Genomic DNA, 70,909 nt, shown 5'->3' with positions numbered 1-70,909 from the left:
CAATCAATCAGTCCTTTAAAGTAGTTATAGTAATGTTGTATGTAACAATTGTTTATTTGAGGATTTTCAGTCTGGATTTAGAGCATACCATAGCACAGACAGCACTGCTGAAAGTTACAAACAACCTCCTAATTGCATTGGTCAAAGGGACCAATGCAATCTGTACTTCTCTGTACTTGCCTTGTTAGATGTTTTTCCCACATTTGACACCATGGACCATCACATCCTATTACAGAGACTGGAACATTTAATTGGCTTTAAAGGAACTGCATTAAGCTGGTTTCAACTCCTATTTATCAGATTCGATTTCAGTTACATGTTAATGATGAATCCTCCATGCACGCAAAGGTTTGACATGGAGTCCCTCAAGGTTCAGTGCTTGGACCAATACTATTCACCTTATACATGCTTCCTGTAGTTAATATTATTTAGAAGGACTCCACAAAGTTTAATTGTTATGCGGATAATACCAAATTATATTCATAAATGAAGCCAGATAAAACAAATCAGTTAGCTAAGCTCCAAGCATGCCTTAAGGCCATACAGACCTGGATGACCATCAGGATATGTCCTGTAACTCCAACATAAAACAGATTTCAAGGAGTGCTTTTTTCACTTACATAACACTGCAGAATTCATTATTATCAGGCTTCCCTAACAAGTCTCCAAAGACTCTCTGGCTGATCCAGAATGCAGCTAAACATGTACTGACAAAAACTAGAAAAAGAGATCATATTTCTCCCATATGAGCTTCTCTGCACTAGCTCCCTGTAAAATCCAGGGTACAATTTGAAATCCTTCTCCACACCTATAAAGCCCTTAATGGTCAGGCACCATCATATCTTAAAGAGTTCAGAGTACCCTATTACCCCAAAAGAACACTGCACTCCCAGCATGCAGGCTTGCTTGTGGTTCCAAGGGTCTCCAAAAGTAGAATGGGAGACAGAGCTTTCAGTTAACAGGCTCCTCTCCTGTGGAACCATCTTCCACTTTGGGTCCGGGAGGTAGACACCCTCTCTACATTTAAGAGTAGGCTTAAACTTTCCTTTTTGATAAAGCTTATGGTTAGTGCTGGCCAGACTTGCCTTGGGCCAGCCTGTAGTTATGCTGCTATAGGCCTAGACTGCAGAGGAACTTAAGATGATGCAATGAGTTCCTCTATCCTCCTCACTCTCTCCATCTGTATGCATTCATGTTCCATTAATACATGTTACTAACTTGGCGTCTTCCTTGGAATGTTTGTATTTTCTTGTCTCACAGGTTCCTGTGGATCAGGGTCGTGGACAGCCTGGTTATGGTTTGTAAGCTTATTTGGATCATGGTTTTGGACCCCATGCTGGCATGGTCCTATTTGACCCCCATGCCTGCTATTATTATTAGTAGTAGTCATATGTCTACATTAATATCTCTCAACTCAACCAGTCAAGGAAGATGGCTGCCAACCTAGACCCTGGTTCTACTTAAAGTTTCTTTAAGCAGAACCAGAAAAAAGGGGGAAAAAAAGGGAAAGAAGCGGTAGCAGAAGCAGAAGTTTTGAGTTTGTGAAGGTTTTGGACTTTGAGCACCTCTGATGGTACGAACAATTATTCTGTTTGTGCATTTAGTAGTATTATCTGTTGTGACTGGGTGATCTAATAATGTAACATATACATATATATATAAATTGTGGATAAGTTTATTTGATAAGCTGTTTGTTTAACATGTTTTGCATCACTGTGGTGTGATGCTGCTATAGGCCTATCTGTGGGAGTTGATTTGTCATGTGCATTATATGTTGGCTTTTGCAGTGTGAAAAGTTGTGTCACTCAATTAATGACCCTTTTTTAAAAATCTGAAATCAGCTGTCCTGTGTGTGCCTCAGGATTGCCATGCACTGATTTGTGAGTGCAGCAGTAGCTACTTCAGCACTTGGTTTATTGAAGTGTATAGGCAAACCTATTTTGTGGTTTAAGGAATATCTGGTATAGTCACACCACCATTGCTACTATATTGTTTGTAGTATTTTCTTGCTGTTCTATAAAATGATCAAATCGATGGATGGACATAGAATAGATGGTCAAAACAGAATAATAAAAAAGGTATATGAACAACATACATCATGTAGCCTACAAGCTACACAGTCTTAACAATAAATGCATGTTGAAATGCATCCTAAATATCCCCTTTCTTATTTAAAAAAAAATCATAAATATTCACGTAAGATTATATTTCGCTGTCTCTTTTTGCAACGTGTTTTGAATTTTGACTAGCCTATATAGGCCTGATTTTTATTAATTCAAATATACATTTAATGTCAGAATATTTTGCAATTTATAGGTTTGCATGAGTAAGCATGGGTCCAAGGAAATCATGATGGAGACACGTCTGTGCCTTTTATACAGTCTATGGTCTGTGCCGGAAGATGATAAAGTTTTTCAAGTTTGGGACGTCGCATACAATACCCAGAATTCCCCGCTAGTCCACAGAAAGCACGTTTAACGTCGTGACGCAATGTCGTTTCAAAGGTTGTGTACAGTTGGCTTGACGTCTGAGGAACATGATGTGACTAAATGTAGACTTGTTTACCTGTTTTACAAGCTTGAGCCAGAGAGAAGAAAATAAAAAGGTAAGGTTAACGTCAGCTCTTAATGTTGTAATTATAGGTTTAGTTTTGTTGTTGCTGTTTTTAAAGAAGATCAGGGCTAGCGGATATCAACAATCTGGGAGCACGTATTGTCCGATACAACGTAAACACCGACTATTATGGTAGTATCCAGTACACTGTGGTAAGCAGCTATGTACTCTGCTATAATTCAGATGTCTTTTATTATACAGTTTTTTGTGTTTTTTTATATATTTTACAGTACCGCAGCTGATAATAATAACCTCTGTGTTTTCATAGAAATGAATAAAATGTGAATTAGTGGTGGTCACAAATAAATGAATGAGATAAGAATGATAGCAGTCTTCAGTTAAAAAGCTATTAGCATTTATACCTCCTGAAAAACTGAAAAGTATTGCTTTGATAATCTGACATGTAAAATTCAAGTTAACAAAGTACTATCATCTTAGTCCTCTGACTGTTTGTGGGAACCAATATTAAACAATGACCATTTTCAATGTGATCCAAGTATTATTCAGTTTTAGGTTTTTGGATATATCATTTTAGACAATCTTTGGTTTCCATCCATTGATTTACCTCATGAAATTCAATAATACTATTACTTGAAATTAGATTGGACTTTGAAATCCATCACAGTGAAAACAAATCTGCATTAAATGTTGGCAAAGTTATGTTGTGGTTCAGCAATTTAAAAGTAGTTAGATGTGGGTGGAAAAACACTGTATTATATTATAACTGATTACACAACTCATGCAAGTTTCACATCTAAAAATGTTGATGTTATAGAAAGAAACAGACAGTATGGTTTGTAGAATGATTAGCTGTAATTTACCCTCATTCATTTCTGTCTCTGCTGTTTTATCCCTGATTTGTCCATTCCACACCTTCTTCGTTGTATTATGTGTCTCACCAGTTCTCAGGTCATACTGTTATCCAGCAGATAAGAGCTGATATCCAATCAGTTCACCCAATGCGTTCCTCTCTGTTTATCTCTCTTTGTCTGTCTTTTGCCCCCCTCCAGTCTGTCACCATGAGTCCCTGACGTCTGCCTGTTCAGTCATCACTATGAGTGGTGCTGCGCTGGCTGTCGTGGTTGTAGTCGTCTTCCTTTTGGCCCTCTACCTCCTCCAGCGCTATGGAGATTTGCGGGGGCAGCAGCGGATGGTCCTCTTAGGGACGTTGCTGTCCTGGTATCTCTGCTTCCTCATTGTCTTCATCCTGCCACTCGATGTCAGCACGGTACGAAAGATTGTTTGATATGTAGAAGACAAGGTTTATTTTAGCCATGTTAACCAGTGTTGCTCATGTATTTTTACATTGAGCTGTGTGTGAGTGTGGTTGAGCTCTGTGTTTCTTTACATTGCTCTTAGCATCTCACCTGTACCATTGTAATGTGAGTGTTTTTGCCTGTGTAAACTTTTTCAGACTATCTACAAGCAATGTGTTCTTGACAATGAACACCACCCGACTTCTTTAACTCCAGCAAGACACACTAATAAGACAGGAGCCAGCTCATCTCTTTATCCAACTGTAAGGTAAATAAGGCTTTCATTTATTGGTACTGAAACCACTGTTTACTGGCTTCAAGATTCCTCGGCCAGCCAACATGAAATCAAGTACAAAAACAAACTTTTGTTTTGTTATGACGTTATGTTATGAACCTCTGAGCTGCTCAGAGCTGCTCAAGTTTGTTGTAGTTAAACTACGCAAGTTGATTAAATAATAAATGATACTAATCAAAAGATGTTCATTTGAATGAAGATGATGATGATGAAAGTGTTTCTTCACTGGCTTGGAAAACCTTTTTTAAGGCTTTAGACTTACAACATATAACTTAAAGGGCCAGTTTTCCCAAATTACTATTGTCCAAGTTTTGCCCCATTCTGATCCAAAAACCTGGTTGTGAACTGTTTTCATAGTAGTGAGATTTTTTTTTTTTTGTAATTTGAAGATCCTAAGTGTATTTCTGTCTTTGGTGACACCAAGTGGTAGTATCCAGTACACTGTGGTAAGCAGCTATGTACTCTGCTATAATTCAGATGTCTCTTATTACACACTTTTTTGTGTTTTTTATGTCTTTTACAGTACTGCAGCTGATAAATCCAACTGTATGGCAAACCTTCTGCTAACTTCTGTAACTCTGTGTTACAAAACTGCACACCTGTCACATGCACCATATGCTCACATTGTTTCTACTTGTGCATGTTTACGACAGTGTACCAAAGGTGTGTGAGGAGCCCTGGAGTTATATACCAGAAGGTGTCCTACCAGTGCTCTGGAGAGTTGTATATTGGACTTCTCAGTTTCTTACTTGGTGAGACACTGCTCATACTTACAATCACTTACTTACTTAAACCTTTACTATAACTGCTGTATGTTGTAAAATAAATTGTGTTTTTGTATATTTACTCTTCTTTATGTTTGTGCCTTACTGTTTTTCTGGGTAGGATGCTGTTGCCCTTCATGCAGTCTTATGCACGATCAGGAGCTTTCTCCAGAGTTGGGAAGATTAAAACAGCTCTCATTGAAAATGCAATCTACTATGGTACCTACCTCCTTATATTTATCTCTCTACTCATCTACGTGGCTGCTCACCCCAAATGGCAACTCACATGGTAAGTCAGTCAGAAAATAACATTTGTGGCTTATCTTGTACTGCGGTAGTGTTTCGATCCGATTACCTTTGTCTCAATTGATTTCCTATTCTGAAATGGAAATCTGAAAACAAAAAATGGGGCTTTTTAAATTATTAATATTTGTATCTTAAAAACAAAAATAAAACTTAATAAAACTTTTCCATTTAATTTTGTTCTGAAAATAGAATTTGGGTTGTTTCCTCATTACAGATTTTCATATATTGAGTCAAACATGAAAAATCCAGTTTCTGTTATTACAAAATGCAAATTTGGGGTGATACATTATTTTTGTTATCAAAAGGTGAACCTGAAGCATACATTGTCTATATTTTTAGCTATGATTTTTAGCCAGCATAGCAGCAAGTTGGGGCCAGAAAATCTGTATGGGCTTGCGCCCCCCACATTCACACACACATACAGTGGACCAGTATCAAGTTGCTTAATCAAGTGTGATTATTTTGTTTCTGTAAAATATCTTCTTTAAATCACTTAATACTACTCAAATATTAAGATCATAGTTAAGACGGGTTATGACTCTGATTGCATCCAATTAATTATAGGATATTTATCTAAATATGCAACATTAAATATGTATATCAGAAAATGGATCTGCTTTCCTCCAGTATTTAATTCAAGACAAGATGCAAGTTAGGAAGGAGATGATGCAGTGGCAGACATTGAGCTCGCACTGCGTTGCCTTTGTGTGGGCATTGTGACACAGAAATGGATGGCGAGGCTACGAAGCAAAAGCAGATGATCTTACAGCACATTGAAAGACACTGAAGGTTATGTCTAATATCTTCACAATGTATTTTGCCCTTCGATGCCTTCACTGTCATGTGTGAGCATTTATTTTTCACTGTCAAGATGATTACAGGCAACCGCAGACCACAGCAGAAACACCAGTTTCTTCTCTGCTATTCTTGCTATTGTATTGTCAACATGTCTGTAAATTGCCTAGCCATCCTCCGAGGTACCTGTAGGACTTTGATACTGGTACTATTACTTTGGTACTATTTTAGCTCAACAACGGTTGAGTCAAAATACTATTCAGCTGAATGGGAAAAATCTAAAGAAAGTATTTTTTTGTTGAAAATTACATATTGTTAGTTCAAGTTGAAACAAGATTATAGTACAAAGGACTACTATAAAAGACTGGCAATCTAACAAGAAGGAATGGGAAGAAAATATAAGAATGTTAAGTAAACCAAACATCTTCCTAAAGGCAATTATTTGACTGGGCAGTACAGTACAGCGCACAGAAAGGGGGATGTTGTATTGTCTGAGTTGTGGTACATCACTGCCACCTTGTGGACGGACAGAGACAGTAACCTGTAATATTTTTCTTTTAAATAAAGGTTGCTGACTGAAACTGATGAGTGAGACAACTTGTGTGGTCCACAGCTCTCACTTATCCACTCCCAGATTCTTGCTGTCCTAACATAACAGTGATGAAAAAAAGTCAAATTACAGCCGATTTACTTATTCTATAGTCAGGTGTCAACCTTTATAATATGTGGAGTCCTTGATATGTTGGCTGTTGTAAGTGCCATATAGCTTTGATTATTAATTTGGTCACAGGATGAGGCTACTTTTGACAGATTAGTGGATCATTTTGGAGCCAATTCATGTTGAAGTTGGAAATGTTTAGAGTTTGAGAACTTACAGGGACATAGTATAAAGTTTGAAAAATAATAACAGGAGCGTATTGTTCTCTGTAGACCAATCTGTGCTTATTTATAAACTGGACACAGCCTATGTTTTACTGAACTGTCAATGTTGTAACTGTTGTTAATAATGCTGAACAGTTGCATTTAATATGAACTGTGATGGGTAGCTTCTTATCAAGAAAAATTAATGTTGCGAATGAAAAATTAATTAATTTAAATTCTATTTCATTTGGGAAAATGTGACAAAACCATTTCCTTAAAAAAGCCATGTTCATTTTCCAATGTTTATTTCAGGATAGGAAATCGATTGTGACAAAGACACACAGGTTTGTTTCCTGGGCTGAAATTATGCTTGTGTATTGATTATCTCTCTTTGTAAAACTTGTTTAGGACAGAGCTCCAGACAATCGGCATTACAGCTGCCAACACCTGGGGCCTCTTCCTTCTAGTGCTGTTGCTAGGCTACGGCTTGGTGGAAATCCCACGTTCCTATTGGCTCTCATCTTGCCATGGTTACCTGCTGACCAAGACCTACTTCAAGGCAGCAAAAATGGCCACTGAGAAGGCAGAGGCTGAGGAGAACTTAGCAGATGTTATGGAGGTGAGAAGATGGAAAGATGTGTAGCTGTAGATACTCCGTCACCTTGCCTGGAAGTTTGTGCTGTAAAAGTGTTTTGAGTTTGATTCAACAGGTGCTGAATCAGAGAGGGTTTTATACAAAACAAAACAATTTTTTTGGCTTTTATTTCTACTATAATGATATTACAATATTTTTTATCATCAGGAAGTGGCAGCTGTCCATGCATCTGTCAGATACAACCACACACTCAGGAAATGTGTGGACACTATTTTGACAAAGGTAAGAAATGCAACAGGCCATTTGATCATTAGATGAAGTTAATAATGACAGATTTACAGAGTGACTTTGTGTGGGGCAGTTTTCATTCTAATGTCATCTTTCATTCCAGTGTCCCACTGAGTACCAAAATCAGATGGGGAGTGATGTGGAAAGCTCTTGCGGTGAACAGAATATCATTCTCACCAAAAGAAGTCTAGTTAACCTTCATAAAAAAGTAATCATTAATTTTAACATAACATTGTAATTTTAAAGGAAACGCTGCAAAAAATAAGGCAATTAATTGATATTTGAATTAATAATCATGTGCTACTTTTGCATGTGCTTTTCAGGTGATTTCTGCAGTGCAGAGGCATGGTCAGACCCAGGTTCAGTGGTGGATTTTATTAGACCAGGCTTTTCATCTTGAAGACGTAGCTAAGTGCCAGAGCAGCCCAACACGACACTTCATCCACAGCTCCTCTTCACAACACCATGGCTGGATCCATAGCTGCATCTACACTCCTACAGTAGGTGAGTTCAGTCAGTATCTCTTAAAATCACAGTAAGTATATTTACTAAAATTCTGTGCTCAAGTAAAAAGTTAAGGTACTTTTACAACCCTACATTACCACAGAACACTTTGTCCTCTCACCTCCTCTTGTTTTAATTGATGTGTGTCGTCCCCAGAATGGTACTGGGAGTGTATGTTCAGGCGGGGCTTCTACAAGCTGCTGGCAGTCCTCCTGGGTCTCCTCTCTGCAGTAGTGGTCTGGTCCGAGTGCACTTTCTTCAGCACGCACCCAGTCTTGTCCCTTTTTGCTGTCTTTATTCAGATGGCTGAAAAACAATACAACTACATTTGTATAGAGGTATGAGGCATGTATTTAGTGAGGCACACAGAAGTGCATGTACCCAAGAAGCCAAAGTTTGATTAAGCAAGAACTCATTAAAACATTCTATTTTTATTTATTTTATTTGCTGTGAAAATAGATATACACTCAACAATATTGAATCGATTCAAACACCTGTTGTTCTGTTTCTCTCCACCAGATGGCGTGCTTTGTCAGTATCCTCTTCCTATGTGTATGTGTCTACTCCACAGTGTTCAGGATACGAGTTTTCAACTACTACTACCTGGTGCCACATCACCAAACTGATGCTTACAGCCTGCAGTTCAGCGGCATGTATGTTCCTTATATACTCAGGAATATATTTGTTTCACATTATAGGTGTAAAAGGCACAGCATTCTGAAACACAGATATTGTAATAGAATAAATTAATTCCTCCTTCTCCATGATGAAAACTGTTTACACCAGGGGAAGCTTTTACAGTAAGCTGTTGTAACCAGTGAAAAAGGTTCAAAATATGAAACACAGTTAAGTCCACTGTATGATATGATATTGGTTTCCTTCTTGTTTGTTTTTTTCTGCTCAGGCTGTTTTGTCGTCTGACTCCTCCCCTGTGCCTTAACTTTCTGGGCCTGATTCACATGGACTCCGCCATTTCACACCAGGATAGAATACAGACATCCTACACATCTGTGGGTTACACACACACACACACACACACACACACACAAACGTTCACAAATGCACATATCAACATATACAGAGAAATGTAGAAATCCACACTCACATTGTACATACAAGCATTACACTCATAACAGATTAGAGCCTAGAGTACATTTTACAGTCTTTGATCACAAAAACATGATATGTTGATGTGTCATATCCTCTGTGCAGCAAAGTAATACAAAAATATTATTTGTCTGTTTTTCTTTGTCAGATCATGGGCTCTATGCATCTGCTGTCTTTTATATCTGATGGGTTCTACATTTATTATCCCATGCTAATATTGCTGCTCTGCTTTGCCACTTTTTACAAGTAAGATAAAGGGAACACATTGTTGATCAATTCATTTTCATTTTCATCTGTTTTTTACTAGCCAAGTATGCAAGCATGCAAAGAATGCATCATAATAGTTGTGAAATGGTATAAATGTGGACTGTGCTATGGATAAAGAAATTAAGTGTATGAAATGTATGAAAGTGACAAGTGCAAAAATTAAATGTGACATGCAGTAAATATTATTACTAGAATTTACTGTATTTTTTGCAATTTTGTGTGGCTTTGTAGTCTAGGCTCTCGCTGTTTGAACCTTGTGGGCTTCCATCAGTACATTACTGACGATGACTTGACATCTGACCTTGTGGATGAAGGAAAGGAACTCATTAGAAGAGGTAGTTTCATTTGCTCATTGAATCACTATTTCTAATGTTTGTGTTCAGAGGTGCAGTCTCTGTTTGTTTCTTTTACTTACTTTTCTAAAGAGGAAACAAATAATTGCAGACTTGTTGTGGTCACACACTTGTTGCTAAGTATTTCGTCACATCTATGGTGTTACTTTTTTGCCACATTAGTGAGACTTTTCTGAGCGTGCAGTGGGACTCTCACAAGCACATTTTATATTTTGAACAGAAAATATTAATCTGAACAAGCAAAATTTTCTCCTGCACGCTCGATCCGTCTCTGCTGTTTGACAGGCACCCATGCACTGACTATGTGCTCACTAATGTGGCACAAGAATTACGGCATATACATCTCAGTTTAAATTAAGCAGATGCACATTAGAAAGTAATTTATATGAAGTACATTGTTTTTTCACTATATTTGTGTGTGCACATGCTTTTCAACAATATGTATTACAATGTTGCTCTTTTTTTTTTTGTAGAAAGAAGGAAACGACAGAAAACTGAGGATGCAGCAACTCAAAGATGGGTTAGAAATTTGACTGTGACTATGACTCAGCCTCACTGTGCAGGATGATACACATGCAAAGTTTGACACTAAACGAGTGTTTGCACCTTATCTGCTGAAAGACAAAGTTTCATTGTGGTCAACTTAAATCCAAGTTTAACACGTGTCCATGATCTGTGACATCACACTGTAACTAGTTTGGAAGCAAACTGGGGTCTAGTATGAAACATACATAAATGCGATGAGGGAAATTGAAGACTTTAAAAACATTTGCACAATAGTAGATTCTGGATTTTTCAATGCGGGAGAAAGAGAAGATGCAATTTTTAGGGTTTTAAAATGGTAAGCTTTTTTTTTTGTGGAGAAAAAAAATATTTAGACACAAGTAACTATTCAAAGCAGATTTTTAAATGTATCTTAAAGCATAGTATTTTACAGTTTTACATTTTAAAAACCTCCTAAAATACCAAAAATGAATAAATAAAAAAAATCCAACCCCAAATCCATCCAACCTTTTGGCTCACTAGATCTTGGTATTTAATATGTGTATTTGGTTTTCTGTTTCAGGCTTGGAGGGAGAGATATGGAGCCCAGGGAACTGGTGGGCGGACCAGAGGCGGTTACACCGAGTTAAAGGGCAACCAGAACAGCCCTGTCACAGAGATCAGAAGAAATGGTAGGTATTAAACAAAACAATTATACGGAAAATATTTTCTTTGTTGCTTAATCTTGCTACTGAAATTAAAAGAATAAACCATTTCAAACAGGATTTTAATGGATGGCATGATTTTGTGTTTTATGCACAGGGCAGTTTTAAGAGTTTGTTTATAGATAGTTGACCACTATCCTATGCAGGAAACGTAACATCTGCTATCTTAGCCAGAGGGCACCCCAGTCATACACAGTAGATAGTCCATTGGGTTAACGAAGGATGAGCACCATCTACTGACTCTATGTCCCGTGCTTCCACACAGAAACTTGTTCTCAGCTTCCACCTTTGTAAAACACAAGTCAAAGCAAGTTATCCTACATGCATAATGAAGCATCTATCAGTCATAGAAAATCAAGCAAGGCCAATCTGTTGTTCTACACAGGTCAAACAAATAAGATAAATGGTGGTTTTCATGTATATTTCCAGATTCTGCAGACTTTAACCTTTTAACAAGGACACACATACCATTTCCTATAACGGTTGTGAATGATGGTCATTTATAACCATCACTCAACATATACTGAATGTCTATTTGCTTACAGTAAACTGTACATTGTTCTTTGTCTTTTCAGGTTTCACGGTCACTAGAAGAGATAGAGACACAGAGGATCAGCAGACAGCTTTACTGCAAGATGATTCCAGTGATGAAGGTTCACCAAATAAAAGGTACATTTATTTTTGCAAATTGAATTGAAGGTATTGTTCTATTGAAGTTTTAATAATGACATGGCCTACAGTGCTAGAGCTCACTATGTCAAACAGGTCACCTCAGTCTCTTACTGTCTCTCTGTGTCTGTAGATGCACAGGAGGACGTTACCTGTCTCTGTCACCCTCTCAAACTGGAATCTTTGATGATGTTTAACATACAGAAGAAGAGGACGCAAAGCAAGGACTATATCCTCTTGAGCAAAGTCTGAAAGAATCCCAAAAATATCTCAGGAAATAAAGAGGATGATGAGATATTTCAAACATGGACATATATCAGCGAATGGTTGAGAGTGAAAATGGTAACTCTTTATATCCCAGCTGATTTCTGTACGGGGTTTATATAGGGATCAGTAACTGTAAAGGGAGGTTTGTTGTCCAAAGCCTCGACCTATTTGTACACAGCCACCTCTTTTGAAATGTGTTATTATACTATTTTTTGAGCAGTTGTTTGGTTTATTAGCAACATATTTATGCGCCCACAGTAGCACACGTGACATATGTGAAATTCTGGTGTTCTCTTGTTGTCTGACATACATTTCATCTTTAAATTAAATAGATCACTGTGCCTGAAAGAAAAACAAAATTAAAACAGTTTATGTACTCAAAGGGAATATACATCAACAAGCTGTTGTCTGACTTGTTTCTTGTGGGACATTTTGTGTTTTGGACTTTGAATTATATTGACTCAACAATGTGATTTTCTTTTTTGTAATGTAGCTTATAGTACAGCAGATATTTTTTTCAAGAGTGTACAGTTGTGTGTCAACCATGATAATTCATTAAAATGTCATAATTTTACCCATTCAATTTATCTTCTGTTGGACTATAACTGACTTCAATGTAATGCACCAGTGCATATACATACTGTCTCATGAAGCTCGTCAACTGTTTAATGTTCCTCATCATAAAAGGTTACATATAATCTTGTTTAAGTAAGACTAAATGAAAAGTAAAAACTGCTGAGGTAGTTGCATCTTCGTACGCATAGTTATTGACAGCCAACACATCTCTAGACTAAAACCTCGATGACTAAAACATAGAAAGATAGCTAGATAAATATATATATTTTTGACAGATTATCCACTGTACACTGCACATCCAAATGAAATTTTTTGCAATGGCTCAGCAGAATATTAGAAATAATGCATTTTGCAAATTAATGCATATATTTTGATTAATTATTAAGGACAAATGATGGCTCAACAAATTTCCCAAGGAACAAATTATAACTTTGAAGTCAGACTAAAATTAATTTTAATTTATTTTTCAATTAATTTAAATTAAAAATATTTTAACCCTTTCATCCATGAATTATGATAACCTCAGTCAAGATTTTTTTCCCCTGAATGTTTTTATTTCTCTTTGGGCATGAAAAAACTATTTGAACTTTGTCTTCTTTTTTCTCCATCAAATTACATTATAATAACATAAATCAACTGATTACAATCAAAAAGGTTACTGCAGATGAAGTGGTGATATATGGAATGACACACTAGTGTCCGCTATGCCATCAAAATCCATGCATAAGAAAACAGCTTTTGAATAGCTGTCCACTGTAGTGACCTCCAGGGGCGATTCTAGGATCAGACCTTCCGGGGGGCCCAGCCCCTAAATGAGAATTTGACATACAATGCCCTGTAAGTGTTCAAACCCCCTGCTAAATTTCTCACTACCATGGATAACGTAAATTGCAACAATAAATATTAATACATAGTTGAGTGGTCTACTATAGTGTATAATAATAGTGGTTTAGAATAAAACAATCACAGATTTCTACAGAGGACCCTAAGATAGTTAATGAACCTTGAGGGAAAAACAATATTAATGACAGAACTCTCCAAAGTATAAGGGATACAATAATTATTTATTTTTAGGGGTGCTGAGATCAAACTTAGGGGTACTTGAGCTGCTCAAGTTGAGCACCCTTAAAAAGGGTCTAAAATCGCCACTGGTGACCACTATGCGTGGAAAGGGTTAAACACAACTTTTATATTTAATAAATTGTCATTTATTTGTATCATATATTTTTGTGTTTTTGGTCAAGTTTGATTCTGTCCGTGCTGCCTTCCTAACTCTTCGTAAACTATAAATTTGTAATCTGTAATACGTAGTTGACGAGTCGAACAATCAAATGTTTTTAGTTACACTTAATAGCATCAGCTCTGTAACACAAATAATTTATTATTTGCCTTTTAAATTGGGCTTTTAGATATATTTTGTACATCTAGAACAGTTATTTTACCAGTGACATGATGCACTCTAGTCCAAAGCGTGTTTTTCCCACAGCACCCAGAGGCATCACGTTGACTCGAAGCTAGACACAGACACAGAGGGGCTCGGCTGTTTGTATGGCGATAATGGATCACAGCTAGCTGACAAGCGGTAATGCGCTTTGCTTATTGCCGGAGAAACGCCGCCAGATTTTTAAATACCACCGGATAACATCGAATCAAAACACCGTGATATTTCGCTCCTCTTTTGTGTGAGTCTGGGGTCTATAAGGGGTAAGTGAAATTTATATGCGGTAAAAGGTTACAGGCTACGTAGCTAACGTTGGTGGTTAGCGTTAGCTTGCAAAGCAGAGAGGAAACGCTGGATGCTTGTAGCGACTCGCATATCAATTATTCAGTTTGCCACATTTACACATTTATTTGACGGCTCGTCAAATTATCAATAGATTACCCTGTCTATCTTCTAGCCATACAGACTTATTAAGTTTGTGTGATCACAGTTAACAGTAAATGTATTGTTGGCGGTGCAGCTGCTCCACTCGTCGCCAGAATAACTTGTCGTTTTGTGTGAGACCTTTTATTTTGACTAGCTATGTCATTTTAACAGGAAACGTTTCCGTCTGCAAAGATGCTTGACTGATTACTATTATTATGAGGCATAACGTTATTCCAGGCCTGGGCTGTGATTTGGTTAGTACTAGCAGACAATGAACAGACTATCAGCCTGACTCCCTCCGGCCAGCCTGTGTACCATAGACTGTATAACTCACTGTTGCTGTGTTACAGACTATTACAGCAGGCAGTAATGTTTTAATAATATTACTAAAGTATTATCAGTGTCATCAGGATAGTTCCAATAGTGGAAGAAGTAATCAGCATCAGCAGCAAATGTTAAATGTTAAAGCAGTGGCCCCTCTGACTGATAATTATTATATTTCATTATTAGATTACTGAAGCATCAGTGTGTCCGCAGCATGTTACTGTTGTAGCTGCTGGAGGTAGAGCTGGTCTGAATTACTTTATTTATATAACTAATGTCATGTAATTTAGTCCAGTGGTTACCAACCAAGGGCTAGGGCCCCTCCAAAGAGTCAGTCGATGAATTCAATACACAAAATCTGTTTTTGGACTATTTTTCTTATCTTTGAATTTTGGTTAATATTGGATCATTTCATCATTTATGCAAATGAAACCAGGTGTGACTTAAGAAAGAACAAGTCACTATTTAATGGAGCTGGAAATGTGACACTGACCACACACTGCTTTTTGTAAGACGTCACAAGCCAAAAGGTTGTAAACCACGAGTTTTATCTTTAACAATGTATTGTATTTTAAAAGTTTGTTATATCATCCATTGTGTCAAATCTTCATCTGAAAAGTAACAAAAACTTTTGAAGCAATGCAGTGGAGTAGAAAATACCATTTCTCCCTCTGAAGTACAAGTGCCTCTAAGTTGTACATGAAGACAATACTTGAGTTCATGTACTTAGTTTCCGACACTTTCTCCTCACTCAGATAAACACACCTGATTCTCAGTATTAGTTATTAGTAGTGTTTGATCTGTAAATGCAGTTATTTATTCTGCCATGAAGTCTATTTGTATTTTAGTCCATGAGAATACTGCATGAGATTGTTGACAGAAGTATATCACCGTCTGCCAATCTAAATAGTTCTTTGCACCGGCTTCATGCCTCGATTGTTTATGTTTAAAATGACCCAAACATGGAAAAAGAAGTGTTGGTTTGGTCTTATTGGTTACATGGGCTGTATGCCACCACCAGACAATATGACGCTATCTCGCTGCAGTGAAAGCAGTTCAGGCTTGGGATCTTACGAGTGCAAAGCTGTTGTTATTCAGTACCTATGTGTGCTTTGTCAGCTTCCTGCAGATATGTACATAGACTCAGCACTTTTAGGAATAAACTGAGACCGTTTGCTATTTTATTTGGCCGTATTTCAAATAGTAGATGTGATGTACAAATATACCAAAGCCTGTTTCAAAACATGTAGAGTTATTGGAAAGTGTGCTGACCCTGGCTCTGGTTTGTGTGTCTCCAGTCTGTAGACAGCTATGGGTGGGCTGGGAAACGGACGTCGTGGAGGGAGATCACCCCCTCTAATGATTGGTGCCCTGATTGCCTGTATCCTGGTTCTGGGATTTAACTACTGGGTGTCCAGCTCCCGCAATCTGGAGCTACAGGTACGTTCATCTGTGTGTGTTTTGGTTTTTTTGAACTACTGCGAACAATGTCACTTTATACATCACTTTATTTAAAACGTTACACCTAAACCAATAACACTGCACGAAAACTTAAAATTATTAAGTTTTGGTTATTATCAGAAAGTACAGTATATTTCCTTCAGTTATTTAAAGGCCCCGTTATGTTCTGGACTACAGCTTAAATTAATCTAGAACTGCAATGATTAGTCAATTCTTCAATTAGTTTTAACTAACTAACTAACTAACTGAACTATTAAATCAATCACAGACTATTTTGATAATTCTCTTATTTGACCTTTATTTATACAGGTAATCTCATTGAGACACAGGGTCAAATAACACAAAAATACAAAACAGATTAAAATACTGAGAACAAGAGAAGATTAGAATCCCCAAGGGAAATTAATTGTATCCAGTATTTTTTTTTTTTTTTTTTTTAGAAAAACGTTCAAATTCTCTGAATTTAGCTTCTCAACTTCTTTTTTAGTCTTCCATGACATTAAGCTGAATATCTCTGGGTTTTGTACTGTTGGTCGGGACAAATGAGACATCACATTGAGCTTTGCAAAACACTGATCAACATATTTCACCAGTTTCTGACATTTTGTAGACCAAGCAGCAAATTGATTAACAGAGAAAAGAATCAACAGATTAAGGGATAATGATGATAATCATTAGTTGTGAATCAGAAGCTGAAAGTAGTGAGAAGTGTTCAGTGTTTGCAATCATTAGCATTCAGTTCAGTCAGCCTGTAGCTACCAGTATGTGCTTAAACTGTAGACGTCTACAGTTCTTTTCAGGGTTGTGATTGTGTAATTGTCTTTTTGTATGCAATGCAGTTTCCTCTTATCTATTTTAGATTTCTCAACAGCGTTTTTATTCTGAACACTTTGTTTATAGCAAGTCACTGTAAAGAACTAACTTCTTTCAGGAGCTTGCATAACTATATGGTTAAAAAAGGGGGGTGACAATCAAACATTTCTGTCTCTCTTGCTGTCTTTGGTGTATCTCACACAAAGAACAAACTCCCAAAACACAGTCTGTGTGTTTTATATTGCATAACTTATATATATTTGTATGTTCACTTCACAGTCAGATTGTTGTTATCTTCATCTGTGTCTCTCTTCTGTCTAAATATGACTTTAGCACACATTAATGACCAATGACCTGCCAAAAAAAGCAAAATACCATGAACTAACCTCCCTGTATGTTTCTGATACAGACTAAGCTTTATGAGTTGGAGGGCCAGGTGAGGCGTGGAGCAGCAGAGCGTGGAGTGGCAGAAATGAAGAAGACTGAGTTCCAGGAGGAAATCCAGAGACAGAAGGAGCAGATTAGTCACATAGAAAGCCTCTACAAGAGACAGCTGGAAGGAGCCCAGAACACCTGCAGCCAAGAGAAGGTGCGCTCAAACACGTCTGGACATCGAAATTATAGGACAAGTTCCACAATGAACTGTCATCAGAAATTTGGGGGCAATGAAATGAAAATGACTTGAGTTTTTTTGATAACTGACACAAACTCCAAGCAAACATGAGTGTTGATACAGAAGTTGCTGGGTTTTTGTTTACAGGGCGTACTACAGCAGAACATTTCCTCCAGTACTAAAACCATCCAGGAACTCAAAGGTAATTAATAATATTTCAGCTTTATTTCTTAGATATTGGTTTGCAGTTTAACAGCTGACAATAACAACTACGTGCAGATGCACAGAATAGAATATGTGAATTTTATCATTCTGTGGCACTGAAAAAAATAAAAATAAAATGAATGTCTTGTGTGTTTGTAGGCCAGTTGAATCAGCTAAGTGATGACCTTGGGAAACTTCAGAAAGAGCTGCAGAGTTGCCAAGGCAACATCAACACCCTCAATAACAAACTCACTTACGATATGTAAGAAAAGGAATCCTTATACAATTACATTTATATATATTTTATATATCATGTATATAAACTGCTGTTGCCATTATGAATGACCTCAGCCTGATGGTTTTAATAAATATGTTTGTGTGTGTCTGTGTGTGTCTGTACACACATGTAGGACACATTGTCACTCCCAGGTGCTGTCTCAGAAGGAGCTGTGTGACGAGAGAGTGGCAGCTGCTAAACTTGAAGTGCAGAAGAAAATGGAGAAACTCATTCTTCCCTCGGCTGTCTCTACACAGGTGATTTGACGTTCCTGTTTCACAGTGGACTACATGAAGGACCAGGGTCGATCAGTTTATTTTAAAAAGTATTGGCTATAGAAGACCATTTCTGACATAATACATGTTTTAATAGCTTTGACTGCCTGTGAATATTCCTACACTTATAATCCACCCAGCTATTTTAATGATGTTAAGCAATGTGGTCTATGATGATGCTCATCAGGAAAACACAGTAAAAGAGGGACCAGTAATGGCTGGACCTGGCACAGTGAAGACAGCAACTGTTGAAAGCCGCACAACAAGCCTCTCTCAGCCCAAAGGAAATGAACCATCTGAACTACTGACCAATGAAATCATAGTGGACAAAGGTAAAGGGTTGGCTCAGGATAATAAATATGCACCCTCATGTTTTTTTTTCTTTTTTGGTGTCTCCTTAAGTAAGCTTGCTATCTGCTTTGTTGTTTCACAGGTCTGGATACCTCGATGGACCTGGTTCCTGCAAAGGGTCCCCTGCAAAAAGAGTCCCAGTCTGTTCCCTCTGCCACTGCAATCAAACAGGAAGTCCTGCTACCACCAGAGGATGCTGATGAAACAGATATGAGTGAGACAAAGACCAGTAAACTTTTGACGAAGAATCTGACGGAGGATAAAGACACAGAGGTGATGGATGCTCATGAGGAGGCCACTCAGACAGAAGGTGAGTAACCATCACTTTGTTCACTGAAAGCAGTGGCGGTCAGTTTTTCTTATCCAGAAATTCTCAGTGAAGAGTAGAATACAATTAATGAGTATTTGAATTATGAGTTAATCTGATTATTTTCTCAATTAATCAGTTAATTGTTAATACAATGTCAGAAAATTATCAAATGACATCCTTGACATCCTCAAATATCTGAATTTGTCACTTGACTGTCACTAAAGAAACCAAATAATGTGTGTATTTTGAGTAATTAATCAATAATCAAAACAGTTGGCAATTAACTTTATAGTTGTCAACTAATCAATTAATCATTGGAGCTGTAGTGAAAGGTTGTGTTATTTTTATGAAATCAAACAGTAATTTGGTCCTGTGTCCACAAGCAGACCCTGGTATGGAAGGAATGCTGATTGGCCAGGGGAAGGCAGAAGAGACTACTACTGGTCAGAAACTGGAGGACCCAGACGATTATGACGCAGATGAGCAAGTAGTGGGTGGAGTTGATTCAGAGAAACGGCAAAAGAATAAACAGCCCGAAAATATAGGTATGAGTGTTGATAAAATAAAAGTGTTTGTGTTTGTGTGTGTGTAGTCTGTCATAGGCTACTACTGAGGCATATTTCATGATTAAGACCAGTTAATTGGGGACAGTTTGTCCAATAGGGAACAAAAGCTGTGTGTTCTTGGGTCAGAACAAGTGTAAGCAAGTAGTGATAATGGTTAGGAAATTAATGTTAGTCCATGTAATGTTCCCAAAAGTGTGTGTGTGTGTGTGTGTGTGTGTGTGTGTGTGTGTGTGTGTGTGTGTGTGTGTGTGTGTGTGTGTGTGTGTGTGTGTGTGTGTGTGTGTGTGTGTGTGTGTGTGTGTGTGTGTGTGTGTGTGTGTGTGTGTCAAACTTGTGATTAACCACTTCATACTGTTTGACAGATAAGGACATGGAAGAGGAGCTGGCTGACTACAACGGGGATGATGAGAACGAAGGCGAGTTTGAAGCGGACAAACAAGCCGAGCTTGCTCAAATTTAAGGTATACACTGAAACACACTGACGTCTTCCTCACTGATAATAATATATAGTGTTGACTTAACATATCACACATAGTAATCACTAAAAATCCCTTCATTTATACTTTCAGTAAAAGGTATAGATATTGGAAAAGGACTCTTTATCAGCAGCACTATTATGAAATGACTCAGTTTAGGATTAGTGGCAAAAGCTTGTTGGAACAAATTCATTTTCTTGTGTTGTTCACACGATATTGAACTTTTCTTGCAGTGCTGAAGTTGAAGAAGGATCCTGCATTGCACATTAGGAAGTAGGACCTGTTTCATCACCAACACAACAACACTGTCGTACAAGTTTAAAACAGCCCTCCAAGCTCATTGAGCACTGTATTCTCTGTCAAACTGTATTCTCTGTATGGAAAAGCTGGGGTTTAATTCAGTTGTTCCCTTGGTTAGGGTTCAAATCTTTCAGTTTTCATGCATTTGATTTTATTACATGAAATCAGATATTTTGCAAGTAGGGAAGTTTTCTGTGCTGGAGAAAGAATATTTACAATTCCATATCAAATTCACGCTATTCTGTGAGAACCATGAAAAAAGACTGAAATTAACAAATATCTGCCAAGCATGTACACACATTTTTTTCCCATTATTCTAGTGACAGTGCTCAAATGAATTTTATATGATTAATGGGTGATAATGAAAGTGCTTGCTACTTCGACGTGCTTTAATTTCACCTTCTTAAATGTTTGTACTCTTTGGGAATGCCAAACACGACTTAAGACATCTCAGTTAACCTGTTGGATTGAAAATGTAATATGTCAACATGACTGGAAATCTGTAGTTTTTATGTTATTTGATGTGTTGTAGGTGTTTACTCCACAATGACTGTAATTTAAATGCAATATAAGGGACCCTTAAAGGGGTATGAAAGTGAGACATCTGAGTAATCATGAGGACTCTGTAGCTCATGCCTCTTCTCTCTCTCTCTGAGGTTCAACAGCATCCTAAACACAGCCTTAAGTTATTCCTGGACAGAGTCTCATAGAAAGGATGCTGATTGTGGAACTGTGGCCAGAACCCTCTAGTCTATAAAAAGTGTCTTGAGTGAGATCAAATGAAGTTATGCATAACGGCAACAAATGAAGGAAATACACCGAAATGCTCGTTAGACTCCAGAGTCCAGTTTATTGCTGAACCCACTTAAATGGAAAATGCTGCCAAAAAAAATGCTGTGAGAATTGCTGTGACATTATGAAAGACATTTCTTCGAAGCAATTGCAATCCAGTAGACGTGTAATATTCAGCAGCTGTGCAAGTCTTATCAGTCCATTCAATTTAAAACCGCACTACACTGTAAACTGTGGCTGAGCTCAAATGTCAACTAACATTAGGCATCAGACAAAACAAACAAAGTTTAATTTTGTGGCAGGATATTTTGTTGCCTTGTATTTTTATACTGTCTGTACAGGACAGATGATTTCTATTATTTTCCAGGTACACCGCTTTATTTAGAAGTGGTGAGTCTGACTTAATAATCCCCCACTTACTCTACTCACTACGTTGTAATGTCCACGATTTCCATAACGCTTTGGCTTCATATCAGCAGTCCAAGATTACAGTTAGGTCGTGGAGTTATTTTATGACTAACTGCAAGAAGCACGTTAAAAACCCAAGGGGTATATTTGCATGTTATATGCAGTTCAGCTATTGACTGTCATAGATAAGTGTGCATGAGAAAACTAAAATTTGATTATGCACAGCTCCTCTTCATTGCATTTCACACCTCTTCTTCTGAGTCTGTCTCCTGAGGTTTTTCAACAAATGCTGCATTTTAGCAAAAGGTGTCTACATTTTTTTTTAAATGCTGAAGACATGTAGAAATGTTCTTTTCATGCAAATATGCAGCCATAAAACATCTTAAGTTTGGAAATACAATATAATAACATACAGTAACCTCAGTGATGCTGCAGAACATATAATTCAATTATGTATTTTTATTGAAATTTAGAGAATCAATAGGAACATTATTACCGTCACACTATACAGGTGTCATGAAAATGTGATCATGCTTTTTTGAGAACCATCAAAATGTCAAACAAGATGCTTTACTGTTGTAATCATTTTATATTATTTTCCTTGTAAGACCAGCATATTGTTTCATGACTCAGAGAGTCTGAGAACTTGACTGGGAGTTTAAAATCAGCTTTGTGGGTTTACAAAATGCTTTCGCTTTGTTAAAATGGAGTTTGTGAGTTATTGGGAGCATTTTAAGTCACTTTTCATTGGAGCAACACAAAAATAGCGATTTATGATGATCATCATATTACATTAGCAGACTGTTACAGAACAGGTAAACCCTGTGACGATAGGCAAGATGTTCTTATTCTTGATGTGCCCCGACACCTCAGAGAGTCTGTGTGTTCAAACAGTGATCAACATGGCACTCTTTGTCTTCCTTTTTTTTTTTTTTTTTTCCATTATTGGTAGATCCTGCAGGAGGAGATGTTTGAGGTCTTTTTGTTTTCAGAGTTTTTGTGAGTTATTGTGGGTTGATTTGACACCATAAAGCAACCTCTGCTCTGTTTTGTCAGAAAAGCTATTGTCTGCCTAATTGTGTAAAAAGTCCCATTTTCTGAAGTCTGTGTACCTGGAGAGAAAAACATGTTTTATGATTTTATAAATAGGATGAATGTTTTATTTTATTTCATTCTGAACTGCTGAACAAATTTGTGAAAGATTTAAATAAGTATAGGCTTTATTGGTGATAGAAATAAAGATTGTTTTTATTACCAGTATTGAGACATCTTTCTGAAGGGCTTTATTGTTTTGTCTTGTGATCTGTTATAACTGCTGTAAGTAAAGAGCACAGTAGACTCTGCTCTATGTTAAAAGTAGCCTAAAATTAAATGGAATTATTGTATACAATAAATAAAACAAAACAGAGGTAGACTACAAGCACAGTCATACTAATGAAACACCCCTCCCAATAAACAGTGCACACAATATTGAAGTAATTGTAGTGTAAAACAATTACACAGGCCATCATGTTTGCCTTTATATTACACCTTTCAAGTCTTCTGACCACTCAAAGTGCTTTACACTTCAAGTGACATTCACACACATTCATACCTGATGGGAGTGGCAGTCACACAGGGTGCCCGCCTGCTCATCAGAAGGATCTAATCATGCATACACTCACTATTGGCACAGCCATCGGGAGGAATTTGTGGTTCAGTATCTTGCCCAACACTGTCATGTGGACTGGAGGGAATCAAACCGCCAATATTTCGATCAGTGGAAGACCCGCTCTACCTCCTGAGCCACAGCGAAAGCTGTAGTTCAACCTAAGAACTAAGAAACCAATGTGCAGTCGAATAGAAAGTGATATCTGCTTTCAAAGCATTTGTGTAAATATTCATCTCCACACAGGACCGTTGAAGTTCATCAGAATATTCATGATACGACAGAGCTCTGAAGAGAGTAAATGACTACTATAAAACTATGATCAAAGGTTTTTGATTTTCACTATTCAACCTCTTATCACAGTACAGTAACTGTTTTGTTTCAATGCCTGGCATTAACGGAAAGTTACAATAAAGATATTTAAACACAAAGTGAAGTGAAAAGAAGAATTTAATTACACATGTATTACACATGTATCACAGTTAACGTACTGTATGTAGTTGTGATTCCAAGTAGACTGTCACTAACATGTTTCACAAGTTATATTGTAAATATTTCAAATTAAGTTAACAAGTTCTCTCAAAGGATTGATTCCCCACATAGATATAAGAAGTGGACTTATGTTGAGCTGACACATATGTCCAGGAAACGGCCCCAACACCAAAGTCTTACACTTTCAACTTCACTAATTACCTTCATTTTACCTCAAAAGGCCATTGAGGAGGAATCCTTGTTTACAATGGCTTTGATATTTAGGATAAATAGCAACAACACAACAACATTTTTAAAAAAACAGAAAAACAACAGTTTGGTAGGTAGGTAAAAATAAAGGAAAATAAATACTATGAAGGATTACAAAATAAGTAAACAGATAAGATTACAGTGAAGACATTTACAATCAATTAAAACAAGAAAAGGCCTTTGAACAGCTATGGCAGCAACAGTACTATACAGTACCAATCAATACCATGCTATTGTAAATCATTTTCAAAACGGGAAAAACTCATTATGCAGTATTAACTAAAATCACTTTGCTTTGTTTTGAATAAAATAAAGAAATCATTTTTGTAATGACCATCAATCTGTTGATAATTTATAAGATAAAATATTCTGAATGTCAACAAATTCTCAAGTGTAGAAATTTAAGAGATAGGAGCAAATATGGAAGCTAAAATGCTATTGTTGAGTAAAAGTAAATATAGATGCATTTTAAAATACATTCATATGAAGATCCCCAAAAGTCTTACAACACAAAAAGCGCTCTGACCTGTCATAACTAACTCTCTACTCCACCTCATCAATTACGTTATACAAAGCATGTGATGAAAGGGCTGTAGGGTGTGTGCTTCATATATGAATTTGAAACACAAATTTTGTCCACAGCAGCAGCCAATTAAAAAAGACCTACAAAGTCTGATTCTCAATATAAAGACATGAAGTACCAGTCTGGGAGCCATACGGAGTAATCCACATCCAAAAGGACCATAATGAAGAGCTCTTTTGTTCTTATTCTGGTGCTTGCCGGTGAGTTTTTATTATTTTATTTTAAGAATCAATTTTATCTTCTAATGTAATTCTTGATAGATGCACTGAAATACATATAAAATGCATGCTACAGAAGGAATTGAAGCTCAACCTGCAAGTATGATGTCGGCTGCTTTTCTTCCGTATGACAGGTGCTGTAGCAGGGGCCATTGAGAAGAGGATTCTTGGGAGTAAGTCCTGTGGCAAGGAGAGGCAGTACCATGTCGAGATAGAAGCTACCCAAGGGGGAAAGGCCTGCGGAGGAGCTCTGCTTAACTCCCGCTGGGTCATCACTGCTGCTCACTGTGCAGGACAGTAAGTGACGTTCAGCATCTCACATGATTCAGCTGTGATGTGTTTTACAGTGATGGCAAGCATCAATCTGTCTCAATCCCTTGTCAACTACACCCTAACCCTAACCCTTCTCTTTTTTTTTCTTTTTTTTTTGCAGGAAAGTGAAAGTGAAGCTTGGCCTTCAGTTTGATGCGCCATTTTTGAAAAAAATGAAGAACTTCTTTAAAGGAAAGACCATAAAAAAAGAGCAAGAAATTGATGTACCACAACAGTTTGCCCTCAAAGTAGATGAGAACAGCTACGATCTCATGCTCATAAAACTGAACGAAGATGTGTCCTCTAAACTTCCCACCATCCATCTTCCTGCTGCTGATTGTACAAGGCCAGAGTTAAAACAGGAGGTTCAGATTGGAGGCTGGGGAGCAAAGAAGGCCGACATGAAGAAAACAAAGACCAAAAAGCTGATGTGTGCCACCACGATGATTGCCGACTGTGGTGACAATGATAAGCCTCATAAGGACTACCACAGTGATGAGAGCACCATGTGTGCCTTTAAACCTGGTGTGGAGTCCTGTCACGTAAGCGAACAGTTTTCTTTTATACATTTATTTTTTTCATTTTTATGCCAATACAAATGTAAACTGATCACACCTCTGATGTCTCTCTTTCAGGGTGATGCTGGTACAGCTGTGGAGTACAATGACATCTTGTATGGCATCATCGTCAGCGAGCCTACAGATAAGTGTGCAAACGCGATTGTAATGCTGGATATTTGTCCCCACTTGAAGTGGATTGAAGACACCATGCGCAACAAATGAGTACACCCCACAGGTTAATGCCGAGATCACAGATGGAATTAAAAAGTACATTTTAATCTCTCATCTTTTCTTTTATGAGCATTATTACCTGTCAAATCAACTTAATTTAATGTCAGAGTAACTGACTTTAGAATAAAACTGAAAAGATTAGTCAATGCCAACTGGTTTGTACTAAACATTGTGTTGATAAAACATTTCATAATTTAAGCAAACAAAATATGGTTGGAAATAAAAAAATACGATTTGGATATTCTGATGTTATAGCCATTCCTTATCTGCATCAATAAAAAGATGTGATGTCCCACAGTTCATGTTTTATCTGTCATTTCTTTGAATGTCAACTGTCTAATTTGCAGAATGTTTACATAAGGTAGCTAGCATCAAGCCAACCTGTGTCATCACTACTACACTGTAGTTGTGGCTACAGCTATATTGTATACTACATAGTAACTTTGTCTTTGTAATCTAACATTGCTATTTATCATTCAAGAACTCGGAATGCCAGAATACCTCAGACAGTAAACCATGAAAAAATAACCTGACTAAAAGGTCTCTCACCAATTTTTAATGCACTCAGCACTTCATTATAGATTCTTTAAATGAACCATAAATATGTTAAAGGGATAAGTTTATATTTTTGAAGAGCATGAAGTACTTATCCATTGTCAGTGTCCTCTTTTTCAAAAGTTTGTTTATTAACAGCAAGGATGCATAACAACTGTATAATGCCACTTGGTACTAGACAGAGGTGTCCAAAGTACTTCCTTTAAAATATTAAAAAAGTATTTTTAGCTTTTTTGTTCTTCATTCAGTTAAAGTGTCATACTGTTTGAGTTCAACTACAAACTGATGAAAGCAGGATTTGGAGCCAGGCCATTTACCATTTAATTTACCAAGAAAGATCAGACACTGTATTATATAGTTGATATTACTACCCAACCCACTGAACACTGAGCACAAAATATACACATCACATCAAAAACATTTAACTGTATATTAGTACCCAATTTACTGTTTAAAAAGTTCTCAATATGCCTAATAAAGTAAATTTGAATGATCACAGTGAAAAAAACAAAGGAAATAGAGTTTCTGTACTACCTGAATTGCACACCTCTGTTTATAGCACATGGGAAGCACAGCCATGTACCTTACTGCTGTGGACAGGGTCTTCAGCTAAACGTATTTAGCAACAAAAATAAACATGAATAAAAGAAAAGAAAAGAAAAGAAACATTAGTCCAAGTATAAACTATATTTATATCCCAACAGCAGAACATCCCTACTCATGCTGCGCACTGTACCACAGATCTGCTGTTGGAGTCACAAAGTGCTGCACACTGTGCTGTTTAGTCACTGTTTACATTGTGAATTTAGATAAGAGATAATATATGCAGTCCTAGTAGTGCCATAACAGAATAAACCTGTTAAAGATGAATTGTGGAAAAACAAAGAAGATTCAATAAAAGAATGAATAAGTAAGTAAGTCAATGTGGAAATATTTTTTGAAATAAATAAACAGTAAAATGTTCCGTACGTGCATGTCAGTGCTTGTTGCAGTCGCAGGGCAGACACAGCGGGCACATAAGCTTCTTAAGCACCCGGGCTTTTATTGAACATTGTGTGATGGGGCTAACTCACACTGCCTGCTGTGTCCACTAGGTGGTGCTAGAGATCACCCACCAATTATATGTCATGTTGTAGTGTATGATATGAAGAACACACTCTGTAAATTTCATATAAATCGGATAATGTTTGTCATATGAAGCTGACATCCTGTGTCCAATAGGGGTAGGAATCTTTGGGCACCTCATGATTCGATTACGATTACGATTCAGGGGCTACAATTCGATTATAAAACGATTATTGATTCATCTTTAATTTATGTATATTGATGCACTTTTTCACATTTCTTTTTGTCTCACTGAATAATTCAGCATTCATCACTTGCAATTTTTTAAAGCAGTGCATTTGTAATAAGAAAAAAAGAGTTCATTTCCATTATATTTTATTAAACTAATGGAAATGCATGCGAACTGGAAAGTTATCTTCGTTGTACAGAACCAAAGGTAACAGGTATTCTCATGTTTGTTGTGTTGCCAAACAAAGTACTATAGCGTCCGCCAGCCAGGACATGTGGAAAGGACGACGCAGTTATTTGGCAAACCACCATTTATTACTGAACAGTACAGGTAGCTGTTGGCCGTAACCACACCAAAACAACAAGGACTTAGCTGCGACTCCAACTTTCTTATATACAGTCTATGCTCCAACTGTGTACTGGAGTCGTCCCCGTCACACTCGTACTCCGGCCCCTACCTACTCATTCAGTCCTAAACATATTAATTAACTCAGAACATTTACCATTATAAAGAACATTACTGCAGGGTCGCTACAGTATTTTATTTTAGCGCGACACAGCTTACATATAATGTGGCTCTTGTCCAGTTCGCTTCGATTCTTTTTCATTGCATTCCTGCATATCCCATCTTTGCAGGGTTTGCTGCAACAGATGTGTCGCCACATCTGTGCCTGGTGTATTTTGGCCATTACAGCATAGCCTATTCACATTTTGAACTCAATATGCTACATTTCCCTCCTAGCTCACTGTTGATGTGGATGAACTGAACATAATTGTTAAATGTACGTTCATTTTAAATTTTAAATTTCTCAGATCCTATTCACAGAAAGTGAAGCAGATATATTATTTTCCAATAAGAAATTTAATGACAGAAATTGATATCACAATAAAATGTTTTAATTCTGTTCCAGAGATGCGTGATGACTGTAGCTTTCTCTCTTCTGGGATTGTTGGATTATTTTCGATGCCTGGAAGGTATCAACTTCACCTCTGTTATCTATCAATTTTGGATCACTAAATCTTAAAATGAAATAAACAATGCAGATTGTCCTGCCTAGGTTTCACAGTACAGACTGACTGCACTCTAGTATTCAAGAGAATTTGTGTCTCTGAGGTATAACAAGGTGGCTTCTTCAAGCATATTCCCATTCAGATAAGCAGATGCATAGAAATGTTCATTTTTTTCATATTATTTAATGATATGCACCCATTATCATGACAGCAATTCTTTTCAAGCCTTCACAGGATTGTTCTGGAGGCAGCTTATAAAAAATGCCATCAGCCAGTTCTTTACACAAAAGCACCTTGGCTTGGCTCATACACACACACACACACACACACTCACACACACGGTTATTGTCACTCATTTAAGGTCCAGTTGTGAGTTCTCTGGTCGGGTTTCATGTGTCCCATCTGTCATTCAGATGCAGAAAGAGACAGGTGTACCAAACAGTCCTTTACATGACGTTACAGTTAGGACGAATCACACACATATTGTTCAGACATGGACTGGATCGGGGTCATTGCACACTTGTTCAGGTGAAGGTATGGTCTTTGTGGTTGATGAGACTTTCATATCAGCCCACGGTGCAGAGCAGTATCAGATAATCTTGACCACAGGGAAGTACTTGTGAGCCGTGAAGTCAAATTCTGGGAGCACCTAAGGATGAAGAAATTTGGTATTTTTTAATCTGCTCAATTAAACACCATCCTATGTAACTCTCACACTTTTCTACATATAAAAACATCCATTTCAAAATTGGAATCTTGAAAGCCATGAGCCACCACTGACACCATGCAGCTTGGATTATATTAAAATCTACATACTATAGTATAAATATTACATGGAAAACAACGACAATCACGAGAATATGTGTATTGTGTTACCTTGGTCTCCTTCTTATGCCCTCCAGCCAAGAGCTTCATAACTACAATGTTGGGTTTGGCCACTTTCAGTATACGAATCACCTGTTGGAAAGAATGAATAACTGATTACTGATATCCAAGGATTTGGGAGATGATAAGAACTAGTGTACAAACAAACCATTTCTCTTACACTAGTGCAATACAGCAGAAACTGTTCCTTATAAGATTTTACCTCTCTTACACTTATTCTTCCAAATATGCTTTTGAATTCACATGCAATGTTTTTTATTCTAACAAATCAATCAAGAAGTATCACGGGTGTAGGTGAGGGGGACTACTACAGTCTGGGCCGGATCATCTAAACATAATGGATCGGGTGAGTGCCCAGGTCCCATCAAATTATCAAGACAACAAAAATGAAAATGTATAGAAAGTTTTTGCTTCTGTGTTCAGAAACTACAGATACAACATTTTAAAAGCTCTAAATATACCTTTTATGTATTAAATATGAACAATAAGATTCAGAAAATGATGAAAAGATGAAAAACGCCCCTTTTGTGGCTGTTGCTGTGTGTGTTTCAGCACCAGGGAGATGTGGAGAGCACCAAGGAGAGAAAGTCAGGGAGGGAATAGGGTGGGGCGCTGTTGTTATTTTAGTAATTATAGTAGTAGCCTTTTGTTGCTGATAGTGCACCTTTATATTCCTGAGTGCTACATTTCATACATTAGTTAGCTACTTTATTTTATGTCTTGCAAAGGCAAAAAGGAAACTCCTTCATAAATGTTGTATCTGCTGTTTCTGACTATTTTAATTTGAAATGAACATCAAATCACTATTGTTTTCATTCCTTTAATTTTCATTCTATGAAAACATCAGAACAACAAAACAACCATTTCTAATAGCCCAAGCCATGCAATACATTGGCTCTATGCACTATTCCTTCTACCTTTATATTCCTCCTGGGATGTGATGTGATGATAATTCAGCTGTTGGAATCGTTACCAGGCTTGCCTTATTTGGTATATTTGTGTAATGATTTTTTTAGACATACTATGTAATGGTTTTGTATTTATTCATCATAAAGGCAATTTATGATAGGAATAACAATATTTAACATGACGTGTTGCATTGAGATGTGAGGTGTATTCGGATTTGAGCAGCAGTGTAAAAGCTGGTATGGCCTTTTTAGGCCCATGTCTACCTGTATGTGTTGAGCCTGTACCTCTATGGTAAATCTATGGTCAATTTTACTTTTTTGTGTGTAAAGTGGTAAGAGGAGCATTTCCCTAGCAAATGAAAATATGACTAACTTTAACCGACATTATATCATGATTCATGTAAGAGCAGGTATTTATTTTATAATTGTTCAAATTTACTGACCTCTGGGTCTGGGCTGGGCACATTTTCTAAGATGAGCTTGGCCTGCTGGAAGTGTTTGCTGGCTGCCAGGTAAAGGTCAGCTGAGCCTGGCGGAGGATTGTACTTCTTCAGATCGGACATCTCCTGGAGTAGACAGGATAAGAAAGAGCGGAAAAAGTGAGAAAAGTGGAGTGCAGAGAAGAATAGACAAAGATGATGGGATAAACTGAAAATGTGAAGTCCCTGCTAGATAAATTCCACCCACACAGATAAACAGTACCTTGAACTGGATGTAGTGCACAGGTGGGGGGGTAACCACACTGTTGAAGGGTGCGAAGCGATGCTCATAGCGAACCTGCTCACTGTCCAGTTCAAACTGAGGCTTACGCACCTTCCCATCCATATCCAGTGCTACCATAGTCTTAAAAAAGAGACAGACACAGAGAGAGGATGGGTAATACCTCAACATATGTCAAATAAGGTGGAAAAAGAGTCAAGGTGAGTTTGTACTGATGTCCCACCTTGTACATGCCAGCACACATGTTCTGGTATGCTTGACTCATGGTGATCTCTTTGCTTAGAGGGCGAACTGCAGAGTAAAACCAAACTTATCAATACAAGCTCTTCTCACCTACTAGACGATAATACTTCTACATTAAAATTATACAGAATGACTTTTTCAGACATTGGCCAACATGCTGTTGTCATAGGTAAACAATCCACCTCAGCCATGGAGGCTGCAGCAGAGTACCTTTCTTCTTCTTCTTGGTCTTTTTGCTGCTGCGTCCTTTCAGCTGCTCCTCCAGAATCCGTTCTTCTGCCATCTGAGAGGAGTCTGCTCTGCTCAGAGTTGACATCAGCCATGCATAAAGGAACTCTGACAGGTACCTGCAGTCATAAATTAGGTCATTTTTATCAATTGCTGATTTTCAGAAAGTTGTACATGCTTTTTTACATGCTTGTATTGATTATTGCAATGCACTTTACTCGAGTATCGGCCCAGGCTCCCTCCACTGTCTCCAATTGGCACAAAATGCTGCTGCTTCGACTTATTACCGGGACAAAAAAGGGCATTACCCCTGTGCTTGCCTCCCTATACTGTCTCTGAAATACATCTCTGATTTATTGACCTGGTATGTGCCCTCTCAGCCATTATGGTCCACGGATGGGTCTTGCTCATTATTTCCAGGTCATGGTTTGTGACTAAGGGTAATTGGGATTTTGCTATTAAAGCTCCCACACTATGGAAGTCTCTGCCTACTGAACTCGGACACATTAAGCTTCTAGCCTCTTTTAAATCTCCTCTTTATACTTTTCTCTTTGTGAAAGTTTTTTGGAAAATCGTCGTAGATCGTAGATCGTAGATCGTAGATCGTATTAATTTTAATGTATTCACGTTCTCTGTTCTCGTATCCTTGGCCTTATTCTCATATCAGCCTTGCCTGGTGCACTTTTAACATTGTTAAGAAAAATAAGGTTTATTATTATCATAGATATATCTGATTTTATTAGTCATAAAAGTAAGCCAGTAAAAACCAGCAACACATAACAGTGTGTGTGCTTTACCAGTAGATGTAGTAGTATTCATGCATGCTGTAAAGCTCCAGTTCAAAGCCACTCAGCAGGTACTGGATCATGATCCTCAGATTATGGTAGAGGATCCAGGTGCCAAGACAGGCAAGATGCTGTCGTTGAGGCTCAAGTTTCATCAGCAAGCTATGCAGCGCTGCATCCACCTTCTCTGCCTGCAGGGCCACACACAGAAGCAGAACTTAGTAGCAGTTGGTTCATTACTAATAAAATTACAACTGCCCTTAGAATGGGTGAGAAAAAACCCACAGCAAGAAGACAAGCTATGGATGAGTACATTTTTAACTTCAATTTTTTTTTCGCTGCCAAGAAAAAAATTCATAAGTTGATAAGTTCATAAGATGATGTTGTGCTTAAACATAGTAAAAAAAATAGGAGGTATAGAATATAGGAAAATGCTGCAATTAACCTCATCCTGGAGTGTGGCAAACTCTTCAAGAATGTGACCCAGCTTGTCTCGCTGCCGAGCTCGGTTATGTCCATGGATCTGGATTAGACTGCAGAATGGCTGTAGGGAGAATGAACAAGCACATGCATACACTGAGATATTCAGAAGACACCAGGATAGCTAATGGTGAATTCATATAAAGGGTTGATGGTAGATTTGCACCTAAGGTCTGTGTTACACCCAACCCAACTCCTACAGAAGCAAAACAAAAACATTTCCTTCATCTCACCAGAAAACAAAGTTCTCATCTAAACTCTCCAGATGAAGCAATTTGATATATCTTCTCTTATACTATGCAGCAGACTTATTCTGAATTGAAAGCATCTAGCAAAGTGCTCTGGGTGACTCTTGTAGAGCTGCAATGATTAGTCAATTAATCAATTAGTTGTCAACTATTAAATTAATCGCCAACTATTTTGATTAATTAATAATTAATCGTCTGGAGTAATTTTTTTAAGAAAATATATCCGAAGCATCCAACTTCTCCTGATTCAAGCTTCTCAAATGTGAATATTTCCAGGTTTCTTTTTTCTTCTATATCAGTAAACTGAAGATCTTTGGATGGTGGACTGTTGGCCAGAACAAAGAAAGACATTTGAGGATGTCACCTTGGGCTTTGGAAAACATTCATCAGCATGTTTTACCTTTTACTGACATGTTACAAGCTAAACAACTAATCAATTAATTGAGAAAATAATTTACAAATTAATTGATAATGAAAATAATTGTTTTTTGCAGCGTCAGACTGAGGTATTGGAATACATCAAATGCACAGACGATAATTTCAACAGTAAAAGTAACATACCCTGGAGCAATGTGTTACAAAGGAGTCAATGTAGTCCTTAGCCTGGTGGTTGTTGAACAGACAACACCTGGAGAGGGAGGCGGATGCGCGCACACACACACACACACACACACACACAAAAATAAGCTAAAGATAAACTTTTCACCAGTCCAGAACTTATTTAACCAATTTAAACAATGTCAGACTTACTTGTAGGAGAGGACAGGTGGGCTGACAAAGTATCTGAGAGCATCTTTAATCATGTCCTGCATCAGGTGTGTGCCGAACACTTTCTTATTATCTATCAGGAACGTTGTCTGGATTCAGGAAAACAATCAATTTAGTCATCACAACGGGTTTTGGTAGTCTGAATTTGAAACACAGTTTATTAAACGGTCAAATCTGCGTGCATGTCAGTGCATGCTGCAGTCGCAGGGCAGACACAGCGGGCACGTAGACTTCTTGGCACCTGCGCTTTTATTGAACATTGTGTGATTGGGGCTAAGTCACACTGCCTGTGTCCACTATGTGGCGCTAAAGATTACCCAACAATTATATGTCACGTTGCAGGGCATGATGTGGAGAACACATCCTGTAAATTTCATATAAATTGGATGTTTGTCATATGAGGCTGACTTCCTGTGTCCAGTAGGTGGCGCTGTGTATATGACACAGTATTGATGCATAGACGTGTTCAGCGTGGGACCCTCTACACGTGTGACCAATTTGGTGTAGATGGGACAATGTCTGTAGGACTTCCTTCTGTATGGCGAAGCATCGAAATTGTCCGCATAGCCACGCCCAACAGGAATAAATCATAAAAAGATTTTGATAACTTTTCATCTCCAATATCTCAAGATGTTTCTGAGCGAATTTGAAGCGGGTCGGATAAAATCCCTAGTATTATGTTAAAATATGTGGCCTGGAAATGACCAAAAACATGGCAAAATTTAGCATTTTTCCCAAGATGGCCGACTTCCTGTTGGTGTTAGGGTATTGGTCCAAGAGACTTTTTGGTGCGTCTTTACATGATGTACATGTGTACCGAATTTCGGTCAAATTTTATTCATTTGCCAAGGGGTGGCTACAGAGCCATTTTGCCACGCCCATTAATGCAAACTTTTCGCCAGGTCTGGCTTAATTGCAAAATGTGGTGACTTTTGGGGCAAAAAGGCCATCATTTTGTCAGAAAAAGAAAAATCCTTACAGATACAATAGGGCTTCGCCTGCCATTGGCGGGCTCGGGCCCTAATTATATAATATAACCATTAACTCACCTGAAGGAGAGATCTGGAAAGCACGCATGGGGACTGTTCACTGAATTCACAGAAAAAGTCCTGGTAAAACCACAAACACAATATAAATGAGAGTGTATTCATCTTTTATATTTATATATACTGTCAGATCAAGGCTAGGAAATGTACTTCTGAGTGTATACCAGTTTCTAAATATTTGTATTTACCAGTATGCCGTGCAAATTGGTGGTGTTGATCACATCACAAACTGTCTTGATGCGCTCTATGAGTTTGCCAAAGTAGGCCACCATGTCCTCCCTCTTAATGATCTTGGCGTAGCGTGGAAAGGTCGGTGGCAGCAGTCTTTGGTTGACCAGAGGCTCAAAGCCCATCATGATAGGGTGATCTGCAGCATATATGGAATTTTAAAAAAATCAAAGTGAACACTGTCTCATTCTTAAATAATGAACTCATCTCCTCTAATCAGCCAAATGTAATGGAGTTATCTAAGAGGAGTAGTATCTAAGTTTTTAACAAGCTTTTTTAGCACAGTTTGTAGAAATACGCCAAGGTCAAGGAAGTGCATTTAATGTGCATTCTATCGTAACTGATTGTTGCCATGGCAACTACAGTATTGGATGATTGGAGAGCAGGAATGCATATAATATATACGCTAATTTTCTTTATTTAGATGTACTGACTGTTTTCCAAACTGAATCCTAAGCTTGTGCAATATGTGTGTGTGTGTGTGTTTGTGTATGAGAGAGAGAATGTGTTACCTCCTTTAGTGGTGTCATTCTGTGACTGAATGCCATGTTGAATACTGGAATGAATGGCTGATAAGAGGTCAGCTGCCTGAGCCACAAGTTTTTGGGCCTCACCCACCGAGCTGGTCTGATTTAGACAAAACATAAACAAAAACATATGAAGAGAAGCTGTGTAGCAGTCAAGAGCTCTGCCACGGTCTAACGCTGTATGTGTATTACCTCTTTCTTGGTAAAGGCGATCAGTGCGGTCAACAGAAGTCGTGTGAACTTGATTCTATTGAAAAGTGCCAAGAACTGCTGATGCTGGGAAAAAAGAGAGCATATAATAAGGACACTAAAGAGGCACACATGCACACAAAACTATAAATACAGTATTACAACTACTTTGAAGCTCCACAAGACACAAAAAACTACAAGGTTAAATCTTATTTTGCTTTGGCCACCCAGAATAAAGCCATTTTAGGAGTCTGCTTTTTTTCTTTTTTTTTATTATTACTGCTTTAATGAAACAGCTAGAAATTCCAGAGCAGGGTCTCTAAAGGTCGTATCAATCCCACACTCTGACGGACAGGAGATAAAATTACAACAACCAGAGACTGAGGAAGACACAGGATTTAGTTTCTTTATAACAGAAATGAGGATAGGGATGCTAGGCTAGGAAATTGCTATCACATGTCACAAACAAATACTGTATGTGGCTACACTCGTTTTTAGGTTTTGGATGGTCTAAATGCTAAACCAGAAGCATTCCCATACAGCTAAGAAAAAACAAACAATCTGCACCAAAAATAGACATGGAGGGTTTACCCAACTTACCTCCAGCTCAACCTCTGGATCTCGCTGCTCACCCTGTCGACTGCGTGTGCTCTGTAGAAGTAGGAGAGAAACCAAGAGACAATGTGATGCTAAGCAGCAGCACTACTATCAGTGCTAGTGAAAAGGCAAAACCTGGAGTTTAAAATGGTCAAGAACAGTTACCTTAACTTTTCGCTGTAACTCATCCTCCACATCTTTCAGCATACCTGGTCGGTTGAACACACAAGAGTGTGTGAGTACATCAGCAGTCTTTGTATAAATTAGTAATGACTTCAGTTGTCCAGAGTTTACGTAAAACTGCAGACTTAATGAACTATCACAATACTGTACTTGTACCTGTCACCCGCAGGTCTGTGACATTATTAGCCATCTTGAAGCCATAGGTCATGGCCTGGAAATCCTCCTACAGAAACAGAAAAAGCACATCATAATTCAAATACAAATATAACACCTGAGTCATCAACAGCACACTAACAGGCGGAGCAGAAACATCATTTACAAAAAAATGTATCCTGTGTGTGCCTTTTTCAGATTTGGACAGTACCACACACACACACACACACACACACACACACACACACACACACACACACGCACACACGCACACACACGCACACACGCACACACACACAAACAAACAAAAGATGCTTACCTCCTCAAACACAGCAGCCTTGTTGACTTTCTCTCGGGCGATGTCACACACCTTTAGGATGCCCAGTGCAAAGGCTTTGAGGGCTGGCTCCTCGATCAGGTCGGGGTTATGGACGTACAGACAGGTGAACACAGTCTGCGCCAGGGAATGGCCCTCTAGCCATGTGATCTGTACATAGACACAAACAAAAACACACACAAACATGAGTACTGGGGTCCGCCTAGACATGCATCCACTAAACACGTCTTAGTTGACTTTTTAGACATTATTTTAAATGTTGCTTTATGGAACCGAATCTGCTGGGAAATGAGCCAGACTAACAAAATAAGCCTGGCTTATTTGGTAATCCTGCTTTATGGAACAGGGCCCTGGATTTTACACGGTGGAGCTGCTCTATAATTCAATGGGCTTCAATGACCCAAGTGCTGTCCTGAATTTATAGAAGTAATTACCTTGCTCTGACAACCTTGTGGAGGAGGGCAACTCAAATTCAAAATTCTTGATTGATATATTATACGGAAAACCACACTACCAACAGTATATGTTAACATGTATGATCAGATGCTTCTCAGCATTTATTGGCTGAAAAAGGAGATTCATTGGTTGGGAGAGTGAAACTCACCAAACAGCAGAAACATGTGTCTATGATCCCGATGAGTTCAGGAAGACTGAGATCTTTCACTTTGATGGCTCCTTCCTAAAAGGGACACAAGAGAATAATACAACAAGGTGGTTCAATTTACCATTATGATGAAAGAAACAACACCAACAAAAGAAAAAAGACAAGTTGAACTGAATGTGGCAATTATTAAAATATTGAGCTGAAAAACAGAAAATAGGTTTTGTGTTTTAACATCAGAACATTCATTATTTACATTGTGTAGCAGCTGGAGGTCAGCAGTACTATACCTTGATAGCTTGTTCAAAGTTGAGCACTTTCCTGTTGACCTGGTTCCCAATCATTCCTGCATCCATCTTGGGATCCATCATCTCTATGGCTGACATGGCCTCAAACAATCCAAACCTGCCACCACAGCAGAAAATTTAGTATGAGTGTGTTTTTACAAGGGTAGAACATGTCTTGATTTTTGGATGTTAATATTTGTGGATTAGTGCAATGGTTAAAGCAGATGTAAAACATATTTACAATAATTGTGTATTTTACAGCAATTACTTTTTCTTGTCAATGCGGTAAAACTGCTAAAACATTATTTACACTTTGGAAAACTGAAACCAGCGTTAATATATTTTTAAGGAGGAAAAAACGGACTCCTCTCACTTTGGGCTATGTGGAGAAATATGTTCTAGTGAGCTGTTTTATTGAAATGACATTTTAAAGAGTAAGTCTACAAAAAGTATTGTGTCATACTCACAGCTTGTCATGAAGTAGCTCCCCAAGGTTCAATTCTGCATGAATAAAAAGTTTACATTTAAAGCACAAAGAAAAAGGGGAACAAGTTCTTTTTTATACAGTAACTACACATACAACTCTAACACACAGTCACTTGCAGAGTTTGTACCTTTGCATGCACCCTTGAATTCATGTGTGATATCAACCCAGTTGGCATTGTTCTTCATCTTTTCTGGGATGCCTAGCCCCCAGCCAGCATCATCATCCTCAACCGATGACTTCATCACCATGGTGACCACTAAAGACAAACACAACGATGCCAAAACAGAAGGTTAAAGTATTACAGAACAGTAGTGATTACAACATTTTTTAAACAAGCCAAATATTTAAACATTTGGTGACAATACGGGACTCTGTTTGACTGAAAAGTAGAACAAAGAAGGTCAACTCAAGTCAAATTTATCTATAGAGCAAATATAAAAATGACAATAGTTGAGCAAACTGCTTTACAGTAAAATGTAAAATGCAAGTAAATTATTAAATCAAAACAAATAGATAAAAAAAATGTTGAAAATTGTTCATAATTTTAACATAAATATAAAAAATAGGGGGACTCAAAAGTGATTCTACAAAGGTGTGTTTCTAGGGATTTAAAAGTGGTGATAGATGGTGAAGGTCTGACAGTCAGAGGATCTGAGGGGTCTGGATAATAAATATGCCATGAGCGAATTCGCTAGACAAAAGGCAGTGATCAAAGCAACGTAAAGTACTTCAATAGACTTTTTTAACATCTTTTTTTTTTACTTATAAAAGCAGTGACAGACTCTGAAGTTGGCACAGGTAACCATCATTAATTTTATTAATAAAACTGACAAATCAAACTGTCCACAGCATGAAACATCTATGAGAAAATACATAAAGCACTATGTGACTTGATGAAGAGCCTCTGGTTTAATGTCATTGGACATTATGTATTAGACATTACTGTATGTAGTATCTATAGTACATTTACTGTCTGAATTGTAAACTGAAAAACTGGAAACTCTGAAGGTTAGTTGGCTTTGAAAACAGTGCCATCGACACAGCTGCATCACAAGTTTAGTCTATATCTCTACATGTGTACACCTGAGCAGCCATGGATGTTGTAATAGTTCACTGTAGTTCAATCACAGCATTTTGAGCTTCAGTCATGAATTTAGCCCCTTGCTTATTTCCTCCAGGTTGCTGTGTATTCTTAGTAACTTTTACACATTAATGTTCATACTTGACTTGTGCAGCCGGAAGTACGGTTCATTATTATAAAAGGACAACAGTGAAGTAAAGGATTGTCATCATGCTATAATGGTCTGTGAACTGTCTTGAGAAGCTTAAGCTGGAGCATATATTGTGTAAATTGCTCGCTTGAGTGGGTGCACTGTAAAGTCTTAACCTTTTAACCCAAGAGCATGTCAGTACTATGACAGCTGAGGAGAGTTAAGAAAAATGTAATCCCATATATGACTGAATTTACAGTCATGTTGAGTTTAGTTTAGCTGAGTCAACTATTATAGACGTATGAATAAATACACAATGATAAGTCATTACTTTTGAAGCAGTTACAAACCAAAGCAAGTTTATACTGACCAGGAGGGTTTAACTTACTACACCTACCATTGTTTTCATTAATTACTTCATTAATGATTTGTACAGTTCCCTTTAGATTTACACCATATATACACCATAAGTAACTGATTTAAGGTGTTCTATTTGCTTTATAACGATAATAGAGCATCTTTACATAGTAACCTAAAAGGCAATCAATGTCTGTAGAATCGGTTTACAACTAAATGAAACCACGACGAAAAAATCCAGAAAAATGTATGTAGCTAGACGACTTAACGTTACAGGTAAAATAATTATGTATTAAAAGATTTAGCTGCGTATCCTTCAGTTTAGTATTGTGAGGCGTTTAGTTGAGAGTCCTTACAATGTTAAACAAATAAAGAAGATGAACAGTCCTCACTGTCTGCTTATGTATCATTAATAGCAACGCAATGATGCAACCTATACACTACATTGATTCTTATAATTGCTTATAAAAGGTTAGAACAACACACAAGAAGACAAATAAGAGGAAGAAGTTCAGATTATGAAAATATGTGAGACGCGTAAAACAAGTTGCAGCTATCTAATGTTAAAATTAGCTTATAATATCGTGTGCTAACAAGCTAATATTGCCCAACAGTGGACATTTCCTGTACGAAACGTCTGAACATCGTCAGTTAAAAAGGTCGTTCAATTTAATGATATACCCCAAATTACAATTATTGTTATAAGAAAGCAATATTTTAGCTTGAAATTGACACATACCTTACTATTTTGTATTAACCATGCAGCTAATAAGGATCTCTTCGAAGACTGTAGAGTGTAGGGAGCATAAATGTGACGTCATAAGTCACCGTCAACCTGGGACTTGTAGTCTTACATAAATAAAATGTAGTCCTTTCATATAAATGTGTTATACAGTCTATGGTTATACCCTATGGTTATACCCAACAAATTGAGTAGTGGTACATTACAAAATTATTAAATTATTTTTATCCCACCAACAAATTAGTGGATGAAAATAATATTTTTGAAAATTTGAAGAGTCACAACTAAATGTCTATTTTGTGAATTTCAGTATCCACTGCACTAATATTCAGTATTTTAACACTCAAACCGACCATTCAATTTACCTGAAAGTCAATGTAAGGATGCAATACTATACTATGAAATGTATATATAATAGAGATATAAAGACTGAAAAACAGTTTCTTGCCCAAGCTGTTAAACTAATGAACATGGCCTGGGCCATCTCATTCCACTCACACACACTCACTTGAGGACTACAAATCAAAACTCTTTTTGTGTAATAATATAATCCATGTGCCTTAAAATGGTTTCAACTGTTTACATATGGCATCTTTTATAATGCATGAATGCCCTTATAGAATATTAATGTGTTATTTATGTTTTAAATGGTTTTCAATTGTCTTAAATATTTTTATGCCTCAGGGAGTGCTATCTATATTCCGCTGTATTATTGTCTGACCCTCATTATAATATCACTAAAGCTACTACTACTATATATTTTTACTGTACTTTTATTATTACCACTTTACTTTCCTGTTACAAGATTTGATTATAACTTCAATTTACAGTGATTAACATTTATGATGAAATGTGGCATGATAAATAAGTTGTTTTTTAGGGTTTTTTTCATGTGTAATGTATAGTAATAAAATAATAATAAAATATAGTCCACTGTTTGTGGATTCTCTTGGCACGACCAAACGATCAGCTATGAAGGATCTCAGGGCTTTCTGTGGCAGATAGAAGTTCAGTAACGTATGAAGGTACTATACCAGCTAAGCTTTATATATAATTAAAAGGATGTTAAAATCAATTCTAAATGATACAGTAAGCCAGTGTAAGTCAGCTAAAATGGAGTGATGTGCTCCCTATTTTTGGTTTGGGTTAAAAGTCTTGCTGCAGAGTTCTCTATGAGTTGTAATTTCTTTATAGACTTTGGGGAGACAAGTAAAAAGTGTATTGCATTAATCTTACCTGGTAGTAATAAAAGTAGAGTCATTTCTCAGCATCCTGTTAAAAATGGCCGTACTTTGGCAAAATTTAATGGAAAAAGCCATATGTTTTCAATAATGGAACATTTATTTATTTTAACATAACTTTTTACTCTTTTTGTTATTTCAATGTTATTTTGTTGTTCGTGTCCGTATATTTAGAATTGATTATAATTTGAATTCACAATGGTGACATTTGTGATGAAATGTGTCATGTCAGTCTTGTTTTGTAAAAAGCATAATGTATAATAATAAAATGTAAGGCTAAAAGCTTAAAATCCTACCAATGCAGGAGTACAACAATAGTAGTATTGCATTTTGGTGAAGACTGGTGCATTTTGGTGAAGACTGTGGTGTATTTTGGTGAAGACTGTGGTGCATTTTGATGAAGACTGTGGTGCATTTTGGTGAAGACTATGGTGCATTCAACCTCCACAGAGCCTGTAAATCTCGTCTTTTGTGTGCCCATTACCACGCTGAGAAACATTCTCGCGATGCTTTCTGACTGGTGGGGCTGGTCTCATCCTATGGTCTCATCACAACATCACCAGGGCGTTTTAGAAAGACACACAGTAGCAGAGACCCCCGATCCAGAAACTGGTCCACCCTGAACAGGGCGACAGCTCCTTTCCATGCAGGTTTGTAAAATCCTACTTCTTGTAAGTTTAATAGAGACTGTCCTCTGTAGCTACCGTCGCCTGGTTGTTCTTTATTTAGCCGAGATGTTAGCTGTTAGCTAGCCTGCTGTTGTCGCAGACAGGCGGCCGTTAACTAATGAGTGACTAGTCTAGCAGGTGCAGCGGCCACCAGCCTCTGCTAGGTCACCTAATTTAGCAAATAAAATAGTCCTGCCTAGCTTTTTACTGTGCTAACAATAGCATGCACTAAATCCCTGTTATGACTGCAGCTACCGTGTTCCCCAAATGGATTTAGGATTCCGGTTTGTGGAAGGAGGCAGGCTAACTTACCATCTGTCCTGTTTAAGCTGGCCTCCACAGCATGACCCCTGGAAATGTACAGCTTGTAAGATAACGTCTAATAGATTATTCACAACACTGGCGTTTGTGATGTGACAGCTTATCTACGACCAGTGTTCATATGCGGTCATCTGGTTGTACCTTTTCTAATGAAAGATGATTTTGCAGTCAGAGCCTGAAGGCGTTTGGAAAGCTGTACTGAACAGCTAAGCTCAGTTAACAGCTTAATTTTAAATCGGAAACACCTTTCTCTTGTGTGGTGCAGTTTCTGTCTTATTTGAATGGTTTGAATATCATCACTGTCATCACACCATAAATCTGTTGTAAACATGCAATAAACAAACTTGTATCTTTTATCTGGTGCTACTAGAGATGTAGTGATACCTTGAATTTTGACTGCTCTGTTATTCAATACTTATACTATCTTTAGTTCAGATCATAAATGCTCCTGTATTCACTGTCTGACCTAATCTAAAGACCTGTAATCATTCATGCATTGAACTATTGCTGAAGTCACTTGCTGCACTTCCTTGCTGAATGCTGCTGTATTCCTTTTCAAACCTTGTGTTCAAGTTACCTTGTCTGCAGCTCTTTTGTCTCTAGACATCTGAGATCTACAGCATGCAGGGTAGCCCTTTTGTTTTCTTAAAATCAGCCAGGAGGTATCTGATAGTAGTTGTGTCCTGGTACAGTGGATATGAGTAATTTATCTGTAGCTGCAGTCTATCCCTGCAACCACTACAACAGAGTGAATCCACTAGGATCTCATTTGGCACACTGAGCAAAGGTTGATTATACTAAATTCTGAAACTGTACAGGATATTTACACTTGTGTTTTTTCTTTATTTTCTCTCTCTTGCAGAAGACATGAAATGTTGATGTGGTAAAGATGAACAAACCCAAAATGGCCACAGAGAAAGGGTGAGTTAATTTGCTATTTAGCAGCAAACAAATGCAATTTTATATGCACACACCACACACAGGTTATTCCCTTGCTAGAACCATCCTTATGTACTTGTCATGATAAATACAAAAAATGATAACACTTGTCAAAAATGCAGAGCTTGGAGAAAACCACTCACTGTCCCTATCAATTGTCAATATTTATACTTTGTTTGTTTTCCAGTTTGTCTGTGTTTGGCTGTGCGACTGATGCAATGTGTTTATTTAGGTTGCACTTCTCTCTCAGTGTTTTACTTTGTTCATACTTGCATCACTTTTTTCATCATGCTTTACATTTTTCTGTTTTTCTTTTTCTGTCTCTCCTTTTGCCCTCCCTCTCTCTTTATTTATTTGTCTTTATAAGGGCATATGAGAAAGTCAGCTCCACTGGGTACAATCACAGAGTTTTCAGACTCTCCCCCATGTTTGCCGTTGCTGTACCAACAACTGACCTCTGACCTCATGTTTCCAGCTCAGTGCCACTGAGCTAATTTTATAGGATAGGTCACTATCCCACAGTAGTGAAGCAGAACAGTCAGTTTTTGTAATGAGTAATGGAACAGAGTTCATAAGGGGGAACATCTGCTGTATTTAAACATGGTCTGCTATTATCTAACAGTGTGTTTTTTTATGAACAGGACTATTTTTTTGTTGGCTATAAATAAGCCATTTGATTAAATTTGATTTTTTTAGCACATGCTTTATGTTTGTCTCCCAGTGCTTACTACTTTTAAACACTTGTATGATAACACTGACTCATTGTTATGTTACAGTCCTAGACATGTTTTGTAGCTCATGCATCCACCCATTGTATTATAAATGAAACATCAAGTTACTTAAAGTCCTTACACATGGACTTAAATGTGCAATTTCCTTTGTCCAAATACCTATAATTAAAATCATCAGGCAACAATCATCAAAAATTCTCTCTAAAGTTACCATATTTGTATGTATGTGTTGTTAGTGTCCCCAGTAACTCCAGGGTACTCATGCTCCTGGGACAACTGGAGAGGATGAATGGAGAGGCCATGGGGAGGGATGCTGAGATGGCACGTCAGGTCACTGCAAAGATACTTCATCTCATACAGACACAAGGTGAAAGCAAACCACCAACACACGCACAAAATAACATGCAATCTCCTGTTTTTGAACTGAAACAATAGACCGTAGCCTGTGTTAATCAGTTTATTTGTTCATCGACAAAGCAGTGATATCTTTAATTAAGGGTGATAACTTAAACACTGAGCAGTGCTGCCACCTTGTGGTATTGGCTACATAAATGAAGTAGAGATTTCATCCTTGGTTCTATGTTAGTATTGCCTCATGCAATTTCCACATTCTGCTCATGGATCATAATACACTTTCTAAAACAGTAAGGTGGGTTTATACATAAAAATGGCTGTATTTGTTTGTTTTGCCATAATATATGCAACATAATAGAATAGAAAGTTAGATAGATGCTACTACTTTATCTCCACACATCTTCCTATCATCAAAAAACGTATGTTCGGTTAAATCTCCCTTGACTGAGGCACTAACATGGAACTGGAGTTGGTCCCCCGTCACTGCAGATTGGCTGCCCACTGTTCCTAATACTTAGGATGGGTTAAATGCAGAGACTGAATTTCACCATTCAACTGTATGTGACAAATAAAGCACCTTTACCTTTTTAACTCCAATAAATGTGGCATGACCAACACCCATACACTACTCCTTAGTGTTTGGTCAAGGGAATAATTATTTTCAGGTCTTGAGATTAGTTTTGTTGGCTAATGTAACTGGCATTCAGCACTGAAACTTACACAGTCAGCATGTCAATTTAAAGTGCAATGTTTTGGTCCAAATTCATTCCCACAACAGTCCCTTGAGGATTTTGTGATTGTCAGCAGCTGGAGTGAAAATTGAAAATTGTGGTAATTGTAACTTGTATCTTATAAAATTGCAAGTTGAGGATACAGTATGCTACCTTTTCCATAAACATTTCCATGCAGGTTATATAAAATATATAAAATCCTACTTCTGTTCACTGCCTGTTGTATAGTTCTTTCTAGTGAACAGAGTTATTCTTGTGGGAAAAGTTTTTTTGTACCATAATGGCCTCAGCAGAACTCCTGTGTGTCCGACCCGGCCAGACAGTAATGATGGACTCATCACAATTGTCTTTCATTCTCTTTGCAAGGTATAGACATTAAATTTCATCAATATATATATATTGATTTATTATTATTATTATTATTGATTTATATTTAAGATCCTATATATATATATATATATATATGTATGTATATATATATATATATATATACATATACATATATATACATATACATATATATATATATATATATATATATATATATATATATATATATATATATGTATGTATATGTATATATATGTATGTATATATATATATATATATATATATATATATATATATATATATATATGTATATGTATATATATGTATATGTATATATATGTATATGTATATGTATATATATATATATATGTATATGTATATGTATATATATGTATATGTATATATATATATATGTATATGTATATATATATATATATATATATGTATATGTATATATATATATATGTATATGTATATAGCATCTTAAATGTGGAGAGATCGTGAGAATTTTGCAAGCCCCCGCAAATATTGTAGAGATAGGTTGAATTTACATTTACTATTGAGATCGCAATTTGCTGGAGGGACTGAATGAAAACGTGTCCAGTGCAGTTTCTGTGTAAATAGAGATGGGTCAGAGCCTGGTAGTCAACGTGTGGATGGATTGATAGAGTGCCCCCTGATCTGGTTCTCTGATTACTCTTTTGAAAGGAGAGCGGACAAGAAGATCTCACAGCAGAAGAAGAGATTGTCTCGCATCACTGTGTACAACAGGCTGAAACATGAGTGTGTGTCTCGTGAGGGTGCCTCGTTGCTGGGATGATTGAAAGTCTTTGATGTGACATTACGCTAGTGCTAAATCAATCAGTCAATTTATTGATTTGTCAACTACTAATGAGAATCTGCGGAAATAATTGTTCAAGAAAAAATACAAAGCTTTCTCTTATCCAATTTATAAAATGTGAGGGTGTTTCTTGTCAGGTTTATATAATTGTAATCTGAATATCTTTTGGGTTGTGGACTGTTGTTTTGACAATATAATGACACCACTTTGAATTGTGGGTAATTGTCATTTGGAATTTTTACTGTTTTTTGGACATTAGATTAGATACTTTCAGTGTCAGGTCAAAAACTGCTTTGCATTCTTCAATAAAACGCATTTCATTAGAATTGTTGAGAAGTCAAATTTGATAGGTCATTGCACAATAGTAATTCAACTAATCAGGGACATTTTTGAGCTATTTGCTGCAATTTGAAGAAATGATTGGCTGCAAACAAGCTCATAATTAACAAGTACAATAACAAACATTTACTCAGAATAGCTTTTACTGAAGTCAAACCATGTTACTAATCTCTTTGACTCGTTGGGGTCAAGCTTCAACACCTATAATGTGGATACTTTACTAAAACATTATAACCAATGAAGTAACACAGACACTATTTAGTAAAGTCTTTATAACCTCCTTCCCCATTACACAACCAAATTAATTCCCAAATTGCATATTTGTTGCTTGGATCACAATAACAATACAGGAGGAATCACAGCCAAGTATGATAATACATTTTTATCTGAAGAGGATCAGAACTATCAATATGTTGAAGGATAATGAAATACATGTCAGTGTTGGAACTGATGAGGTTAATGGAAAAATAATCACATAATTGACAGAATGATCTATACTATAATCATTGTTAGTTATGGGATTACGCTGTAGTGGAGGTCCATTTTTTACTCAAGGGAAGAATAATCGTGTCATCGCAGGCCACTGCTGGAGCTCAGGAAAAATGAGAAATGTTTACCATAAGAACTGCATGCTTCCCCATGAGGGTGTTATACCACAAACTCTGTATTTGTATGTGTCTCTCATAGATTAACTTAGTCTTCAGTAAGTGGTACGAGAGCATTTTCAGTGTGGATTCTTTTTAAAGGGCACAACTTGAGTCAAACTGTAGTGGAGTGTACGGTGTGAATGAGGAATTCTGTTGGATCATTATGTAGTATTTTGAGCCTGGAGGCACACTTTAAACTCTCTCTTTACCTGAATTTTGTCGTTCCTCCTGTTACAATCCATTCCTTCCGCCCCCTTCAAATTAAACTAGCACTTAATCCATCATGGGTGATGGGTGCAGTGGAAAGGTTTCTGTCTGTGACCCTGTCGATCATGATATATCAGCTGTTTCTCTCTCATCAGCTGCTTGGCTGTATGTCACACCCTGTCTGCAGCCTGAAGTTAAGATGAGTATGGGTGTGACGCTGCTTAGAGGGATTCGAGGGGTGGCGGCCTCGGACCTTTCATAGTAATTTTACACCCCACTATGGGCTTTGCTGTACTCCGTCTCATGTTCAGGGTCTTAGAGGTTAGTGGGAAGTTGAGATACCACGGAAAAGAATAAAGATGATGGAAAAAATGTTGAATCATGAGTTATGGGATATACATCTACATATACACATAGATATATGTCAGATGAAAAGATTAATTACAAATGAATTTTAAAGATTACATTTTGGTTTAGTTTAGTGGACAATCAGTTCAGTTTTAGTGGCAACATTTCTGTTTTTTTTTCACCCTCAAGTGCTATTAGAAATTCAGTGTCAGTTTTCATTTTGGAGTATGGCAGCTCTCTTTTTTCCAGTGCTGTTTAGGAGAAAGGGGGAGGCAAGAGAAAGAGCAGAGCAGGCATGAGAGGTATACAGTTATCAGTTTGGTGGTTTAGTTTCTGGTGGCGTGCAAGAGGAGGTGCTGATTTCTAGGTTCACAGTGTCCTGCCCTCATAGCTCAGTGTGTTAGAGTTGGAAGATGGACCAGATGAACTAGTCTCCGAGTTTTTCAGAGTGATTTACCTTTTGGTCTCATCTGGATGATCAAACTCTAAAATGTTTACATTGACTCAGCAGACAATCATTGCACAGTTTTAGGACTGCAAACATAAATTGGTCAATTTTGAGAACGTAATTGAGCACGAAATGGAGCACCGCTACACCAGGAGATACTCTCAATCTGTGGTCTACCAGGACTCAACAGGTAGGATTCAAAATGACTTGAAATAAGAAAAAAAGATAGAGAAGCAGACTGAGGTAAGCTATATGTAATTAAGTCCAAAATAGAGATTTGTGAAAATCAGTGCAAATTCAAGGGGCAGTTGTTTTTCCAAATATTCCAGATATTTTATTTTCCATGGGTTAGGTGAGGGTTGGGGACTGGGACCGGGAGTGGAAATTGGAACAGCACTGTGCGACAGCCCCATTATTTATGTGCAGCCCTTTTTTAGCGATCGGCCTTAGCTGACTAATAACTGTAATGACAAGAAAAGAATAATATTTACAACATCTACCTTTGATGGGTACTTAGTTAAACTGTAATTTTGTAGATTTATTCTTTTTAAACACTATTTATGCACACTCACAGACACGCCTAATATGAAAAGAAAATGCAGTAAATGATTAGAATTGCAGCATTATTATATATTTTTCAATAATGCTTCTATGAGAATCCTCTCCTGGTTTTGTTTTTGAAGATAAGTGTTGAAATGCCATTCTGTTTTGAAGAGCTTTAAAAAGGCTGGCATGACAGAAATGCTGTACGGGTTTACCGCTCTCCAAGGCTCTGACAAGTGTGTATGTGTTCGCACGCTGACGTACATAGTTGTGCGAGTGTGTTTGTGGAAAATGTTGGCCTGTGTACACACATCAGGCGTGTCACTCGTCTATAACATTCAACATTCAACTTTCACATGCCTTGTGGTGAAATATTATAAATCATGATGGCTCAATACTTTTATATTCACCTGCACCTGCACTATCAAAGTGTGCCCCTAATAAGCAGCCGTGTGTAACACTCAGACCCTACACGTGTGTAAGATCATCACCAAGTGATGCAACTCTGCAGATTGCAGAGATTTCTTGTCATGCAAAAAGTGTGTTTATATTTCCATTCAGATATCTAGATTTGTTTTTTAGATTTTTTTACCTCTTTTTAAATGTAGTCCTCTATATAAACTTTTTGTCAGCCTCAAAAAGTCATTTTGAGAAGGGTGAATGAATTCAGTTTGCGTTACCATCCTGTGCTTGTTTTTGGAGAGGTTGCGTTTGTTTCCTGGCAGGACAGGACAGGACAGAACAGGACCAGACCACTCACTGACACCTCTTCAAAGAGGTCAGGAATTTGTCAGCTCCTAAATTACAGGACAAACATGGGTTATAGTTTAAAGAAGTGAGGCTGTGACAAAAAATAAATAAAACGGAGGCTGAATAGGTTGTTGCAAGATCATTTTTCTTCACGTTGTTGAGAAGGAAAGTTTGAAAGATGAGAAAAGTTTGTGTGTGTGCAGAAATGAATGAAGACGTTCTGAGAGGTTTAGCACAGATGCATGTATCTTCATATTTCTGATGCTTTTATTGCTTTGTTTGTTACAGAGAAGAGTGGAAAGGAAGTGATGTCTAAAGGCTCCAGTGGTATGGAGGTCATCCTGGCTTCACTGGAGGTGAGCCCACGCCTCAACACAACTTTCCAATGGTGCTGCAGTTCAGTACATAGTGACACTTTCGACCCAGACAGAATTTTTCAAAACTCATCTGGAGTCAGTCAAACTCCAGGTGGGGCTGTTTGAGGGCAGTGAACCACAGAGGACAAGCAGCCAAGCTCATCTGAGGGCAAAAAACACACTTAAATCATTACAAGCAAATACTGTAATTATTAGGATGTTGTATCTACTTTGTGTTTTTATCATAATTTGCACAAAATATAGAACAGTCAGCTCTTGAGGAGACATATTGCAACTGAAGTGTCACTATGATCTTATAGACAGCCATGCAAATGCACACATTTTTTAGACAACCACGCAAATGCACTTTTTTTTAATCAAATATGTTTAATGTTAAGTGTATTGTGTGTGACTTTGACAGAATACTCGGGATGTCCAGACCACCCTGAACATCCTGTACATTCTTAGTGAGCTGATGACTGTGGGTAAGTTGAATTTTTATGTCCTGATCTTGAGAAGTGATTGCAATATTTACTTCCTTGCTGGTGGCTACTGTGTCATTTCTATTTTTTTAAACCTACTCCAATGACTTGAATGATAATAACTTTAGATGGAATCAATAGTGTACCAATATGTTATAGTTGGACTTTTGGTTATGGCGTGGTGCTGGTGAGACGTATCTTGGTGAGGCTCTAAAGCTAACTTATTAAAGTGATTATTCACAAGACTGGGGACAACATAGACGCCACGCACAGCACTATTAAAAAAAACTGCAGGAGAAATGTGCCACAATGGAAACGAGAGTGGAAGAGCAGGAAAACAGGGGACGTCGTAACAATTTAAGACTCGTCTGCCTTCTTGAAAGAGCTTAGGGTCAAGCGTGTGCATTTTTGGAAGGACGGCTACCAAAAGCTCTCAGCACGGATGTCTTCCCCACCAACCTGTCGCATCGGATAGGACGACTTGTCGCTGGTCAGGATCCAAAACCATGAGCAGTAATTATGAGGTCCCTCAACTACAGAGAAAAAAGAAAAAGTTATGCGAGCAGCCTGAAGATGGAGAGACGTGCAGTTTGAAAACCACGTCAGATTTTATCCAGACTACTCAGTGGAAACTCACCGGTGTTCTGTTGATTTCTCCTACCCATCGAGAACTGCTACTTTGTGGTTCTGCATGTACTGTGTCCTATTATCTGTAGTCTGTTTTCGATATGCAGAAGCACGGTGAGGAACATCCTTTCTTTGCGCTTTTGGCTTATTTAAGAAGTTCAGTTAACATGTAGATTGCACACTGGCTTTGCTCTTGAAATGACGTCCATTTTCAAGCCTTTGGCAACATGTCCACATTATCATTGGCACCACTGGCGGTGAGACTGTAATAGATGGAAGGAGATTAGGCGGGTCACTGCAAACTGCATTGAGTTCAGACGAGTGGGGGTCATTTATAATATCATTTTCATTTTTGTAGGTGCAGTGCGATTCCTGCTGTCAGTGGGCACATTTTGAATGTGTCCAGTATGCAGGTGGTTGAATGGTTGAACTTGGAAGAATTCAGTTTTTTTTAAACTAATATTAATTTTTTTTATAATTTTATTTTTTTTTAAAGTCTCTATTAATATTATTATTTTATTTCATGTATGTTTCATTTCCTTTTTGTTTTTTGTCCTGTGTATTTTTTTTCTATTTCCCAGAATGTATGTTGTTGAGGATTGGGGGGGGGGGGGGGGCAGCTATTCATAAATGTTGTTGTACTTGTTACTGTACATTTTTTTAATGCCAAAAACAATAAATATATTGTTTTTCCTAATTTCCACTCTAAGTTCCCGACTACCTGCCTTCAACCACTTCTTTCACCTAGCCCAGTTATTCTTTGTTTTCTTACATCAAATGTTTTTTGATTGGTTGTTTTCTGTGTTAGGCAGAGGTCGCAGGGTGGGAGTATTTGTGTCCAAAGGAGGAACGGGAATATTATTCCAGATTCTCATCACTGCCAGTAAAGAGTCGCCTCCCAGTGAGGAACTGATGCTGCAGCTTCACTCACTGCTGGCGAAAGTTGGCCCGAAAGGTAGATTTTATGTCACAGTGGCACATCACATTGGCATTGAGTTTACTTTCATGTCTTTTCTATTTGTTTTGCTATATGTTCAGTATACTGCATTGCTAATTAGCATTTTGCAAATAAATAAATAAGAAATTCGAAATCATACTGACTTTTCAGCCTCTGTGTGTTCAGACAGAAAGTTTGGAGTGAAGGCGCGTTTGAGTGGGGCTCTGAACGTCACCGTCAACTTAGTAAAACAGAACCTACAAAATGCCAAGCTGCTTCTGCCCTGTCTGCAGGTTCTCAGGGTTTACTCTACCAACTGTAAGTCATTTAACATTTTGAAATACTGTATACTTCTATAAAATAATAAGATATCTGAGGAGTTCAAACAGGTCATTAAAAATACTAATGGTACTGCAAATTGATAAAACTCCTGTAAATAATGATGATACTGTCTATTTTTTACTTTTCTTTGATATCACCTCATGTGTCTGTCTGTAAAGCGGTGAATTCTATTTCAATGGGCAAGAATGGAGTGGTGGAACTTATGCTCAAGATTGTTGCACCGTACAGCAAGAAGAACACCAGCCTACTCAAGTAAGTGGTTGACTCCGCTAATGGTGTAGCATGAATGATGTGTAATAACAAAATAGTGACATCTAAAGGCTATATCTCCTTGATCACTTTTTGAGAGAGTCTTTCTTAACATCTTTTATTGACGTTTGTTCCGCCGACCATGTAACCCATTTGCCTTGTGTCTAAATCTACAGGGTAGCTCTGGACGCACTGGGAGCATTGCTCAAATCCAGTGAGTAATTTGCTTTGAAGCATTGACTTTTTGATTCTTACGTAGTGTAGCGTAGTGATCATCAGATCCTTAATTAGTGTTTGTGTTCATGCAGGAAAGCTCCTTTCTGCTTCATGTCACCTCCATCACCATAACCCCCTTTTCTATCTGACTGATTTTCTGTTCTGCCTCTGCCTGAAGAAAAGACAGTAATTGATCATTCAACATGGATTTCAAGTTACCTGATTCACAACATCCCCCTTGCTATGCTTTGCTTTACTTTTCGCTTCTCCCATGCTTCTCCTCATTCCAGCCCACAGTTGTAAGATAGTCTTTCTTAATGCTTTCTCTACTATTTCTTCCACTCCTAACATGCAGAAACTAACGCTCGCCGCGCTGTGGATGGCGGCCATGTGCCCGCCTTATTAGCACTGTACCTGGATTGGCATCGTAATGACACGCGACATCGCCACATGCTGATTCGCAAAGGGCTGCTGGTCTGCCTCAGGAACATCACCAACATCAAGCTCGGCAGGAAAGCATTCATAGAGGCTGATGGCATGAGGATCCTGTACAACTCATCTACTGTGAGTGAGAACATTAAATGCATAAGCAATTAAAGCACACACAAACAGAATCTCACCTACACTCTACTTTCCACTCATGTTTTTTTTTTTTCATCCATAGGAGTGTCTCCCTGTGCGAACTCTGGATCCTCTGGTCAACACTTCAAGTCTCATCATGAGGAAGTGTTTTCCTAAGAACCGTATGCCTCTGCCCACCATCAAATCAGCCTTCCATTACCAGCTGCCACATGTTCCTGCAGTAGGACCTGTGGCACAACTGTATAGCCAGCCTCCTGGGGGTGAGAACACTGACTTTTACACACACATAGATGCAAATCACTAGTGTGTGCTCCAGCTGATCACTGTGTATGTGCACGTCCTTCACTGACGATTATACAGCACTGACAGACACAAACACACAGATCCAATCCTGCATACACACACAGACACACATACACGCATACATGCACAATTAGTGCTTATATTCGCTGGATGGAAAAGCGGTTAATGGCAATGCTCTTTTTGACACTGCTGCACACAATGTGCCTTACAGGAAGACCAAGTCATCAGCTCTGCAACAAGCCCTTAAAGAAGGGTAAGACGTACGTAAGACATGGCTCCATGCTCAAAATACATACACTCACTCAATACTGCTTTCTCATTTGCCTCACTCTCATACTGTCACTAAACCAAATCTAACACATCATAGTATTGACGATGTGTAGTGTACAGTATATCTAAATAGTGCTTGCTTGCTTGCTCACTAGTAGACTTATATATTTGCACTCTACTCCACTAATTTGCTTCCTATATTGTCTCCACAGGCAGTCTGGTAAAATATTTTAACACCTTTTTGTCCTCCCTGAATCGTATCTGAAACAGAAAAAGTCCAATCAAAATCTTTTTCATTTAGCACTATTCTTAGTGGAACTTGCTTGATGAAACACATTCCTCCTCGTCACCTCCTTTTGTGTTTTTTCAGAGTGCAAAATCAGTCAAGCACTCATTGAAGGCAGTGATATACAGTTAGTTAATACAATGTCCTGTTGTCAACTGTGTATATAATTGCCAAAAAATGTCAGTGGTGTCATTAAACCAACCATGTACAACACTGAAATGTTGTAAGATATTGCTGTTACATCGCCTTGTCAGTGAGATCATCAGCTTAGTGTATCTGAAAAAATATACTCACATTTCTTCTGTCCTCTAAATCTCTCACTCATCTCTTGATCATGGCTGCTCACATCTTTTTGTTAACATTTTCTCTGTTCCTGGTACAGAAAATGAAACTCAGTGAGCAATATCAGCTAAATTCTATCAAACTGGTTATCTGCTGGTCCTACACAGAAATAATACATTTGTGGGTGACAACAAAGCTAAATATAAGGTATATCAGTTTTACGATAATCTAATAGTTTATATGTGTGTGTGTGCACCCAGTGGACGATGTGGTGGATGACAGTGACGATAACGACGAGATGGAAGCAGACACCGAGAATGACACTGAGAATGAAGAAGATGAAAAAGACCATTGCTCTGCGGTAATACATTATGGTTTGCACTTTTCAAAATGTCTTCTTATACATTGTTATAAACTAAAAGTTGTGACAAAAACTGTAATGTAAATGGATTTTATGGGGAGATTATGTTGATATAATCCAGTTGCACTACTCTAACTTTCCAACAGAGGGCACTCCTAAGTCAGCAACCACAAAACACTAAGTGGTGCCAAACATGCCAACAGTATCTGACATGAGGCCACCTTACTGATATAATCAAAACACTGCTCCACCCGAAGAGTATGAGTAAGAGAAGGACTTTTTTCTCTGGAAATTTTCATGAGTTATAAAATTCCCCCCCGAAATAAATACAAAATACTGATACTGATTTCATGTCATGCACAACGCATGCATGTTTTGGCATTTTTACTCAAGATTCACAAATTTCTCAATAGCTGTGGTTCTTTTTTCCTCCATCTTAAAATCATCATAGACCAGCAGACTTGAGCAGCAGCCCAAGTGCAACCACATAACTAAGTTTCCATTTAAACAAATGTGTTTGTTAATTTGTGTCCTTTCCGTTAGAATGATGACATAGAGACGGACCTAAACAAGCTGCATCCCAAAAAGAGCCCCAACCGTCCTTTTGAGGAGTTGAGGGTCTATGAGAGATTCTTCTTGGAGCTATCTGAAGACTTCCAGGTCAGCATTTTTCTTGAATTTTTCTGTGGAAAAATGTACCAAAGCATCCATTTAAACCAATATGATTTCAAGCTGACTACAGCCTGTTGGTTCATCATTAGTATAAGACAGTTGGCTCTTCTCAAAGTATTAGTTTACTACAAGAAAGTTGTTGGTGTATTTATAACATATTGTATGTAATAGGTGATAAAATGCAATCTTTTTGGCTCACAATTAATATTCTTGTGTGTTTCTGTGTAAAAATAATTAAGTATGAAACATGCATTCTCTACAACATTACCACGTGGAAAAGAAAGACGAATCAAAACACCAATGTATCTCATTCTTACAGGGGTATCATTTTGAATGCTCCAAGAGTGCCTCCACCACATCTTCATCATCATCGTTCTCCTCATCATCAGCCTCAACTCGATCCACTCGGCCAATCATAGTGCCCACAGCTCAAGCCCTGTCCCCAAAGCATGTCCCCACACCAAGGTCTCAGGAGGATTGCAACCCAACCAAAGGACAACATGCACAGCCACCCACCTCTGCCCCTGCTCCTACTCCTACTCCCCCTGCTCCTCTAACGTCTCTACAACTGGACACCATCCACCTCACCAAGGACCAAAACAAAAAAGAGGAGGCCCACATTCCTTCTCCGGACACACATTCATCCTTGTCCTCCCTCAGCAGGCCTCCTCCTCAAGGGCAGAGAATAGACCAGGAACTAGCACATGTGTTGGAGTGTGTTTCTTTAGAAGGGGAGGGGCCTTTAAGTGCAGAAGAAGTAAAAGGTGTCAAACAGGAAGGATCTCCAGTCAATGCTACAAGACATATACAGTCTCCTCTGCTTTTGGGGGGTATCGCAAACCGTCGTGTGGGAGGAGGAAGTAGTTCAGATTGTGGTTCGGAGGGTCCTGAGGATGAGGGAGGGGAAGGAGCAGTTTTGGAGGTACCAGACACGGCCCTGCTCCTCCCACTGCATGACCCTGACCTTTATGTGGAAATGGTGAAGGGAACACACTCTGTGCCCCAGTACGCTGAAGTGGCATACCCAGATTACTTTGGACATGTAGCCCCAACATTTAGGGAACCCCTTCTTGAGAGAATTTATGGCGTACAGAGGTGAGACATTCTTGGCAAAATTATTTTAAAGTGTGCAAATTGAAACGATTATACAGTTTATAGTGATGTTAGTAAGACTCTTATTAGTGACACTGGTGGCAGCACAGGGCTGGGCGATATATTGATATTATATCAAAATCATGATATGAGACTAGAAATAACATAAAAGATCTCTTATGTTGTGTTGCACCATGTTTAAGCAAAGCATCTCTCACTCTCTTAGGCAGAAATGGATAGCCAGCCTGGTTAGGCAGCTAAACCACCAGCTAACCTAGTTTTTTTAGAGGAAAAAGCTTAATTTGTCCACCATCCTTTGTGTTAACCATTAGTTGTCCTTATCTTTTAACCTTGCAGGTCTAAGATATTCCAGGATATTGAGAGGTTGATTCACCCTAATGATATCTTGGATAAAGTAGTTTACGATCTGGACATTCCCAGGTGAGTCCTTCTTGAGTCCTTTTCTGAAAATGTTAAGAGCTGTGACATTCACGAAGCTTGTCAGCTCAATCTGTCATTCATATTATTCAGCAGTTGTAAATATTTTCTTTATGTTGTTTCAGTTGTCCTGTAATTGAAGATGATGGTGAATCACTGAAGTTCAACTCTCAGTTTGAGTCTGGCAATCTCAGAAAGGCAGTTCAAGTTAGAAAGTAAGTCTTCACTTTAATAATATAATAATAATAAACGATATTTAACCAATCTCTTACCTAAATTAGAAATAAGATAAAAAGCTTAAGATGTGTAACATCTGTGTTGCTTATGTTGTGGTATTTTCCAGATATGAATATGACCTTGTGCTGAATTCAGACATTAACAGTAATCACTACCATCAGTGGTTCTACTTTGAGGTGAGCGGCATGCGTGTAGGAACATCCTACAGGTTCAACATTATCAACTGTGAGAAGTCCAACAGCCAGTTCAACTACGGTGAGATAGCAGAACATCAGAGGAAAATGAGAACAGAAAAAAAAGACCCACAATTTCTCATCCTCTATCTGAGCTATATCAGATTTTCTATATTTTGTAATTATTACATTAAAATAGACCAAGACTCAAGCGTTCTTAGCATTTGTGTGTGTGTTTGCGTTTGCAGGTATGCAGGTGCTGATGTACTCTGTGCAGGAGGCCATCAGCGGCAGGCCTCGTTGGGTCAGAACAGGAACAGACATCTGTTACTACAAGTAGGTAGACTCACCAGTTTTCGGATTGCAATGCACCTGGGGATATATTAATGGGAAAAGCATGAATTACAGTGTGAATGTGTGTTACTGCTATAGTTGAAGGAGTTCAAATGTAGAAGCCATATAAGACAAGCACTTTCTACAAGCTACTTTACAGATTGCTCCAGAAGCAAAGTGATTTTGAGATCACGTAAATGTACTTAGCACTATTAGATTTTTTTTTAAAGCATTATTAATGGGAGAAAGGGTGACATACAAGAATGCCAAAAGTTGTTTTAAAAATGCATGTGTTTTAGGAGCCACAACATGTTCTCATGAGGTGTTTGTCCTTCTTCACAGGAACCATTTTGCCAGGAGCTCCATTGCAGCCGGTGGTCAGAAAGGGAAGTCCTATTATACACTGACCTTCAGTACAAACTTCAGCCATAAGGATGATGTCTGCTACTTCGCCTATCACTACCCATATACATACTCTTCTCTAAAGGTTGTATTACATTGTCATGACTTGCTGTAGTTTACAATATGAGCATTTATCAGTGTACATGTTTCTAGAGTCACAAGGACCATTTTCCTATTTTATCCACTCTCTCAACCATGTTGTCTAATTTTTGTGGTTTTGTTTCATCATACCCACTATGTAATATTTGTTATCATGCCCTGAAACAAAATGTTTAAGAGCATAATTGTGCTGCAGTACTCCATACTGTGTGTTTGCATGTGCTCATACAACATTAAATACTCTATTCTCGTATTGCTACACTTCCCACACCCCCAGTGTATACCCAGATACACCTGCCTCCTGATAAACTCCACTGTTTTGTGATCTATATGTCCTTCATATCGGAACTCTGATATCTACTGTGCTCTCAAATCACTACACAATCATTATGTCAATAGTTATACTATTGTTATTACATTTTGTCTTCCTTTATCCAGAGTGGCAATGTAGAATATATAATTATAATACAAAGTAACAATCAAAGAGCCCAATTTCTTAATCACTCAGTCACAAGTGACCTAATAAACATCCAGTGCAACAATAAAGTGTGGAGAACTCAAGATGAATGAGGCTCAAATGGAACTGAAATGTAAAAACTGCTTTATGTTGCTCTTTCATTGTATCTTCAGATGCACTTGTCTAAACTGGAGGCTCTGAGGACCCCTCAGATCTACCTGAGACAGGACATTTTATGTGAAACTCTGGGGGGGAACAGCTGCCCCCTTCTGACCATCACTGCCATGCCAGAGTCCCACTCCAATGATCACATCTGTCAGTTTAGTAAGTAAACATTTGTGTCTGTCTGCATATGTCTTTTTTTGTTCATACCTGCACAGAACAGTTTCATCATACATTCTGAAAATATAGATACCATATATAGAGAGTTTTGCTAATCATGGTACCACTGTCTGGAATCAGCTGGACATATCTGCAAGGGAAGAAACTAATTTTACAGGCTTTATTTTAAACTAAAATCTGGGCAGTCATAGAATTGATTGACTACTGCTTCATATGTTGTGTTTGCTTTTAAAATATTTACAGGACTCCCTTCAAATAGTGTTGTCATCTTAGACAAACAGACTTACTGACCAATCTAATCTGTCGTAGTGATCATAGCAGTTCATTCTTGACCTTTGGTAACTCTAAATGTCACAAAATAATGTAAGATTAGAGGTTAATTTAGTCTTTTCAGAGTTTTCAACAGCATTTGTCAGTCTTCTTTGCTCATAGTTACAAGAACATTAAGGAGAATAGTACACAATGAAATCAGCCCTGGGAGATCAGGACATGCCAGTTCTTCCCAAATAGGTTTGCAGCCCACTGTAGTTCACTGAAGCTGCTTCTCATCAGTGAAAAACTTTAAATTGAAGAACCTTTTTTCTTTTCTTGTTTCATCTTCCTGTATTTATGTTGGTGCTGTACTCTCCCTCCTCAGGGAATCGTCCATTGATCTTCCTGTCGGCCAGAGTGCACCCTGGGGAGACCAACGCCAGCTGGGTAATGAAGGGCACGCTGGAGTTCCTGATGGGCACCAGCCCACTGGCAGCCAGCCTTAGAGAGTCCTACATCTTCAAGATAGTCCCCATGCTCAACCCTGATGGAGTTATAAATGGAAGGTGAGCAGAAAAGGTCTAGAGACGGACAGAAATGAAAGCACACACATTCACAGCTTTCAGCTACACACACACACTGAAGACACATTAATCAGCTAAACCTGGGCCTGCACGATGGTCACACATGTATTAAAACACACTCTTGATTCTCTAGCTCTGTTTTCTTCCACTCTGTATCCTTCCCCTCTTCTTCCTTCTCATTCTGCCATAGTCATCGTTGTTCTCTGAGTGGAGAGGATTTGAATCGGCAGTGGCAGAACCCCAATCCTGAGCTCCATCCTACCATCTACCACACTAAGAGCCTGCTGCAGTACCTTGCACACATACAAAGGGCACCACTGGTATGACGTCTAATTAACTGGACTTCAATTACTAATGCTTCATCTTTAGGAAATCTATAGAATCTTTTCTAACTTCTTGTTGATGCTGGTGCCATTTCTCCTTTTCAGCTTCACATTGTATTTGACTGCATGTCCACCACAGTCCACTAAATTTCACATCAATAAATCACCACGTTAGATTTAACACATTAATGCAGTTACAATAAACAACGGCCTCTACCGGCCTCTGTGCTACACTGTGTCAGCAAGTTAATATAATGGGATATTCCTTTTTACGGGAGATTTGTTTACTGTGCAAAGGGGTGACAGCTTAAAGGCACAAAGCAGAGTGAGCCAGCAATTCTCTGCAAACAGACCTAAAGTTTGCACAGAGAAAATGTCTATTGAGAAATACTTCCACTGACATGAGTTTATCAGTCGTCGTGTGTCATTTATTACAGCAGTTGAATTAAACAACAGTTTTAATTGATGATGACACAAAGAAACAACTCATTTGAGCTATTGTCACTGTTCCTAATAACAGTGTGTCCTGATTGTTTGTGTTATGTATTAATTATTTTACAATATTTTTTTATTTATTATATTTATGACTTCAGTAAACTAGTTTGGAAGAGAAGAGAGGGCAAATTTGCTGTATACATCATAAACTCTGTCCTTTCTACTTACTTTGCGTGTGCGTGCACAGGTGTTCTGTGACTACCACGGTCATTCCAGAAAGAAGAATGTGTTCATGTACGGCTGCAGCGTGAAGGAGACAGTCTGGCAGTCCAATATCAGTGCTACATCCAGTGACCTACAGGAGGACCTTGGATACAGGGTGAGCACACACTCCGTTTAAAGATACTATTCTCACATCCCATTGGTGAATATGAATTGCATTCAACTCAATGAGATCACCTTTATTAAATTATACTCAGGCAGAAAGCTTGGGTCGAGAGATTGCTATCAGTGCAGGTTATGTAAATCCATGTGTATCCAGTATATGCATTAAAATCCCATTCCTGTTCCTCACCTAAAACCAGATTGTTTGAAAAACCTGTTAACTTTAATTTTTATAATTCACTTTGAATTTTACTAAACAATGGTGGAAAAACCTTTTTATCTCCATTCACCAGTCAAGCTGGTGTGCTGGTCAGTGTGTAGTTTCTTTTTGCATTTGGGAATGCAAAACAAAAAGTTAGCTCTGAGAAGAAAGCTAATAAACAGGCCAGTGAAATACAGAGTATCCTAGCGGACACGTAGCTTTGGGCTACAAGCCCTCAGCAAACAGTTTGGATTGCAGCAGTCAATACAGCAGCCTTACCAAGAAACTACTCAATACATAAGTGAGTGTGTTGAACACAGTTATTTGTCCCTACTACAAAATGTTCTTTGTCATCCATCCACCCCCCAATGCACTGCACAAACACCCTCAGACATCCTGAACATTTTCCCTGTTTCTCAGGCACTCCCTAAGATCCTCTCCCAGATCGCCCCAGCCTTCAGCATGGCCAGCTGCAGTTTTGTTGTGGAGAGATCCAAAGAGTCAACCGCCCGTGTTGTTGTTTGGAGAGAGATTGGAGTACAACGCAGCTATACAATGGAGAGCACGCTCTGTGGCTGTGACCAGGGCAAATATAAGGTATGTGTTCACAGGTTATGGACAAATGAAAGGCTGACCTGCTATCAAATACCTTCTTTTTTGACACCTCTAATGTTACTCCTTTTGTTGAGATTGAGTCAAGACAGTGTTTATCATCCACATTTAATAAGCCATGTGTTATAGGTAAGTGGATTGTAGAAAAGGGCTGAATTTAGAACAGAATAAATTTCCTTTCTGTCAAAATCTCAACAAACAGGTCATATTATGCACTGTGCTTCACAAATGATGCATTCATTTCTTGCATGTTGTATCTGATTTCATTATAGTGTGTTTTTATCCATCCCCTGAAAATGAGAGGGAGGTGCCACCCATGTCTCTAAATGTCCACCAGGTGGAGCTACAGTCCTTAAGTCTCTCCCTTTGCTTTGCCTCTGTCTTCTCCCTCCTCTAGTGACCCTTTTACCTCCTTTTCTTCTCTCTCTGTCTTTTCACCCCATCTGACTTCCTTCCTACTGAATTCTGCCAATGTCAACATCTGACAAACCCAGAGGCAACCTTGTGATGCCATTTTTGGCACTGAATAGCACCCCCACTGGTTTATGCAAAAGTATTTGTCCAGATGTGCAGGAACTACTGAGTTATGGCTGCATATCTCTGTGGCCAGCCCAAGTTTAGATGTCCCTAGTTCTGCTCAGGGAAAAAGGGAACAAGGAAATGTTTTGTTGTTTTTTTTTATTGATTCAGGGTCGACTGTGTATATGCAAGTGTGTCTGTGCAAGAGTTCATTTACTTGTATGATTGAACAGTGCTGTGGAGAAATTGTAAGGGTTGTATGTGAGACTGCATATGCATTTGAATGTGTCCTTCCTGAAAAATGAATTATAGGATCATCTTCCTACATAAAAAGTTTCCTCAGCAGGTGCTTTCCCAGCATTGAGAATCAGGGTGTTTGAAGATGGGCAACAGCTCCATCCTCGGGCTCCAGAGCAGCTACAAAAATAAAAATAAACACATTTTAAAGTTTATGTTAGACTTTTGATATTTTTAAAATTCTCATACACATACATACATCTACGTGTGTGTGTGATGGTAGAGGTTGAGCTGTCATGAACATCTCTGTGTGTGACTGTTTCTTCTGCTGAACACTTTTACATTTTCTTTCATCTCCATGCTCCCTACAGGGTCTTCAGATAGGCACCAGAGAGCTCGAGGAGATGGGAGCCCAGTTCTGTGTGGCCCTGCTGAGGCTGAAGAGGTTGACGGGGCTCCGCAACCATCAACACCTGCTGGATCTGGAGAGTGATATCATCGGGACGCATACTAAAGTCGCCAGGTTAGAAATACACATATTTAGAGGATATAGAGAGTGTTAATTTAAAGTGATCTGATTAGAAACACAGCTCATAAACAAACCCCTGTGCACAACAAGAGCCCAGGCTAACACTACAGCTGCCATACACCTTTTTCTTTAAACTTTCTGAATTTTCATTCTTTTCACCATCATAAATGCAGTAGTGTAATCTTCATGCAACCTTCCCAAGATATCTCTGATTTTAAAAAATGTTCTCTGTTGCCAAGAAGTCTACCTGGAAAATAGTAAAATGGTTGACTGTTTTTTGCACATCTGCACAAAACAACCTCATTACTGCCAGATACAATCCCTCCCTTGGAACTGCTACTCAACGGTCACTCTGGCACTGAAGCACTACTCAAGAAACAAATAGAGGTCTGCGTTTATGCAGTGCTGCCATGAGCATCATTGAAATTCTGTCAATGATCATGTATGATGACTATAATGAAAACTCTGGATTGAGGGAAGAAAGGGTCTGCCAGCAGTTTCATTATTTCTCTAAGATGGAGTGTAAAATAGCTAGAACATCTCTGTTTTTGTTGAAATCGTTCACACCTGCATAGCTGAGCCTTTCCAGGGTCACAGTGTGCAGTTGACGGTACAGGGTGGTACCATGTGGATTGACTGCACATGAAACCTACAAACTGCACCATTCTGCACAGTTGCTTGTAGCTTTAAGATGTAAGCACAAAGAAAAGAAGAAATGGCAGAAGTGAATCTGTTAAGCTTTAAGAATCCAAATGTCACTGGACTTTCTCTTTGGACATTGTTTTATAGGTGTTTAGAGTTCCTGCCACCTCATCTTTGCTTTGTCCAAGAGTATCAGCTGTGATTCATTATAGCTTTCAATTTGATTATTGTCTTGGAGTTCACAACTTAATGCACTGCTCTCTCTCTCTTCTCTGTATTGGCATTCACATAAACAACTCCTACTCTAACCAAAATTAACTTAATATTTATTTCCTCATTGTTTGGGGTCCCACAGTGCTGTATAGGCAAAAATAATAATAATAGCTGGAAAATCAGCCAATGTTCCTTTTTAAATTAGTGCTAATGTGTTAATCTGTTCATTTATCATTTAAAATGTCAGATATTCCCTGGTCTGACTTTCTCCGAAATAAGGATTTGCTGCTTTTCTTTAAATAACTGTAGATGGAATATTTCAGTGTTTTAGATTGTTGTTTGGATAAAATAAGACATAAGAAGAAGACATAATCTTGGGCTCAAGGAAATTGTGACTTACATTCTTCCCTATTTTCTGACATTTTATAGACTAACCAGTTAAACACTAATAGCTTTTTTTAAATATATAAGTACATCGACTTCCAGTCTTTTTTTCATGTGACCTTATTAAAACCCAATAAATGGAGTACTGAATATCTTCTTTTCCAGTAAAAGGCCTCTGGTCACCTGGACCTTGAACATACATAACAGTTAAAGGTGATGATTACGAGGTTTTTAACTCTAAAATCCTGAACCAAATTAGAATAAAGACTCAATCAAAAATGGTAGTTGCAGTAAAGTCAATTCTGAGACTTTATTCTTCATCCATAATTTAAGAACTGGCTTCAAAAGATGAGCCAGCTCTACTCTCTTCTACATCTTAACAAATGGCCACATGGCTTTATATCTAATCACCTCTATTAAAATTCCCTGTTCAGAAATATGAGGTCCATACAGATTACACTGTACTTCAGTTCAACACTGCAAATAAATGATTAAACTTGGCCAAACCCAAGCTGTGACCACCTAGGTTATCTTCATTTCTTTTATTTTTTTATGTCAGTGTTCTTTCCTCCAAAGATTTGTTAAAGCAGTTGATTTGGAAGAATGGCTTTATTCTCAAAACCACTTAATGCCCACCTCTCCCTGTATCTTACTCTCCCTGTCTCTACTGGTCTCCCTCCTACTATAACCTACTCTACTCTCATATTGATATATTCATTCATCATTCATGTCTTTGATCATTAAGGGACCCCAAAAGTGTTCTGGTGCTTGTGTTTTGCAAGAGCATCCTTTGAGATTGCTCTCATCCAGGGTTTATGGTTTTATGCGTGGGGCTTGGTATGGTACCACTTACCATTTAATAGGTCATCACAACAATGATAGGGCGGCCATTGGGAGGGGTCTGCAAATAAGTGAGTGTCTCGGAGTGCGTAAAAGGATGGATAAGAGCGTGTGTGAGAAACAGAGAGTTGGTGTTTATGTAAGGGTGGGAGATGTGGAGGTTTATTCATATGTGAATTAAAGTTAGGTGTTTTGATGTACATATTGTTCGTGGATGTGTATTTTACAGTGGTGCACAGATGACTGTGGTAGTTGGAAACAGAAAATGTAATCCAAAGTAAGGGGAGATGGGATATTTCTATAATGGCCTGTAATCATTTAGTCACAAGTCTCATTATCTGTTTGGACAACAGTCTGTCCATCCAGATCATTACACACACACACACAATTTCACAAATACACATTTACAGTACATATACTGACACACAATCTCTCTCTCTCGCTCACTCTCTCTCTCCCTCTCCCTCTCCCTCTCCCTCTCCCTCTCCCTCTCTCTCTCTCTCTCTCTGTTTCTTGCACTCACTGGAGAGCTTGGTGGGAGATCATTGTCTGAGCCCCCTGATCGACTGTCTCCCTGGGATCACATTTCAGACCATTAACACCATTAAAAACCCACTAAAGCCACTAAAACCTCAAAGAACCAGCAACCATTTAACCATTAAGACCCACAGGAAAAAAAAAAAACAGCCTCACCAGTCAGAGCAACAACTCACCATTTGATCGTAGCTGATATTTAAATATTTTTATACTCAATGAAATTTTTAATTTTTTTTTTCATTTATAAAATGTTCAGTTTTTCTTTTTGCATTTTGTCATTATAACATTTGTTACCCTCAAAAAAAGCAAATATTTATATGTATCTAAATAAACAGGCATAATTATAATCCTACTATGGCTGCAATTAATAATTATATTCATTATAAATTAATTGACCAATTATTTCCTCGATTAATGGTTTTGTCTATAAAATGGTGGAAGATTTTACAATTTTAAAGGTGATGTCTCGAGATACCCCCTTTTTGTTTGTCCTCATGTCCGAAACCCAAACATACACAGTCTACCATCAAGTCTGACCAAAAAAAGCATGAAATTATTACATTTAAGAAGCAGACTTTTGGCATTTTTGTTAAAAAAAATAAAATGAATCGATTACCAAATAGTTGCTTATTAATTTTCTGTTGATCGCCTAAATCTTACATTTTGCATGAATTACCCATGCCAGGTTTTTTTGTGTGTGTGTGTGTGTGTGTGTGTGTTTTCTCAAGAAACAGGCTCTTTAGCTGTGAATATCCAGGAGCATGAAGTCAATTTTAAATACATTATGTTGTTTTTCACTCAGAGAATCCAGAATCTTCAGTGAACGTCTGAAATGATGGTACCATCCTCGAAGACTGAGGAGCTAAACTCAGTTATTTATTGTGCAATATACGTGAAGATATATTTTTTAGTGTTATATACAATACCAGTCAAAAGTTTGGACACACGTTCTCATTCAAGGGAATGGGAAAGTGTGTCCACAGTGATAGTTTCTCAGAATAAGATGTAGAAAAGGCACATGAGTATAGTTTCTTTAAAATACCAATTAGTCAGAACTATATATGGACAAATACAATTCATTTAATGTACACATTTAGTCTACACAGTCACTACAACAGACAGTAATGTCTCAATCCTCCTGTTCATATTGACCATTAAAAGATCTCTTCCTATGGGATTTCAATGTGAGTGACGATGTAAGGGGACAAAATACTGTCCTATTTAGAACAAAGGTTTACCTGAAGATATTATGAGGCTTCAGCCATCTGAGGTAGTCAAATAGAGTTGAAGTCATCCAGTTGGGAATTTGGTGCTAAAATGAAGGCAAGAAAAATATGTGCCAATGTTCATTTGATCACCTTACTATTCTTTAAGGACAGATTTGAAAAAGTGTGAAGCTGTCCTTTAATGGAGATGCACAGTTAACGCTGACAGCCTTATGTGCTTTCATGATGTTCCTGCAACTGATCAGCACCTGATAGAAAATACTGGCTGTGCATGAGGCATTCTGTTTACTGAGCTTTATTCACATATTGACGTGCAGAGAAATGTCTATTGTCCATGACTCCCGTGTTAATGACACTGTATTTTGTTATCCAGCAGCTGCCCCACCACCTATGTGATGGAGGAGGACGAGCCGTCCTTTCTGGAAGCGATAGATTACAGCGCAGAGAGCAACGATGAGGACGCTGAACCTGAGAACGAGCACAGCAGTGAAGTCCACGAGAATCCCGATCACCTCGAGCATCTGTCTGACTCTGAGACAAATCACAGGGACTAATAGCAGAGGTGTTTATCTCCTTCATATCAGGCAGTTTTAGCAAATAGTCACCCAATGCTTGGATTGCTAGCTGATCTTAAATAAAAAAAACATCAGAGGTGAAATAGTTGACACTTAGAGCTTACACTTCTCACTCTGACTGGTCAGTTAATAGCTTAGAGATACTCCTGACACTATTATATACACACTTAATGATGGTACATAGCTTACATGGCGCCATTCAGGTGTTTTTTCCCAGATGGATTGATTTTGTTGGCCCATTTGTGTTGCTCTTGAAGGTGCATACTCCACCTGCCTCCTTTCAGAAATGAGCCTTCAGTAAGAATCAGATTAGATTTCAATGAATGTTTTCACCTAAAAATCACTGTCACAAAATAACCTTCATGGACTATGAACTGTAACCCTTGACCTCAGACACCATATAGCCTCTGAGAATCACATAGCTAGCCAGAGCAGCAAACAGCAGGCACCGCTGATCCTTAACTTGAACCCTCACGCACTTGCTCATTTTTAACAGCTATCTGACAAGGCTGTGGTAGTGTGTTTAGAGCTAGTGGCCTCTGTAGGTACTGTTTTCCCCAATACTTTTTGGGGCCTGAGGGAAACTTGATCTCCCCCAGTGTCCAACTTAGAGATCTAACCAACCTGCCTTCATATTTCCTTTCTTCCCTTCCTTTAGTCTCATCCTGCACTTTAACTTTTTACTCCTTTTGTTAATTTGGACCTTTCCTGCCTCCTTTCGTCTTTCTTACAAGCCTATATAGTGGTGTCTAAATAGGATGCTGGGATGACCAGACATGGCCTTATCTTATATCAGCTGTGGGGAAACATCGGTCACCCAAAGTATCCTATGTAGTGTTCCCTCAGATTTAACTACATTTTAGTTCTAACTCTGTAACCCCTCTCTCTTCTGCCGTACTGCACACGGTCAGTTTGCCCACGTGCTGTTTGCCTTGCTTCATCCAAAACTATTTATATCACATAAATATAGAATGTCCACGTCTTTATAAAGACAAATCTTGAACACTGCATGAAATGCAGATATCACATCAAAAATGAACAGTTAGTCCAGTTTGAGTTCCTTGGGTCATGTGCAGCAGTAAAACAAGAAGATGGAATGTAAAATATCCACACACACTGTCAGTGTTTTCATTGTTTTTGATGATAGACAGTATTATAATGTTAGCAAGTATAGCAGTGATGAACAAACAAAGCATGAGCTGCAGAGAGCAGAAAAACATTTTTTGCACTTTGGATATACACTATACACACAAAACAAAGAGAAAAATCACTTTATGTCACAGTTTGCAAACCTCAACTTTAATCACCTCATTAGTTTTAAAGTTCTCAGAGCCCAGCCCAAAGCTGATGGTGATGTTGCTGTGATGTTTTAGAAAAAATTATACTGGAATTATTATAATTTTTTTCCTTTTTATTCTCCAGTCTGTGTGTACATTTTGTGGATTTGCTTAGGAGAGACCCATGCAGAAAAAAAACAGATGGTGCTTTGTATTGAGAGTAACTGTTTTCTTTCTCTGGTTATAGAGATGGTACATTTCTGGTGCATTTGTACAGCTAGCGCATGGCTTGTTTCTGTTGTTTTTATTTTGTAATTTATTAAGTATTATTTCTGGGATACGACCAGTATGTATGTATATGAGGCAAGTGTGTGTGTATGTGTGTGTGTGTGTGTGTGCACGCGCACACACAAGTTTAAGTTATTCCATTATTCAGCTCAGCTAATGCTCTTACAGTGTGCTCCTTCTTTCAAATTTGTTTATCCCCTCTCACTCTCCTTCACTTTTCCCAATCATTTTTTCCCTCTTTCTCTTGGTTCTTCTTTCTTTTAAATTTAACTCATGAACATCTTTCAAACCCAGGGAGGTCATTGTTCTGGGCGCATGTGTGTAATGTATGTGAAATAATGTAATGCGAAGTTTGTGTGTGTGTGTCTGTGTGTGGTTGTATCCATGTTAGTCTATAACAGTTAATGTCAACACAATGCTGGGCTACTTATGTTTTATTTTTGTTTGGGGGCAAACAAGCAGTGATAGAAACATGTTTTAAGTTGATTGTAATGCAGAGAATTGAAGCTAAGAGTGACGCTATAGGAAATAAAATGTGAATGTGATAAACTGTCTGCTGTAGTTTATTTTTTACGTGCACTGTGGAGTACAGACCATGATGTACTGACACTGAAATACATCTCTTCAGCATTAACATTAAATGCAGCCCATATTTGTCCTCATGAAGACCTTTCCTCTAAAACTTGGTAAAATAACTGTTGGCACTCTGATTTCTTTTCACCTTCAATTTCCCTTCCAGATGCTTGATGGT

At 38.0% G+C, this 70,909-nt stretch overlaps 5 protein-coding genes across 5 annotated transcripts; 4 read left to right on the top strand and 1 right to left on the bottom strand.

Moving 5' to 3' along the window:
- The first annotated feature begins 2,485 nt into the window (after positions 1 to 2,485).
- On the top strand, positions 2,486 to 12,753 carry lmbrd2a (LMBR1 domain containing 2a). The gene is made up of 18 exons (XM_053325268.1): positions 2,486 to 2,605; positions 3,624 to 3,841; positions 4,028 to 4,137; positions 4,818 to 4,916; positions 5,050 to 5,217; positions 7,299 to 7,509; positions 7,693 to 7,767; positions 7,877 to 7,981; positions 8,097 to 8,277; positions 8,434 to 8,615; positions 8,797 to 8,930; positions 9,182 to 9,287; positions 9,533 to 9,630; positions 9,883 to 9,986; positions 10,478 to 10,524; positions 11,071 to 11,179; positions 11,788 to 11,881; positions 12,015 to 12,753. Exons 2-18 carry the CDS (start codon positions 3,668 to 3,670, stop codon positions 12,076 to 12,078), a joined length of 2,061 nt encoding a protein of 686 aa, XP_053181243.1. The 5' UTR covers positions 2,486 to 2,605; positions 3,624 to 3,667; the 3' UTR covers positions 12,079 to 12,753.
- A 1,512-nt stretch (positions 12,754 to 14,265) lies between these two features.
- On the top strand, positions 14,266 to 22,009 carry golm1 (golgi membrane protein 1). The gene is made up of 11 exons (XM_053325270.1): positions 14,266 to 14,428; positions 16,214 to 16,355; positions 17,599 to 17,778; positions 17,950 to 18,004; positions 18,166 to 18,268; positions 18,417 to 18,540; positions 18,746 to 18,890; positions 18,992 to 19,219; positions 19,606 to 19,764; positions 20,148 to 20,246; positions 20,495 to 22,009. The coding sequence occupies exons 2-10, from the start codon at positions 16,227 to 16,229 to the stop codon at positions 20,243 to 20,245; spliced, it is 1,221 nt and encodes a 406-aa protein (XP_053181245.1). The 5' UTR covers positions 14,266 to 14,428; positions 16,214 to 16,226; the 3' UTR covers position 20,246; positions 20,495 to 22,009.
- A 2,887-nt stretch (positions 22,010 to 24,896) lies between these two features.
- On the top strand, positions 24,897 to 26,146 carry LOC128365244 (kallikrein-8-like). Its single transcript, XM_053325906.1, has 4 exons — positions 24,897 to 24,933; positions 25,086 to 25,248; positions 25,385 to 25,805; positions 25,899 to 26,146. The coding sequence occupies exons 1-4, from the start codon at positions 24,897 to 24,899 to the stop codon at positions 26,043 to 26,045; spliced, it is 768 nt and encodes a 255-aa protein (XP_053181881.1). The 3' UTR covers positions 26,046 to 26,146.
- Positions 26,147 to 28,829: 2,683 nt separating this feature from the next.
- naa35 (N-alpha-acetyltransferase 35, NatC auxiliary subunit) lies at positions 28,830 to 41,198 on the bottom strand. The gene is made up of 23 exons (XM_053324917.1): positions 41,121 to 41,198; positions 38,941 to 39,069; positions 38,794 to 38,827; positions 38,330 to 38,444; positions 38,043 to 38,117; positions 37,421 to 37,588; positions 37,105 to 37,171; positions 36,931 to 36,974; positions 36,769 to 36,819; positions 36,172 to 36,255; positions 35,965 to 36,079; positions 35,413 to 35,591; positions 35,228 to 35,287; positions 34,161 to 34,267; positions 33,972 to 34,038; positions 33,128 to 33,226; positions 32,695 to 32,873; positions 31,880 to 32,016; positions 31,650 to 31,717; positions 31,409 to 31,549; positions 31,150 to 31,272; positions 29,790 to 29,870; positions 28,830 to 29,562 (listed from the first exon to the last, which is right to left on the bottom strand). The coding sequence occupies exons 2-23, from the start codon at positions 39,059 to 39,061 to the stop codon at positions 29,503 to 29,505; spliced, it is 2,175 nt and encodes a 724-aa protein (XP_053180892.1). The 5' UTR covers positions 39,062 to 39,069; positions 41,121 to 41,198; the 3' UTR covers positions 28,830 to 29,502.
- A 1,706-nt stretch (positions 41,199 to 42,904) lies between these two features.
- On the top strand, positions 42,905 to 70,707 carry agtpbp1 (ATP/GTP binding carboxypeptidase 1). The gene is made up of 26 exons (XM_053325343.1): positions 42,905 to 43,014; positions 44,216 to 44,274; positions 45,260 to 45,390; positions 50,850 to 50,917; positions 51,339 to 51,402; positions 52,835 to 52,981; positions 53,150 to 53,281; positions 53,464 to 53,557; positions 53,731 to 53,768; positions 54,126 to 54,334; positions 54,435 to 54,612; positions 55,754 to 55,854; positions 56,398 to 56,514; positions 56,846 to 57,621; positions 57,976 to 58,059; positions 58,182 to 58,271; positions 58,400 to 58,548; positions 58,715 to 58,802; positions 59,142 to 59,286; positions 59,931 to 60,081; positions 60,737 to 60,917; positions 61,126 to 61,255; positions 61,941 to 62,072; positions 62,700 to 62,876; positions 64,019 to 64,170; positions 68,392 to 70,707. The coding sequence occupies exons 2-26, from the start codon at positions 44,243 to 44,245 to the stop codon at positions 68,570 to 68,572; spliced, it is 3,747 nt and encodes a 1,248-aa protein (XP_053181318.1). The 5' UTR covers positions 42,905 to 43,014; positions 44,216 to 44,242; the 3' UTR covers positions 68,573 to 70,707.
- The last annotated feature ends 202 nt before the right edge of the window (positions 70,708 to 70,909 follow it).

This window comes from Scomber japonicus, chromosome 9 (assembly GCF_027409825.1).
Source record: "Scomber japonicus isolate fScoJap1 chromosome 9, fScoJap1.pri, whole genome shotgun sequence".
NCBI lineage: Eukaryota > Metazoa > Chordata > Actinopteri > Scombriformes > Scombridae > Scomber > Scomber japonicus.
This window is presented reverse-complemented; position numbering and strand designations above follow the sequence as displayed.

What these genes read in the sequence shown, in the direction of transcription:
- lmbrd2a (XM_053325268.1), top strand. Translation starts at nt 3,668, where the DNA reads ATGAGTGGTGCTGCGCTGGCTGTCGTGGTTGTAGTCGTCTTCCTTTTG. An exon ending in ACTTCTCAGTTTCTTACTTG is followed by an intron (nt 4,917 to 5,049) that starts GTGAGACACTGC and finishes TTTTCTGGGTAG; the next exon opens with GATGCTGTTGCCCTTCATGC. An exon ending in TAGTTAACCTTCATAAAAAA is followed by an intron (nt 7,982 to 8,096) that starts GTAATCATTAAT and finishes TGTGCTTTTCAG; the next exon opens with GTGATTTCTGCAGTGCAGAG.
- golm1 (XM_053325270.1), top strand. Translation starts at nt 16,227, where the DNA reads ATGGGTGGGCTGGGAAACGGACGTCGTGGAGGGAGATCACCCCCTCTA. An exon ending in ACACCTGCAGCCAAGAGAAG is followed by an intron (nt 17,779 to 17,949) that starts GTGCGCTCAAAC and finishes TTTTGTTTACAG; the next exon opens with GGCGTACTACAGCAGAACAT. An exon ending in AACAAACTCACTTACGATAT is followed by an intron (nt 18,269 to 18,416) that starts GTAAGAAAAGGA and finishes ACACACATGTAG; the next exon opens with GACACATTGTCACTCCCAGG.
- LOC128365244 (XM_053325906.1), top strand. Translation starts at nt 24,897, where the DNA reads ATGAAGAGCTCTTTTGTTCTTATTCTGGTGCTTGCCG. An exon ending in GCTGCTCACTGTGCAGGACA is followed by an intron (nt 25,249 to 25,384) that starts GTAAGTGACGTT and finishes TTTTTTTTGCAG; the next exon opens with GAAAGTGAAAGTGAAGCTTG. An exon ending in CTGGTGTGGAGTCCTGTCAC is followed by an intron (nt 25,806 to 25,898) that starts GTAAGCGAACAG and finishes TCTCTCTTTCAG; the next exon opens with GGTGATGCTGGTACAGCTGT.
- naa35 (XM_053324917.1), bottom strand. Translation starts at nt 39,061, where the DNA reads ATGGTGATGAAGTCATCGGTTGAGGATGATGATGCTGGCTGGGGGCTA. An exon ending in ACTTTGAACAAGCTATCAAG is followed by an intron (nt 38,118 to 38,329) that starts GTATAGTACTGC and finishes TGTCCCTTTTAG; the next exon opens with GAAGGAGCCATCAAAGTGAA. An exon ending in TTTCCAGATCTCTCCTTCAG is followed by an intron (nt 34,268 to 35,227) that starts GTGAGTTAATGG and finishes TCCTGAATCCAG; the next exon opens with ACAACGTTCCTGATAGATAA.
- agtpbp1 (XM_053325343.1), top strand. Translation starts at nt 44,243, where the DNA reads ATGAACAAACCCAAAATGGCCACAGAGAAAGG. An exon ending in TCATCCTGGCTTCACTGGAG is followed by an intron (nt 50,918 to 51,338) that starts GTGAGCCCACGC and finishes TGACTTTGACAG; the next exon opens with AATACTCGGGATGTCCAGAC. An exon ending in GTGACCAGGGCAAATATAAG is followed by an intron (nt 62,877 to 64,018) that starts GTATGTGTTCAC and finishes TGCTCCCTACAG; the next exon opens with GGTCTTCAGATAGGCACCAG.